This window comes from Nannobrachium achirus (genome assembly GCF_963921795.1).
Source record: "Nannobrachium achirus genome assembly, chromosome: 22".
Classification (NCBI taxonomy): Eukaryota; Metazoa; Chordata; class Actinopteri; order Myctophiformes; family Myctophidae; genus Nannobrachium; species Nannobrachium achirus.
In genome coordinates this window covers 77,179-129,547 of record NC_137829.1, presented here as the reverse complement: position 1 = coordinate 129,547, position 52,369 = coordinate 77,179, and the positions used below count along the sequence as shown (strand labels likewise).

At 42.5% G+C, this 52,369-nt stretch overlaps 2 protein-coding genes across 4 annotated transcripts; both read left to right on the top strand.

Moving 5' to 3' along the window:
* Window positions 1–8,408: 8,408 nt before the first annotated feature.
* On the top strand, window positions 8,409–23,099 carry LOC308308141 (uncharacterized protein; the record flags this gene model as incomplete). Its single annotated transcript, XM_080753506.1, has 3 exons — window positions 8,409–8,461; window positions 18,730–19,340; window positions 22,942–23,099. 3 exons carry the CDS (start codon window positions 8,409–8,411, stop codon window positions 23,097–23,099), a joined length of 822 nt encoding a protein of 273 aa, XP_080609632.1.
* Window positions 23,100–28,479: 5,380 nt separating this feature from the next.
* Window positions 28,480–49,438, top strand: LOC308307692 (uncharacterized protein). 3 transcript variants are annotated; one of them, XM_080752960.1, is made up of 9 exons: window positions 28,480–28,713; window positions 31,494–31,540; window positions 35,413–35,557; window positions 37,637–37,731; window positions 38,721–38,816; window positions 40,002–40,106; window positions 42,296–42,580; window positions 46,137–46,250; window positions 48,831–49,438. In XM_080752960.1, the coding sequence occupies exons 1-9, from the start codon at window positions 28,691–28,693 to the stop codon at window positions 49,082–49,084; spliced, it is 1,164 nt and encodes a 387-aa protein (XP_080609086.1). In that variant the 5' UTR covers window positions 28,480–28,690; the 3' UTR covers window positions 49,085–49,438. The 3 variants fall into 3 exon arrangements, with proteins under 3 accessions (XP_080609086.1, XP_080609085.1, XP_080609084.1); XM_080752959.1 differs by having other exon boundaries at window positions 48,813–49,438; XM_080752958.1 differs by having other exon boundaries at window positions 48,795–49,438.
* Window positions 49,439–52,369: the final 2,931 nt, after the last annotated feature.

Sequence of the window (52,369 nt, the reverse complement as noted above, 5' to 3'; positions counted from 1 at the left end):
CAATATTACAACCATTTTAAAGTATTGTACAGGGATAACTGTACGACTGTGTGCGACTGCAACCTGTTCCTGTTCGCGGATGACTCGGCTCTCCTTGTCTCGGGCAAGGACCACTTGCAGGTTGAAAAGACACTTAACTCTGAACTGAGTAAGATCTGCACATGGCTTAACGACAACAAATTATCAATTCACCTGGGAAAAACCGAGTCCATCCTCTTTGGATCAAATCATAACCTCAAAAAGGTAGATGACTTCACAATCAAAGTGGGTGACAAGGTCATAACACGAAAAAACGAAATCTCTTACTTAGGATGTATCCTTGAAGCTAATCTTTCCAGCGAAAAGATGACTTCAAAAGTAATAAAAGAAATCAACCAACGAACTCGTTTCCTACAGAGGATCGCCCCAATGGTCAACTTCAACACACTGAAGACCATAGCTGGTGCAATAATCCAGCCCCTCTTTGACTACGGAGTCCACGTATGGTATCGTGACGCCCCACAAGCCCTTAAAACTAAACTCCAAACAGCCCAAAATAAACTAATTAGGGTCCTGCTTAACCTTCCCTATCAGACTCACCTCACCGCTACTCACCAGTTAAGAGTGGGGTGGCTCAGAATAGATGACAGAGTACAGCAACTTGCAATGGGCCTGGTGTACAAGATACACTACACCACTATGATACCCAAGTACCTGTCAAAATACTTTATCAACGTTAAGGATGTCCATAATTACAACACCAGAGGCAGCGCCACAGATCACGTTCAACCCAGAGTCAACTCAAAGAAAGGGTCGAACTCGTTCTTCTGCTATACCACAAAAATGTGGAATGCCTTACCGAAGGCCATAAAGGAGTGTGGATCACTAGCATCCTTTAAAATTGCCCTGAAAAACCACTTACAGGCAGCAGCCGTTCGCAACTGGTAAAAAACCTAGCCCAACCCTACCCTCCCTGCCCCTTCCTTGTATATACTTGTACACTTGTATATTCCTTGTATATACTTACTGTTTGTTTAGATTTACTGTATATTCCTTGTATATACTTACTGTTTGTTTAGATTTACTGTTTTCTTTTCTTTTTTTTTTCCCTTTTCTTTACATATCTACTGCATAGTACTGTGTTCTATTTGTCTGTCATTCAATGTTATATGAGATACTTAAATGGTTTCCTGTTGAAATAAGCTTAGTCTTTTCATGGATCTCCTTTTAGTAGACCTTGTACCAGTGAACTGTACCGTCATGAATCTGTACATTTTCCTATGCAAACTTCTAATAAAGCCTTCAATCAATCAATCAATAACTAAATTCGCTTTAATATTTACTTTACACTATTGCCAAAAAACGATGTAAAATAACGTGGTTTAAGATCATTGAAGTCAGGCTGTTGCCCTATCACTGGCTAATCAATGCGTTGTCATAACGTTGTTGACATGCACAATAGCACCACCGAGTGGCAGCTGAAAGTAAGGCAATGAAAGGCATATGTACTCTGTTATCGTGAGACTGTCAGTTGCTATTGCTTCCAATAGCACCCAGCTGCAGAAGATTTGTCACTTTAGAAGCTCCCCACGAGCCGCCATTGGACTCGCCCCATAAAGTGAACGTAGTTGTCCTAACTCTCCATTCTAGGGCTCTGGGTTTAGGCATATATAACCAGGCCCACCTGGGCGAAACACCTGGGAAAGAGGCAGTCCCTATAGGGACTGTCGGTTATGACATCACCGGAAGATTTGGGGCTTAACTCCGCCCACTTTGGCGGCCATTGCCATTGCTAGGTCTTGGATGCATCAAGATCAGTCTGTACTAGTTCTACTTGTTGAGCAAGCAACGATACTTTTACTTCAATTGCTCTAGGCTTTGATTGCATTTCAATAAAACCATATTTGATCAACATAACAATCACACACATTTGACTGTTTATAGGGAATGTTATATTATTATAAACCGATCTTTATTTCCAAAGCAACGGATGAATGTGATGGCTGTTCTGATCTGCTTGTGCTCTTTCTGCGCTCATGCATGGACAGCCGAATTCGCGATTTTCGCGTGATATCTTTTTATTTGGAGACAATAATGAGCACCAGCAAATGAAAGCAGACATTCCAGTGAATATGGACACGTTTAAATTTAAATTTTTTGATGAAAATTGACCGAGTAAATGGCCAAGTCAAATTGCAAGTGGTCTTGGCAGTGGCCCAATAACTGGCTGTAGGCACGCTATGTGGTGTAAAGTAATTAAGTATATTTACTTAAGTACTGTACTTAAGTAGGCCTACACTTTTGAGTTATATGTAGGCCTACATATGTAGAGTTATATGTAGGCCTACTTATATTATATTATTATATTTTTACTTCTTCTCCACTACATCTCTGATCCAAATATTGTAGGCCTGCTTTTACTCCACTGCATTTATTTCAAAACTTTAGTTAGTAATGCTAGGCCTACTATACTTTTGATTATCATTACAAAACATCATTAACCACTTCAGCATATACATATATTTTGACCATTTGAAAATAGCCGATCTACAAGCTTACAATGTTAGATCCATGCTATTTTCAAAAGATGTTTTGATAACTTGAAAGGGACATTCAGCACAATGAGTAGGCCTACTTTTACTGTTGGTACTTTAAGTACATTTTGATACCATTACCAATACTTTTATACTTTTACTCATGTAAATTTTGAATTGGCCTACTGGACTTCGACTTGTAATGGAGTACACTTGCATTGACCAATCCATCTTGTCTACAACCAGCGAACTGTCAATGCTGTTCTCCGGTCATCGCTTCCTTTTATCCAAGAGTCTCACAAGAAAGATAGCAACAAACATGGCGGGCGGAAATGGCCGATTTTTGCAAGGCCACGCCCAGTCCTCACCCCCTATTGGTGCTAGCCCTGGTAACTAAGGGGTTGCCAGGTTTGTGCCAGTTGCGAGAGGAATAGTCTAAGCCAGAGGTTTTCAACCTATTTCATATAAATCAAGGTCCATTATTTATTGGGCATCTGAGCCATATAGGCCTACGGAACACCATTTGATGAGATTTAGCCTCTCAGGCCCAAAACGTATTTTGTTGTCGTTGGATTGGTTGATGTTGGTACCATAGCAAAGATAACAGGCACGATGATCAAAATAACAATTCTTAATACTTCTTGTAAATTAAAGTAATGCAGATGTCTAACAATAATTGAACTCTTCGAGAGTGAAAAATGAAACCAAATGTACCCGTTAAGGATCCAATTGGTTTCATTTTACACTCTCAAGAGTTAAAGAACTATAAGGGTCCATTTGGTTACTAACTCTCCATCATAAAGCTGGGGACCACCGGGAACCCCATCAAGGACCACTAGTGGTTCCCGGACCACTGGTTGAGAGAACTGAGCTAAGCAGCTCAGGTCACCCTGGCCCTGCAAATAGGCCTATGTAACACCCAGGATTTGTACCCGGGTCTCCCGCGTGAAAGTCTAACATCTTAACCACCAGGCCAAAGGGACATCCCTATGGACCATCGTCTCTCAAGTAAACTTGCTTTTGCCGTGCTACTCCTCCCTAGCTGGAGAGGAACTGGTAAAGTTTGTGCACTTGGTGAAAAGTTTTAGATTTTTGGTATGGTGTTAGGTATGGGTATAAGGTTTTCAAAAACCATCGCAAACAAGTTGGGCACGCCCCCTAGTGGTCTATTTGCAATGAATCAAATATTAGATACTCAGTATATGGTTAAAACCCCAAATAATTGATAAAAGAGATTTTCAATGGATTCTGTTACTATTGGGTATGATAAACAACATACTAAAAATTCTGGAAAAAATGACTACCGGAAAGGCACCATTTTCAAGATGGCGTGCACGATGGCTGCCGGGAGCTGAACATGCCTATAAACTGGGTTTTAATGTGTAAAAATTCATAATAAATCTGCACTTGATGAAGAGTTTTTGATTTTTGGTATGGTGTTAGGTATGGGTATAAGGTTTTCAAAAACCATCGCAAACAAGTTGGGCACGCCCCCTAGTGGTCGGTCTGCAATTAATTCAATAGTAGATTGGTCAGGGAGTCACGTGACGGGCTCAACCAAGATGGCTGCGTAGAGGAGAGCGGCTCTCACATCTTATCACATTCCGCTTATTTTTAATAGTAAAGATCTAAACATTTTTCGAACCGACTTGTAGAAACCTTTATTAGGTGCCTCACTGCCACAGGAGACACGAAAATGCTCATATGCGGCCAAAACAGGCGCGGCGTCGTCGGCCAGCACACGAGGCGCTAGCAACACAGCTAACAACGAGGCTAGCATCGACCAAACACAGGGTAACCCACAGAGAGTATACCTATTTCCTCCATCTCCGCCTCTAAAACCACAGACCCTGGCAACAGTGGGATGTCTGGAAACGTGAGTAAGGAGTTTGAGAAGCTTACTGCACTTATTTTGGAGAAGTCGGAGGCTCATGACAAGAAGTTGGAGGCTATAAGTGTGACGAAGAAAGCCACCGATAGCAAGCTAGCAGACATAGCTAACCGCATATCTGAGGTGGAGAAACGTGTGGTTACCCTGGAGGAGGCGATTGATGACATACGGGCCGCTGAACTAGGAGCTTCTTCAGTTGAATTAGAAGCACTACGGCTGAAATTGGACGAAATCGAGAACCGGGAAAGGCGTTTGAACCTGAGACTAGTTGGATTTCCACCGCATTGTGAGCAGGGTGACGTCATCAAGTTCTTGTGTGACACACTACCGACCCTGCTGAACATACAGTTCCCCCACGGCTTGGAGTTCCAGAGGGCACATCGAACCGGCCCACTACGTGACGGGGAGACGGGCGGCGCGGACGGCGGCGGTGGTCAACCTGCGGCTGGGAGAACCATCATCGCCAGATTCCTCAGATTCCAGGATAGGAACCTGGTCGCCGACGCAGCACGCAAGATGGGCAACGTCGTTTGGAACGACCATCGTATCATGGTGTTTGCTGATTATTCCAAGATCGTCATGCAGAAGCGTCTGAAGTTCAAAGAGTGCAAAAAAGCACTCCACGCTTTGGATGGGCGTTTCTCCCTGGAGTTCCCTGCGGTTTTAGTCATTCGGACGCCGCAGGGGAAACGCCGTCGAAGGCCATGGACTACATTCGATCCCTAGGATGATCTCCACACTGTTGCTGCGGTAGCTCTTTGAGCACAAGTACCTGATTTTCATTCATACTAACTATCCTCTTCTTTTGTGTTAGCTTTTTTGGTAAATTCTTATATACATTTTTTATTACTGATCATTTTCAATGCCTTAACTGAGTCTATTTTTATTTTCCTTCATTTTTTTTGTTTCATTTTATATTTCTTAATTTTATTTCTACAGTTGTAGTTATGTTTTTACTTTGTTCCTAGCTTTCAAACTAGTAATTGTATTTTTTTTATAATAGGTGTAGCTAGGCTACCATTTGGTTTCATAAGGGATAATAGGATATAACTTGTGGGGCAATGTTAAGACCAGGCCTAGTCTAAGTCCTTTTTCAATTTTTATTTTGTTAGCTATAGGTCATATGTTTCCTGTTGGCGACTTGATAGTGCTCTGTACTAAAGCAGGTCATATTGTATACTCATTCTGGGGCCCCTTGTAGCCGTGTGCTGTTAATCAATTTCTGGACTGATTCTATTTATAATTTATTTTATTTTATTCTATTGTGTTTTTGCAATAATTTTTATTTATGAAGAAGTAACTAGGTTACTATTAGGCTCAACATGGTGTTCACAGGGTTATAGTGTCTGGGGCACTTTAGGAAGAAAGGGCCAAGTCGAAATTCTTAGCTTTCAAGCTGTTTTCAGTTATACATCCTTGTGTGAAGGATTTAATTTAGACCCGAGAGGAGTTGGGGTTAAATGTGAACCGTATGGGTGGTTCCTTGGGGCTGTGGAGTCACGCGCATTGTGTATGAATGAAGGAAGAGTGTGAATGAGTGACGTCTTGGTCTTATGTCTTTGGTGGGAGATCCCTGACCGTTAACTAGGGGGCGTGTATGCATTCCAATCTGATCAGAACTACATGCTACAGCTGCTCAAAGCATACGCCCACCTTTGTTGCTAGGTTACGGCCTCTGGCCCATTTAAACATGGAAGGGGTCGTCACCTGGTGGTTAGATAGTGTAAATTCATGCAGTATGCTGTCACTCAGCCTGCATTTGTGTGTGCGTGATATTGTGGAGGGGTGTGTGTGTGACAGTGTGAGTGTATTGTGTTTCTGTGTGTATGGGTTTGTTTAGTATGAACCCAGTGAACATCGAGACGTATATTATACGTCTTTTGAAAGTCATTTTCGGATTTTGGTCCCTGGGGGGTCCAGAACGTGGGTTTTTCTGACGTCTTTTTCTGACGTCTCTTGGACGTTCAGTTTTGAACGTCAACAGGACCACTATATAATGTCTAATTCTAGTCCAAATGTGGTCATTGTGGACCTCTTTTAGACGTTCAATTCTAACCAATTCTAGACCTTTTTCATGCTGATTAGACTCTGTGCATAAACTGTAGTCCTTATTTTCAGACTGTGGCCCATTTCCTGATCATTTTCCTTCCTTTATTTGTCTCAACAGCAATGTTAATTGTGCTGCTGAGCCAAACAAAGTAAGGGAAAATTAACTGGAACATCAAATTGGTGCCACCTTCTGAGAACAGGGATTACAATTATGCACAGAGGTTTACAAAAATCACAATCACAATCACAATTCAATCCACTCTCATTGCCATCTTTATTAACATTTCCACAGACATGTTTTAAATGTTTTTCGAGGGGTCCCTGTCTATACATGTAGGAGTCCCCGGCCAAATACATGTAATTTTGAGGGTCCACTGACATGAAAACATTGAACATACATGGAACATCCGAGTTCCTGTCCTGTCCTGTCCTGTCTAAACAAATAAAAGCACACACCATTTAAACCTGGAACAAACGTTTTCCCGGGCAAATACATGCATGGGTCTCCGGCCAAATACATGTAAATGAGGGTCCACTAACATGAAAACGTTTGAGAATCACTTATTTAGGTAGTTGTTAAAGCGTTTCTAGTCTAACGCCACATAGATGTGTTCCAGGTTTTACAGTGTGAATAAAGCTATACGATGTGTTTGCTTGTGGTTTAAATCCTTTGACCTTGTATCTGAATTGCTGTCCTTTCCTGTCCGAACAATTAAAGTCCAAGTTCAAGTTCAATTAAAGACTTCTGAAAATGGCATTGTGTTGTCCTCTCCCATCGGTGGCACATTGGCATTGAACATAAACAGATCACAACCAGTAAAATTGTGGTGAACATTAACAGGTGGCAACTACCAACGGTAAAATTGCTATAATTCTGAAGACAAAAATAATAAAAGCAGAACAGCTTAGATAGACAGAATTTGAGCGTTAACAGTCCTCAAGTACTCCAATGAATACAGGTCACAGCAGTCACTATAACCTTGAACCAGAACAGATCTTATTTTTTCTTTTACACTGCTGAGTGCCTGTAAATATCACCAAATTACTGCCGAGCGCCCGGTGTGTGTCCCCCGCCTCCCCTCCTGGCTGGAGCGTGTTTCAGGTGGTCTGCTGCATGCTGTTTGATCATTTCCTCTGTAGCCTCAGGGTAGACTTTCATGACTGCATCTGTAGAGTAGAATAGCTAAATTACATATGTGCAAAGGCAACATGGAGTCAACAGTCCCCATATTCATACAAAAAGCGTTATGTAAAACTCACAGTAGACAGCAGTTTAAAAAAAGTCAACATGGAAATGTTTTGCCGATCAACTCATTTACAGATTACTAGGTGACAATTTTCTTTCCTTGGAGAACCTGAAATATGGGCTTACCTCGAGTTGCTCTATACAAATTGGTCTTCGCAATAGCACGCTTCTCTTTACTACCCTTCCCCAACATGTTGCATTGGGCCATCATGCCGTTACTGAAGAGCCTGAAGAAAAACACAAATGAATGATAAGAGATTAGAAATATTTGTTAACATGGCATAAAACCTAGGTCCCCAGGATGGTCTCCTTTTAATCCCATTACAACAAATCTCTTCACCAAGAACAGCAGGTACACAAGATCACACCAAATAACTTTTCAGACAAAACCACAGCTTACACAAACACCAAACAAAGGGTTATTTCATATCTTATGTTGAAACACACCTGTCAAGCACTTTGTAGACACAATCCTTTATGTCCTTTCCCCCAACACGAGACAGCTGCAGCACTAGGTTCATGTAAACTTTGACATACCACAGAGGAACATTAAAATAGTGTGCAAATGCATTACATTCATTAGCCTACCAGGGTATTATAAGCTTGGACATCACCAATCCGTTGCTCCTCTCTCTCGAAGTCCTCCAGGTTCTCAATCCTCTCGACACGGCTGGCTGAAGAGCTCGCTGAAGACATTTCAGCTCTGGCAATGCGTCTCACCTCGTTGCGGATCTCCAATAAGATAGCCAACGATCTCTTCTGGTATACTGAAAAGAAAAAAGATTTCAAGAACACGCATGTTATCGCTAAAATTATAGACACCACCCAACAATGTTACAATGCTATTTGAAGAGCAGTTTGTGTGTCCTGATGGAAAAGACAAGAAAAGGGGCAAGAGAGAAGAGACCAGAGAAGTGTCCTGTCCTCATTGAAATACTGTAGCTCAGAACGTACCCGCTGGTGCCAATGGGAACCTATCAGTCACCGCATCTGCTCCTGTAAAAATATTTAAAAAAAAGAATGGATGTTTTAGAAATGACTGATATTTTTTGCATTCAACTTCCCCAGATGACCATAGATTTGATTCAAAATAATACATCTGGCGTAATCAAAACCTTTAAATGTGACAACTCACCATGCCCGGCGGTGTCCCTCAGCACCTGACTGTGGCTGGAGTTGTGGACATGTCTGGACCAGACAGAGTGAGTGGAGCCATTGCTGGAGCGGGTGCTATGCCGAGACTCGTGGCTGGTCCTGGAGCTGTGCCGGTATCTGACATTGTGTTGGGAGGCACTACTCTGCCTTGACCTGTCCCAGAACGGATGCAAAAGTGGTGGCGCCCCCAGTGGAGGACCCCCTACACTGCAGCTCACATAAAATGCCGTAACTCCGCCTAGGAGCGACCGGGACAGCCGGGGCCGGTACCTATTCGTCCGCCTTGGCGGCGCGGAGACCCCACCCCTCATTTCTCACATGGCCCTCTTCTAGCGCCACCATGAGGCCCATTCTTGCAAAACACATTTTTGGACACTGCTCCTACAATTTTTGCCCTAAAATCACGCAAATCGGTACACAGTATGTCTACACTCATCCCATCAACATGAATCTCTCCCATATAGCGCCACCTCCAGGCCGATTTTTAAAAACACATTTTTGGACACTGCTCCTACAGATTTTGCCCTAAAATCACGAACATCACTACACAGTATGTCTACACTCATGTCATCAACATGGATCAGGAAGATTTTGGCAAAACAAATTTTTGCCCTATTTGTGGAGATAAGTGACCTACGGTCGCTTATCTCCCGATTAGGGAGTCTTACTGGTATATATATATTTTTTAAAAGGCTTTCATGCACACTTTTAAAATGAGGTTTGGTCTAATAGATCGCAATGTGCTATTTTCTGGATGTTCATAACAATTAAAATAATAATTGCGACCGTAGGTCGCATTTACTACCAAAACCTCCACAGGCTGTCCGTGGGTCAGTCAGTGAGTCAGTCAGTCACACTTTTTCCCTGCTCATATCTCCGCAACCGTTGACCCGATCCATGCCAGATTTTGCACAAACACTCCTTGACTGCCAAACTACAACCTCCAAGGACCCCCGGAGCCCCAGGGACCCCCAGGTCCCTGGGGGACCCCCAGATGTAAAAAATGACCAAATGTGGTCACACGTCACACGTCACACTTTTCCCCTGCTCATATCTCCGCAACCGTTGACCCGATCCATGACAGATTTTGCACACACACTCCTTGCCTGCCAAACTACAACCTCCAAGGACCCCCGGAGCCCCAGGGACCTGGACCCCCAGATGTAAAAAATGACCAAATGTGCAAAAATGACCAAATGACCACCCCAACGGGGCTGCTCACGGGGAATTCCCGGGGACCACCGACTCCTGGTGCTCCAGAACGGATGCAAAAGTGGTGGCGCCCCCAGTGGAGGACCCCCTGCCACTGCAGCGCACATAAAATGCCGTAACTCGGGCTAGGAGCGTCCGGGAGAGCCGGGGCCGGTACCTATTCGTCCGCCAAGGCAACGCGGAGACCCCACCCCTCATTTCTCACATGGCCCTATTCTAGCGCCACCTTCAGGCCGATTTTTAGAACACATTTTTGGACACTGCTCTTACAGTTTTTGCCCGAAAATCACAAATATCACTACACAGCATGTCTACACTCATGTCATCAACATGGATCAGGAAGATTTTGGAAAAACAAATTGTTGCCCTATTTGTGGAGATAAGCCACCTACGGTCGCTTATCTCCCGATCAGGGAGTCTTACTGGTAATAATAATTATAACATTTATTGCGACCGTCAGGGAGCAGTTTACTATGAAAACCTCCACCGGCCGTCCGTCCGTCCGTCCGTCCGTCACACGTCACACGTCACACCTTTGCCCTGCTCATATCTCCGCATCAGTATGACATCACACCACATGTGTACACAAACCTTTGTGTACGTTGCTGTGGCAACAGTCTGTTGTTGCTGGTCTGTTAGTGTACGTTAGCAACCACCTTAGCAACCATGGTTTTACCCTAGCAACCAACTGTTTACCCTAGCAACCAACTGTTTACCATAGCAACCATGTTTTTTACCCTAGCAACCAACTGTTTACCATAGCAACCAGATACGCAGAGCAGGGATCTCCATATATGGGCATAAACAGGTGACATCACACTGATGTCAGATACTCAGAGCAGGGATTTCTCCATAATATATGGGCATAAAAGGGATTCTGTTAGGGATCTCCATATATGGGCATAAAAGGGATTCTGTTAGGGATCTCCATATATGGGCATACAAGGGATTCTGTTAGGGATCTCCATATATGGGCATAAAAGGGATTCTGTTAGGGATCTCCATATATGGGCATAAAAGGGATTCTGTTAGGGATCTCCATATATGGGCATAAAAGGGATTCTGTTAGGGATCTCCATATATGGGCATAAAAGGGATTCTGTTAGCTGTTAGTGATCTCCATATATGGGCATAAAAGGGATGCTGTTAGGGATCTCCATATATGGGCATAAAAGGGATTCTGTTAGGGATCTCCATATATGGGCATGAAAGGGATTCTGTTAGGGATCTCCATATATGGGCATAAAAGGGATTGTATCCCAGATGATGCCCTGTTAGGAGATCCACACTAACAGAATCCATATATGGTCCTACCGACAGCTGCTATAAGCCAACCCTGGTATTAAACGACTTCAAACTCACCAATATTGTGGCTCTATGGAAAGCTTGGAATTAACTCTTGCTATCTGCAAAGTGTTTGTTTCTGAAAAATCCACCGTAGAATTGTTATGATTTATTTTCTGTCAAGAAATCCGAGCAGACATGGTTTATTTTCGAAGTGTTGAACTTCGGAAGCGCTCGTCTTCTATAACGCCATGTCCCGCTGCCTCCTGCATAATGTGACAATTAGAACCAGGTGGTCACAGGACCGTTGAGGGATTTTCCACGAGCGCTTCCAAACTCCAGGACTTAGAAAAAATTATCACCTGAAGAAAATTTCTTGAGCCGCAATATTGGTGAGTTTGATGTTGTTTAACACAATCAGATAGAACAAAAAAAACTGTTTTGATGCATTGGCTGCCTATGGGAGGTATTGCAACCCTAGATTCAACCGATTATAAAAAAAAATCTAGTGTTGCAATTTGCGGCTACACGCTGAGGCCTCTTATTGCGACCGTCAGGGAGCAGTTTACTATGAAAACCTCCACCGGCCGTCCGTCCGTCCGTCCGTCCGTCACACGTCACACGTCACACCTTTGTTTGTGTACGGTGTGATGTCATATATCTTCAGTATGACATCACACCACATGTGTACACAAACCTTTGTGTACGTTGCTGTGGCAACAGTCTGTTGTTGCTGGTCTGTTAGTGTACGTTAGCAACCACCTTAGCAACCATGGTTTTACCCTAGCAACCAACTGTTTACCCTAGCAACCAACTGTTTACCATAGCAACCATGTTTTTTTACCCTAGCAACCAACTGGGCATAAAAGGGATTCTGTTAGGGATCTCCATATATGGGCATAAAAGGGATTCTGTTAGGGATCTCCATATATGGGCATAAAAGGGATTCTGTTAGGGATCTCCATATATGGGCATAAAAGGGATTCTGTTAGCTGTTAGTGATCTCCATATATGGGCATAAAAGGGATGCTGTTAGGGATCTCCATATATGGGCATAAAAGGGATTCTGTTAGGGATCTCCATATATGGGCATGAAAGGGATTATGTTAGGGATCTCCATATATGGGCATAAAAGGGATTGTATCCCAGATGATGCCCTGTACTTGGGATTTGTTGATGTAAATGTTCACATAGAGTGTAATAATTGGTAAAACAAACTTTTGGCCTATTTGTGGAGATAAGCGACCAACGGTCGCTTATCTCCCGATTAGGGAGTCTTACTGGTTAATTATTGGCTGCTGTCCATTTAATGTGGGTCTTTCTTGACGTGGTCTTTCTTTGCATTGATTGCAACCGTCAGGGAGCAGTTTACTATGAAAACCTCCACCGTCCGTCCGTCCGTCCGTCCGTCCGTCCGTCCGTCGGTCACACGTCACACCTTTGCCCTGCTCATATCTCCGCATCAGTATGACATCACACCACATGTGTACACAAACCTTTGTGTACGTTGCTGTGGCAACAGTCTGTTGTTGCTGGTCTGTTAGTGTACGTTAGCAACCACCTTAGCAACCATGGTTTTATCCTAGCAACCAACTGTTTACCCTAGCAACCAACTGTTTACCATAGCAACCATGTTTTTTTACCCTAGCAACCAACTGTTTACCATAGCAACCAGATACGCAGAGCAGGGATCTCCATATATGGGCATAAACAGGTGACATCACACTGATGTCAGATACTCAGAGCAGGGATTTCTCCATAATATATGGGCATAAAAGGGATTCTGTTAGGGATCTCCATATATGGGCATAAAAGGGATTCTGTTAGGGATCTCCATATATGGGCATACAAGGGATTCTGTTAGGGATCTCCATATATGGGCATAAAAGGGATTCTGTTAGGGATCTCCATATATGGGCATAAAAGGGATTCTGTTAGGGATCTCCATATATGGGCATAAAAGGGATTCTGTTAGGGATCTCCATATATGGGCATAAAAGGGTTTATGTTAGGGATCTCCATATATGGGCATAAAAGGGATTCTGTTAGCTGTTAGTGATCTCCATATATGGGCATAAAAGGGATGCTGTTAGGATCTCCATATATGGGCATAAAAGGGATTCTGTTAGGGATCTCCATATATGGGCATGAAAGGGATTCTGTTAGGGATCTCCATATAAGGGCATAAAAGGGATTCTGTTAGCTGTTAGTGATCTCCATATATGGGCATAAAAGGGATGCTGTTAGGGATCTCCATATATGGGCATAAAAGGGATTCTGTTAGGGATCTCCATATATGGGCATGAAAGGGATTCTGTTAGGGATCTCCATATATGGGCATAAAAGGGATTGTATCCCAGATGATGCCCTGTTAGGAGATCCACACTAACAGAATCCATATATGGTCCTACCGACAGCTGCTATAAGCCAACCCTGGCGATAAGGTCTGAGTCGAAGAAATGCTTCTTTCCTGGCAAGAATTGCCCCTTTATACTGTAGGGCTCGTTTGTGTATTGTATGACATCACGCCACATCATCGGCTGAGGACTGTGTGATGTCATCATATCTCCATATATGGAGACATAAGTTGCTCATGCCCAAATATGGGCTGGTGAGGTCAGACTTAGTGTGATGCGTAGGTTATCTCCATATATGGAGATTCAACTTCAATGAGTAACCATGGCAAACTGTCAACTGCCCGTATGTCTTGATAATTGGTAAAACAAACTTTTGGCCTATTTGTGGAGACTCGGGCGGCCCAGCGTCTAGTCGGCGACCTGGCCAACTCGGGAACGATGTAAATAGGGAATTAATGCCCCGCCCTTTAATGCAAACCCCATTATACCTGTTGTCATAGGACCCGTTTTGACCATCTCTTTGCCTGTGTCCATTTATGCCCATATATGGAGATATCTGTATCTATCTGTCGGCGTCCATTTTATGTCCATATATGGAGATCTCTGTCGCTTTTTGTTTGTTTCTTCTTTAAGCAGAATACGCAGCCTGCTTAAATCTGCATCATTCAAGTCATCCTCCCAGTCCCACGCTTTGTTGCTTGTCTTATGTTTGTCTTTTTCTTTTTTGGAGCAGACCCCATGAATGCCCCACCCTTTAATGCAAACCCCAATATACCTGTTGTCATAGGACACGTTTTGACCATCTGTTTGCCTTTGTCCCCTTATGCCCATATATGGAGATCTCTGCACACACAGTACCGGTTGCTGAAAACTCTGATGTCAGACATCAGCGCCGCATACGGGCATTCATTTTATGCCCATATCTGGAGAACGCGCGTGCCGGTGGGAAGAACGGTTCTCGAGATACGCGGATTACATACATACATACACATTCACAGAGATTTTTTGTTGACTCATGTGGCGTACGTGATGTCAGAGCCTTTTATGAAGTGATGTCACAATGAGTCAGCGCTTGCGCCGATTTCCTCCGGAACAGCCTGATGTCAACAATCAGCTCTGCATAAGGAGATTCCGAACGTTTTGCGCCGGTTTCGGAAAACCCAGCGTCTAGTCGGCGACCTGGCCAACTCGGGAACGATGTAAATAGGGAATTAATGCCCCGCCCTTTAATGCAAACCCCATTATACCTGTTGTCATAGGACCCGTTTTGACCATCTGTTTGCCTGTGTCCATTTATGCCCATACAGTATATGGAGATATCTGTATCTATCTGTCGGCGTCCATTTTATGTCCATATATGGAGATCACTGCAGATATAGTTCTGGGTCCATTTTATGCCCATATATGCCCATATATGGAGATATCTGTCTATTTGCGTCCATTTTATGCCCATATATGGAGATCTCTGTCGCTTTTTGTTTGTTTCTTCTTTAAGCAGAATACGCAGCCTGCTTAAATCTGCATCATTCAAGTCATCCTCCCAGTCCCACGCTTTGTTGCTTGTCTTATGTTTGTCTTTTTCTTTTTTGGAGCAGACCCCATGAATGCCCCACCCTTTAATGCAAACCCCAATATACCTGTTGTCATAGGACACGTTTTGACCATCTGTTTGCCTTTGTCCCCTTATGCCCATATATGGAGATCTCTGCACACACAGTACCGGTTGCTGAAAACTCTGATGTCAGACATCAGCGCCGCATACGGGCATTCATTTTATACCATATCTGGAGAACGCGCGTGCCGGTGGGAAGAACGGTTCTCGAGATACGCGGATTACATACATACATACACATTCACAGAGATTTTTTATTTTATGTCCATATATGGAGATCACTGCAGATATAGTTCTGGGTCCATTTTATGCCCATATATGCCCATATATGGAGATATCTGTCTATTTGCGTCCATTTTATGCCCATATATGGAGATCTCTGTCGCTTTTTGTTTGTTTCTTCTTTAAGCAGAATACGCAGCCTGCTTAAATCTGCATCATTCAAGTCATCCTCCCAGTCCCACGCTTTGTTGCTTGTCTTATGTTTGTCTTTTTCTTTTTTGGAGCAGACCCCATGAATGCCCCACCCTTTAATGCAAACCCCAATATACCTGTTGTCAAAGGACACGTTTTGACCATCTGTTTGCCTTTGTCCCCTTATGCTCATATATGGAGATCTCTGCACACACAGTACCGGTTGCTGAAAACTCTGATGTCAGACATCAGCGCCGCATACGGGCATTCATTTTATGCCCATATCTGGAGAACGCGCGTGCCGGTGGGAAGAACGGTTCTCGAGATACGCGGATTACATACATACATACACATTCACAGAGATTTTTTGTTGACTCATGCGGCGTACGTGATGTCAGAGCCTTTTATGAAGTGATGTCACAATGAGTCAGCGATTGTGCCGATTTCCTCAGGAACAGCCTGATGTCAACAATCAGCTCCGCGTAAGGAGATTCCGAACGTTTCGCGCCGCTTCGGGAAAACCGCATGCCGAGTCGGGCCGAGGCCCGGCACTGCACTCCGCGCCGCGGCGGGGAATGCGCGTGCCGAATCTGAAGCCGGTGGGACGAACGGTTCTCGAGATACGCGGATTACATACACACAGAGATTTGTCGCATTTATAGATAGGGAGTCTTACTGGTTATAACATTTTGATTATTACCCCTATTATATAGTTTGAGAAAGAAAAATTAACCAAATAATGGCCCAGTGCTGGCCAGTGCCAAAATAAATAAAAGCCTGTTACCAATAGCCGCCTGGTCCCTTTTAAGCGCCCGGGGTCCGACCCCATTTTGCGAAATAAACGCCCGGGCTACTAATTGGTGATTTACGGTAGATAGGTAGATACCTTTATTATCCCACGGGAGGGAGCTTGTTTCTAAAGCGTAGTCGTTTATTTGGGCTTGCTAGTTTAACCACTTCTGCCAAATTACAACCTCCAAGGACCCCCGGAGCTCCAGGGACCCAGGTGTAAAAAAATGTCCCTCCGTGAGTCAGACGTCACACGTCACACTTTTGCCCTGCTCATATCTCCACAACCGTTGCACCCATCCATGCCACATTTTGCACACACACTCCTTACCTGGCAAACTACAACCTCCAAGGACCCCTGGAGCTCCAGGGACCCCCAGCCCCAGGTCCCTCGGGGACCCCCAGGTGTAAAAAATTACCAAATGTGCAAAAATGACCAAATGACCACCCCAACGGGGCTGCTCACGGGGAATTCCTGGGGACCACCCACTCCTGGTGCTCCAGAACGGATGCAAAAGTGGTGGCGCCCCCAGTGGAGGACCCCCTCCACTGCAGCTCACATAAAATGCCGTAACTCGGGCTAGGAGCGTCCGGGAGAGCCGGGGCCGGTACCTATTCGTCCGCCAAGGCAACGCGGAAACCCCACCCCTCATTTCTCACATGCCCCTCTTCTAGCGCCACCTTCAGGCCAATTTGCGTGATTTTAGGGCAAAAACTGTAGGAGCAGTGTCCAAAAATGTGTTTTAACATTTTTGGACACTGCATCAACATGAATCTGTCCCATATAGCGCCACCTTCAGGCCGATTTTTAAAAACACATTTTTGGACACTGCTCCTACAGATTTTGCCCTAAAATCACGAAAATCACTACACAGCATGTCTACACTCATCTCATCAACATGGATCAGGAAGATTTTGGAAAAACAAATTTTTGCCCTATTTGTATCTCCCGATTAGGGAGTCTTACTGGTATATATATATATGTATATATTAGTGCTGTCCGAGTTAACTAAATTAATCGCAATTAACTCACCATTATGTTAATCGCGATTAATTATTTGAATCGCAATTAATCGCATATTTACAAACATTGGCTACAATATTGGCTATATTGGCTACAAGGTCCATCCCTGTTGATGTAACAAAAAATACAAAGTATAATTAAAGCATAAAGGTGGACACAACAGAAATCATTTAGCAGATCCTTATACCCATCAGCTGCAATCTGTTTAATGCAATACCATTATGATTTATTCAGGTTTTTAATTGATTTAGAATAAAAGATTAACATACTTTCGCATAAATCCAGCATATATTTCCACTCCCAAGTTAATAGGGCCACGAAAGACTTGAAAGATATCCCTCTAAGTTACATTGTGACCTGATAAAAGCTGATGACTTATTTGCGATTAATCGCGCGATTAACTACATAAATCATGCGATTAATCGCGATTAAAATATTTAATCGTTGGACACCACTAGTATATATATATATATATATATATATATATATATATATATATATATATATATATATATATACAGCAGGGATGGGCAACTTTGATGATGGCGAGTGCCACTATATTTCCACCTTCACTCCAGAGGGCCACATTGCATATTGCTACGTCCTACTGTACTTTGTCATTCTAGTATCTCATACAAAAGATCTACAAGCTCAAAACGCATCTCAGACGCATCGCTTGTAGATCAGCTATTTTTTCATCTTTTGAATTGGAATCCTGAATTTTTTATTTTTACTTTTTGTATTGGAATCCTGAAATGTAACATTTTGATTTAATTTCAAACATATACTCATGTTAACTTTATGAACCTAAATACAAATACATTTTAATACTACTAGACTGTTTATAGACCGACAGAATTAAAGCAGGTCATGTTTGGAATTGTAACAGCTGAAATCAATAATATATCAGTATTCAGGTATTAACCTGTGGGCCGCATTAAGTGAAGGTGAGGGCCGCATGTGGCCCCCGGACCGCCAGTTGCCCATGTATGGTATACAATATATATACAGTAGGCCTACATCGGCTATTTCTGTTTCGACAACAGCAGATCTACAAGCTTGTCGATTTCCACCGTTTCTGATGAAACCTCGTTTCCGTCTCTCCCTCTCTCTCTCTCTCTCTCTCTCTCTCCCTCCCTCTCTCTCTCTCTCTCTCTCTCTCTCTCTCTCTCCCTCCCTCCAGCTCCAGTTCGGGCTTCTCAGACAGCCGGCCTCAGTCTCCCGCCCGGACCGGAGGAGGAGGGGGGGGTTTCAAATCCAACACCCCTCCGCCTCCGCCGCCGCCTCTCCCTCCCCCGCCTCCCTCCTTACCCTCCGGCGGCGGCGGAGGGGGGCTGCGGGGCACGCCCCCTCCCCCCATCCCCCCGCTGCCCACCAGCGCCGCCCAGCAGCAGCAGCAGGCCCACCCCCCGGCCATCCCGCCCGCCCCCCTGCAGATCGCCCCCGGCGTGCTCCACCCGGCGCCGCCCCCCGTGGCCCCTCCCCTCCACTCCTCCCCGGCCCGCCTCCTCCACCTGGCGGGCCAATCGGACGGCTCGGTTCTGCCGCCGCCGCCCCCGCCGCCCCCCCTGCCGCTCCCCGGGGCGCGGAGCTCCTCCCCTTCAGGAGGTCCTCCTCCTCCCATCCCGTCCTTCCCCTCGGTGGCGGCCATGGCGTCGGCGGCGTCGGCATCGCCGCACCACCACGAGCCCACCGCGGCGATGGCGGGACACGGAGGCAAGAGGCACCACCACCCGGCCAGCCTGCCGCCCATAAGCGACGCCCGCAGCGTTCTGCTGGAGGCCATCCGCAAAGGTGGGTGTGGTGGGGGGGCGTGGGACGATAACATTTCATATCACGATTATTGTGATCAAAGAAATCGCGATTTACGATATCACGATATCATGATAATCGAAATATTCCCAAAATCCGTTATGCTAGGTTATGCCAAAAAATAGGCGATCTACAAGTGAGCTTGTAGATAGGCCATTTTTTGGCAAAGGAATTTTGTAGAGTGAAAAAAAGACTGTATCAAGTACGTATCTTATAAGTACGTTTTACCAATAGAGGGTTTAAATGGCAAAGAGATTTTGTAGAGAGTGAAAAAAAGACTGTATCAAGTACGTATCTTATAAGTACCTTTTACCAATAGAGGGTTTAAATGGCAAAGACATTTTGTAGAGAGTGAAAAAAAGACTGTATCAAGTACGTATCTTATAAGTACCTTTTACCTTATTATAGAGGGTTTAATGGTAACGGATATGCAGCTCGGCAAATAAAAAGGTGAATTGATCCCAGTGCATGACGGAGGACGATATCACGATAAATTAAAACTCCACAGTACGATTATGGTGTTTTTTATCGCGTATCGTGGGGGCTTAGTGGGGGGACAAAGTACTCACATTTTTTTTTACTTACAGTAACCCAGTAAGTTTCAGAACCACTGACATAGAAACGTGTTTTTCAAAAACCTTAGAAGGATTTAGAAGGTATTTGTAGAAGCAGGTCAAAAATATTGAAAGATTTGCACAAAATGTGCATGGATTTCTTAAATAGCAGATCTGCAATGGGGAGCGTGATAACATTTATATCTAGATATTGAATCAAGCAACTTAAAAAACGTTCAGGGTGTTCATAAAAGCCTGATGAGACGATAAAATTACCAATTTTTTCTTTAAGTAAAATAATCTATACTGCAATGTAGAAATACGATAAAATGACCAACATTTGTGTAACAGAAATACTCTGTTACAAGTAAAAGTCTGGAATTCAACATTTATTTGAGTGAAAGTACAAATAGCATTGGCATCAAAATGTATTTAAGGTACCAAAAGTAAGTTTTCACCCCCCATGTATAAAATGTATGAAAATCTTTAGAAAATAGATTGTCTATTTTCAAATGGCCGAAATGTATATAGGGTTGAAGTGTTGGGTTGTAGGTTTTATAATAATAATCAAAATCTTCAAAGTAACTCGCAACTAAAGTTGTCAAATAATTGTACTGTAGTAAAAGTAAAGTGGGGTCCTGGGACCCATACACACACACACTATGTGCTTTTTTTTCCTTCTTTTTTTCCCTAAAAAGAAGGAAAATGTTTTATTATTGTAAATTTTTTTGGTTACCTGACGGGTTCATTTGGTTCCATTTGTACACTGTCAGAGTTAAGGGGAGACCTTGAAATGTGAACATTTGAGAAACACTGGGCTAGCGAACGTTGCCATCCAGCCTCAAAACATCGTAACTCGTCACACTCGTCTGTGGTGGTCGATGAGTAAGGGGGTTCCAGGCATGGTCCCCAGACAAATGTGTTAATACAACATCAGTTGAACCACCTACAGCGGCTATTTGAAAATAGCCACGGCCAATACATATCAATTTGGAGCATGTTGATATGAAACAGTTTGAGAAGCACTGCATCACAGCATGAGCTTTGATGGGCTGAATGACCATTACGTTACCCGCTGAGCTGGAATTATGGGAGCGTTTTGAAGAGAATGGTTGAATTGTTTAACTACATGAACACCCACGTCCCTATTCTGGACATGTCGTTATAAGTATTCAGCGAGCTCAGATCGGCTATTTTTGGCAAAAGAGATTTGGTGTAGAGGGGAAAAGGGAGGAGATCAAGTATTGGCTCCTGAGGAACACCAGCCAATTAACTGTGTGGTGGTTCATTGTTAATTGTAGTTAAATATATCTCTGCCACAACCTGGAGTGTTTAACACGCTGCCAGTGTTAACAGCATAGAACAGTGGTTCTCAACCTGTGGGTCGGGACCCCCAGGGGGATCCCCAAATTATTTTGAGGGGTCCCCAGATGATTGGCTTAATGTGCAACATTGTTTTCTCACTCAACAGTAAACAAACCAACATAAAGTTTAAGTGTATAGAGGGTATCTGCACAAGAGACAATTTAAGGACTTTTAATACCTCTAAAATGACAAATTAAACATTGGCCAAATTGTCAAATATTAAAGGCAGAAATTGTGAAAATAGCAGATCTACATGCTCACAACGTCTCGCAAACGCGAGGCGTTGTGAGCATGTAGATCTGCTATTTTCACAATAGAAACATGTTTACAAAATGTAATGCCTCAAGTCTTAGTGATCATCAGGGTAGGGGGGTCCCCAGTTAAAATATGATTATTTTGGGGGTCGCGGCCTGAAAGGTTTGAGAACCACAGGCATAGAAGTTTGCCTGAACCGTTCTAAAATGGATAGAATCTCAGTTTTCTCAGGCAGTAAGAGAAGCTGTTATGTATTATTTTATGAGTCCAAGGTTAACTTCCACTGTGTTTGCCAGTTATGGAAAATGCGTGGACCACGAAGTCCAACCATGGCTAAAAATGTTGTTTTGTCTTTTTTTTTCCAAGAAGTTTGTAAATAAAACATTTTTAGAGGAGAAAGTACACGGTTAAGCTGGGGCAGTTTGTAGATGTGACATTTGATGATAGATTTTAGTCATTCAAAACAACGGCTGGGACGGCTTGAATCTGCATTTTAAATGACAAAGCACCGCATAAACACAGAGACCAGCACGGAAATTACACTGCAGTTCAGGGAGCAGTGCTGGAATCTGCTCAGCAAAAAAGAAAAAGAAAGGGGGGGGGGGGGGGAAGAATTATGTCGGGCAGAAACCTCCTATCTCCATGTTTCAACTTTTAATGTATTTATTTTGGAAATGAATTCACAAAAGTAGTAAAAAAATAACTGCTCTACAAGATCTACTTGTAGACATTCACTTATTTAATGACAAAGGATTAGAGTAAAAAAAAGGAATGGTTATGGACATACAAGTGTAGTGTTACGCTTAGGAAAAGATTCAGGTTGGGTTTTAGGCTCACATCCTGAGCTTGTAGATCTGCTATTTTCGGTGTTTTCAGCAGAAAACGTGAAAATGGCATTCATGAAATCACTGGGCTAAAAATGTTGAAGTCCTCACAAATACAGTTATAAAAATGCTTTTGTGTGTGTGCGTGCGCGTGTTGTCCCCGCCAGGCACGTGCACACATAGACATCAAAGGGGGCTTGAGCCCCTGCCCTTTTACCCGTCTGTAAAAAAGTGCCCCCTCCAGACCATGAATGCAGTTTTCACTATGGTGAAAGAAATGCAAATCCATGCCATACTTGAAGGCAGTATTCAAGAGAATTGACTCGTCCAAACTCTCCTGAACTTGAATGCAGCATCTTATGTTGAAAGAATTTTCCCTTTCTGTGTAGAAATCCTTGCACATATCTTGTATTGACTTGATTATGCTTAGTTCAGTGTGGTATAACGCACTGAAAATGTCCGACCTCCAAGCTGCGACGCGTTGTGAGCTTGGAGGTCGGCTATTTTTGATATTTCCACCAAATGCCCCTTTAGAAATGTCAGCCCCTGCCTCTCTAACATTCTCTGCACGTCCCTGTCCTCCAGGCATCCAACTGCGGAAGGTGGAGGAGCAGCGCGAGCAGGAAGCCAAGCACGAGCGCGTGGGCAACGACGTGGCCACCATCCTGTCGCGCCGCATCGCCGTCGAGTACTCCGACTCCGAGGACGAGTCCGAGTTCGACGAGGGAGACTGGATGGAGTGATGAGGACGGAGAGAGAGAGGGAGAGAGACAGAGAGAGAGAAGGAAAGGAGGGATTGTGTGTGTATGTGGGCAGGGAAGAGGCGAGATGCGTTGGGAATGCGAGATGCGTTGGGAATGTGCCCCAAGTGCACTCCCACTCACCTCCCACCAGAGCCTCTTACACTGCTGTTTCTCAACGTGGGGTTCAGGGACCACCAGGGGTCCAAATTTGGACCCTTGTGGGGTCTGTAACTCTGAGGCCCCCTTCCCACCGGGGTTGAACCGGTTCAGTTATCATTTTTTTCCCTCCTTTCTCTCTGTCAGACTTTACAGCAGCAGTCAACGTGAGCGGTCGCATTTTTTTCGTTCGCTCCGTCCCACCAAGCTCGAATCCAGGGACAATGGAAAGGAGGGATACTTTTTCTTCTTTTTTTCCTATTGTTTCTTGTATGGTTTGCCGACTCGTGTCTCAGTTCACCACGGAACGCTCATAATTGTATATACAGAGAATTATGTGCGGGATGGAGAGGAATCACGCAGTGTTTTTTTTCCTCCACGTCGGGTCGGAGCCAAAACATCTCGGCTTGGGAAAACTGACTGTCCTTGGGACGCTGCTGCTGACTAAGAACAAGCCCCAGATTGGCAGAATGGACAGACGGTCCATCATTTACTTTATCCTGCTTCTTTCTGGTGATATTGAGGTTAATCCAGGTCCCGTGGTCACTCGGCAAACTGCCGCCCGTCTCACGAGGGAACTACAGCTGCTTTCGGAGACAAAGAACCCCAGCGGAGGAAACATCGATACGGGTTCTACTGGTGACGAGTGCTGTGGCTGCCCACCCGGCTCTCTACAGCAAAGCTCCAACATCGAGGCTACTCGTGACCAGCTCGCGGCCGTGGTTGTCGAGCCGCCGCCCGATAACAACCAGCTCGCGGCCGTGGTTTCCGAGCCGCCGCCCGATAACAACAGCGCCGACGTTGACCTGGATGTCCCGCCCCCCCCCCCGTCACCGAGGATGCTGGTGCCCAGTTAGCGGCCGCTGGATCGCCGGAGATGACCGTCGAGCCGGATGCCCCCCCGCTGGTCCCGCCACCCCCCAGGGATCGTGATCAGTCGTGGCTGGCGGCATATCTTGGCTTTGAAGCTGTCTGCGCCGCGACACCGACCCCCCGTGCCGTCGAAAAGTCATGGATCTCCTCCTGTTTGAGCTCTCAGTCAACAAAGGAACCTGACCTCCCCACCACCCCCACCCCCACCGCTCCCCCACTTCAGTCTCAACTACAACCGGACTATGATGACCACCTCCCCCCCACGACAAACTTTCCTGTCTCGGTCGTAGACAAAGAGCCCCCCAGCTCCGACGATGGCTCGATCACTACAGAGAACATGCACTCTGTTGTTTTTGCCAAACCAGGACTTCATCATGTCCACTTAAACATCAATAGCTTGAATCCCAAAAAACTGGAGCTAATTAAGGAAATGTTTCATGACGGTAAGGCAAAGATTTTATCCTTCTCTGAAACTAAACTTGATGACTCGTTTACGGATGCTAGCATTGAAATTGCCAACTATACTGTAATCAGGAATGATAGAAACAGGTATGGAGGCGGAGTTTGCATGTATGTACATAATGTTGTCAATTTTATCCCCCGTCCAGACTTACACCACAGTTCACTTGAAACTGTATGGATCGAGGTAATCTTTGAACATGCAAAAAACATACTAATATGTGCTGTCTATAGACCACCTGATCAGAATGATTTCTTTGAGCTGTTTGATGAGAGCTTAGCAAAGGTGGACGGTACTGAGTATCACATTTTGGGCGACTGGAATGTGGATGTTTTGCGTAAAGAAGCACCCATGTTCAAGTCCTTTGATGGGTTATGCAATCAATACAGCCTCACTCAGCTTGTCACAGTACCCACCAGGGTGACAGAGCACTCTCAAACCCTCATAGATCTCGTCGTAACCACTGACAAGTCCAAAGTCACCGCTAGCGGGGCTATTGTATGCGGTCTTAGTGATCATTACATGATCTACTCTACCCGAAAAATACACAAACCCAAGGCTAGTGGCCACAGAACTGTCATTGCTAGAAGCCTGAGGAACTACTCCAGTGAGGCTTTTAATCTCAAACTAGCGGGTGTAGACTTTTCCCCAGAGCTGCAGTGTACAGATGTCGAAGAAGCATGGTGTGGTTTTAAAACCAAATTGACCAATGCTCTAGACGACGTGGCCCCCTTGAATACCACCAGGGTTAAAGCCCGCCAAGAGCCATGGTATAACTCAGATATTGCAGAATCAGCTAAACTCAGAGACAAAAAATACGATGAAAAACGAAAGTGCTGCAAAAAGCTCAGTAAAAAATTCAACCCTGACCTCAAAATCCACGTTGAGCATCTTACTGCTCAATGCAAGAAACTTAGAAACCAGACAACCGCCCTAGTTAGATCCGCCAAAAAAAACTACATCGACGACAAAATCGATGAATACAAAAACAAACCACGAGACCTATGGAAGTTGCTTAACAACCAATTAGGCTTAAAATCAAAAACCATATGCCACAACATAAACATCAAAACGGACGCCGCTCTCATTTCTGACAAAGGTGAAGTGGCTACCCATCTTAACAAAACCTTTACCACCACAGCCCGTTCACTGGTCGAAAGACTGGTCGCCCCATCTGGGCGGTATGGTGAAGAATTTGTTAAAAAATTCTACAAAAAACTGGGCGTCAGAAAAGACAGCTTTAAACTTTCCACAGTGACAACTGATGAAGTGTTTAAAAAATTGAGCGCCCTACCTCAACACAAGGCCACTGGCCTTGATAAAATCCCAGCTAGATTTCTCAGAGATTCAGCCGCCACCATTGCTCCAATCATTACCCATATAATTAACCTTTCCATCGAACAGGGTCATGACCCCCAGGACTTCAAACTAGCAAAAGTAACCCCCCTGCACAAAAAAGGTAGCAAACTAGACCCTGGAAACTACCGCCCCGTTTCCATTCTTAGCTCCATATCCAAAGTCATGGAGAAAATAGTCTACGAACAGATTGCAAGATATCTCGATGAGAATAATCTGATTTACGAGTTCCAATCTGGATTCAGAAAATCCCATTCCACTGACACATGCCTTCTCTATTTGACTGACCAAATCAAACGCGAAGCGGATCAGGGCAAATATAGTGGCATGGTCATGATGGACCTCCAGAAGGCATTTGACACCGTGGATCATGCTATTCTGATTGAGAAACTAAAAGCCATCGGTCTTGACAGCGCAGCAGTGAGCTGGATGCAATCTTACCTGGTGGGGAGGGAACAGGTGGTGGAGATTAACGGAACCCTGTCCCCCCCCCTCCCAGTAAGCTGTGGTGTTCCTCAAGGTAGCATACTGGGACCTCTGTTGTTCCTAATATACGTGAACGACATGGCATCTGCTTGCGACTGCAACCTGTTCCTGTTCGCGGATGACTCGGCTCTCCTAGTCTCGGGCAAGGACCACTTGCAGGTTGAAAAGACACTTAACTCTGAACTGAGTAAGATCTGCACATGGCTTAACGACAACAAATTATCAATTCACCTGGGAAAAACCGAGTCCATCCTCTTTGGATCAAATCATAACCTCAAAAAGGTAGATGACTTCACAATCAAAGTGGGTGACAAGGTCATAACACGAAAAAACGAAATCTCTTACTTAGGATGTATCCTTGAAGCTAATCTTTCCAGCGAAAAGATGACTTCAAAAGTAATACAAAAAATCAACCAACGAACTCGTTTCCTACAGAGGATCGCCCCAATGGTCAACTTCAACACACTGAAGACCATAGCTGGTGCAATAATCCAGCCCCTCTTTGACTACGGAGTCCACGTATGGTATCGTGACGCCACACAAGCCCTTAAAACTAAACTCCAAACAGCCCAAAATAAACTAATTAGGGTCCTGCTTAACCTTCCCTATCAGACTCACCTCACCGCTACTCACCAGTTAAGATGGGGTGGCTCAGAGTAGATGACAGAGTACAGCAACTTGCAATGGGCCTGGTGTACAAGATACACTACACCACTATGATACCAAAGTACCTGTCAAAATACTTTATAAACGTTAAGGATGTCCATAATTACAACACCAGAGGCAGTGCCACAGATCACGTTCAACCCAGAGTCAACTCAAAGAAAGGGTCGAACTCGTTCTTCTGCTATACCACAAAAATGTGGAATGCCTTACCGAAGGCCATAAAGGAGTGTGGATCACTAGCATCCTTTAAAATTGCCCTGAAAAACCACTTACAGGCAGCAGCCGTTCGCAACTGGTAAAAAACCTAGCCCAACCCTACCCTCCCTGCCCCTTCCTTGTATATACTTGTATACTTGTATATTCCTTGTATATACTTACTGTTTGTTTAGATTTACTGTATATTCCTTGTATATACTTACTGTTTGTTTAGATTTGTTGTTTTCTTTTCTTTTTTTTCCCCCTTTTCTTTACATATCTACTGCATAGTACTGTGTTCTATTTGTCTGTCATTCAATGTTATATGAGATACTTAAATGGTTTCCTGTTGAAATAAGCTTAGTCTTTTCATGGATCTCCTTTTAGTAGACCTTGTACCAGTGAACTGTACCGTCATGAATCTGTACATTTTCCTATGCAAACTTCTAATAAAGCCTTCAATCAATCAATCAAACCTATGGTGTATGTATGTTGTTAAATAATATAGCCTACGCTTTGAATTCATTATTCGTGTTTCTCACCTGCACAATCTACTATTATTAATTGGAGCAAATTTTGTTGTTTTATCATTCTTTATTTGCTTTAATATTAAATTACTTTTCCCCGCAAAAATTAACACAATATCCAGATTAAGTGCAAAACAGGATCAGAAAGGCATAATTTACTGGGGAAGGGGATCAATAGCCAGTTTAAATCGGTAAAAAAAACATGTTAGGGCACTTTGAAGTACACCAGTATAAGAAATGTAAAAATACATACATCGTAAATGTATTATTTATAATAAATATACGCTCTTTACAAACATTAATTACTGACATCTTATTTTGAAGGTCTTATATTCGTACACTCTAACACCGGAAGTCCTATATTCGCCAGTTTCACGTTTCGTATTGTCTTGTTAATTGTACGTCATGATGTTTGAATAAAGATTGAAAAAACGCAGCTTGTTGTCTTTAGCAGCAGATTCGACACATTCCAAAATAAAAGTGGAACGGTGGAACCCACATACATTCGACAGGTCAATATATTTATTCATACGCAAAATAAATACATAAATAATAATAATAAAACAAATAAATAAGTAACTTTACAATAACAAAAATGGCTGTTGACTATTTTTATTCATTAAGCGTCGAATCGCGTGCGCTGAACGGTCAGATGGGTCAACATGTCGGGCGGGCAGCTTGAAACAGAACACAGTACATCAGAGTTGTTATTTTAATAAACTAATAATGTTTTAAACTAATGAACCTGTTCTTTATGAAGCTGTTCTTTATGTTTTAAAGTCTCTTTGCGTTTCACCGTTACTGTAACTGTGTTTAGGACGTTAAAGTGAAACTCTTGAACACGATAGCATTAGCATTAGCATTGTTTCACTATGCAGACAACGCGAGCACCAAGGTTAGTATTTCATCATCACAACTGTTCTTAAAGTTACTTAACATCTCTATAACAGGGGGTCCGGGACCCCTAGGGGGTCCTCAGAGTTACTACAGGGGGTCCTCCAAATCTTTGTGTGATAGAAACTTTTTTTCCTCTGCTTTTTTTTATACCACTCCATATTCTGAGAACTTTAGAAAACAGCCGATTGATTGATTGATTGATTGATTGAAGAATTTATTAGAAGTTTGCAATAGAAAAAAGTACAGTTTCATGACAGTACAGATCACTGGTACAAGGTCAACTAAAAGGAGATCCTAGAAAGCCGAGGCTTATTTCCACAGGAACCACACTTTAAGTATCTCATATAACATTGAAAGACAGACGGATAGAACATAGTACTTTATCTAGGATAAAATCAGTTTCAAAAGCATAACATCAAATACAAAGGCAGAAAAAGAGATCTACAAGCTGAGCTTGTAGATCGGCTATTTTCAGCAAAGAGCTTTGGTGTAGAGGGGAAAAAAGAGCAGACTAAGTACAGATTGAAAGGTCAAGTTTATTAAGTATTGACGGTTCAAGTGGTTAAATATCTGAAAACACAAATTGACATGAATCCAAAATACACTGACGATTGTGCTGTCAAACAATGAAACTACATGGAATCTATGAACAGGTTGTGGGGGTCCCAGCTTCATCTCTCTCTCTCAACTAAGGGGTCCCAGCTTCATCTTTCTCTCTCAACTAAGGGGTCCCAGCTTCATCTCTCTCTCAACTAAGGGGTCCCTGCTTCATCTCTCTCTCAGCTAAGGGGTCCCTGCTTCATCTCTCTCTCAACTAAGGGGTCCCAGCTTCATCTCTCTCTCAACTAAGGGGTCCCAGCTTCATCTCTCTCTCTCTCAACTAAGGGGTCCCAGCTTCATCTCTCTCTCTCAACTAAGGGGTCCCTGCTTCATCTCTCTCTCTCAGCTAAGGGGTCCCTGCTTCATCTCTCTCTCAACTAAGGGGTCCCTGCTTCATCTCTCTCTCAGCTAAGGGGTCCCTGCTTCATCTCTCTCTCAACTAAGGGGTCCCTGCTTCATCTTTCTCTCAACTAAGGGGTCCCTGCTTCATCTCTCTCAACTAAGGGGTCCCTGCTTCATCTCTCTCTCAACTAAGGGGTCCCTGCTTCATCTCTCTCAGCTAAGGGGTCCCTGCTTCATCTCTCTCTCAACTAAGGGGTCCCTGCTTCATCTCTCTCTCAACTAAGGGGTCCCTGCTTCATCTCTCTCTCAACTAAGGGGTCCCTGCTTCATCTCTCTCAACTAAGGGGTCCCTGCTTCATCTCTCTCTCTCAACTAAGGGGTCCCTGCTTCATCTCTCTCAACTAAGGGGTCCCTGCTTCATCTCTCTCAACTAAGGGGTCCCTGCTTCATCTCTCTCAACTAAGGAGTCCCTGCTTCATCTCTCAACTAAGGGGTCCCTGCTTCATCTCTCTCTCTCAACTAAGGGGTCCCTGCTTCATCTCTCTCTCAACTAAGGGGTCCCTGCTTCATCTCTCTCTCAACTAAGGGGTCCCTGCTTCATCTCTCTCAACTAAGGGGTCCCTGCTTCATCTCTCTCAACTAAGGGGTCCCTGCTTAATCTCTCTCAACTAAGGGGTCCTTGGCCTGAAAACGTTGAAGACCCCTGCTCTATAAAGCTTAACGTGAAACCATTTAAGATTATTTAATGACCCTAAACAATGACATTTATCTATTGCTCCTTGTTCATACGTTAGCTACAGTATGTGTCATAATGTATGTCATTGATTGATTGATTGATTGAAGACTTTATTGTCAGTTTGCATAGGAAAAGGTACAGTTTCATGACAGTACAGTTCACTGGTACAAGGTCAACTAAAAGGTACAGTTTCATGACAGTACAGTTCACTGGTACAAGGTCAACTAAAAGGTACAGTTTCATGACAGTACAGTTCACTGGTACAAGGTCAACTAAAAGGTACAGTTTCATGACAGTACAGTTCACTGGTACAAGGTCAACTAAAAGGTACAGTTTCATGACAGTACAGTTCACTGGTACAAGGTCAACTAAAAGGTACAGTTTCATGACAGTACAGTTCACTGGTACAAGGTCTACTAAAAGGAGATCCATGAAAAGACTACGCTTATTTCCACAGGAAACCATTTAAGTATCTCATATAACATTGAATGACAGACGAATAGAACACAGTACTATGCAGTAGATATGTAAATAAAATAAAATGAAAGAACAAAAAAAAAAAGAAAACAGTAAGTCTATAAGCTTAGTCTTTTCTAGGATCTCCTTTTAGTAGACCTTGTACCAGTGAACTGTACCGTCATGAAACTGTACCTTTTAGTTGACCTTGTACCAGTGAACTGTACCGTCATGAAACTGTACCTTTTAGTTGACCTTGTACCAGTGAACTGTACTGTCATGAAACTGTACCTTTTAGTAGACCTTGTATCAGTGAACTGTACCGTCATGAAACTGTACCTTTTAGTAGACCTTGTACCAGTGAACTGTACCGTCATGAAACTGTACCTTTTAGTAGACCTTGTATCAGTGAACTGTACCGTCATGAAACTGTACCTTTTAGTAGACCTTGTACCAGTGAACTGTACCGTCATGAAACTGTACCTTTTAGTAGACCTTGTACCAGTGAACTGTACCGTCATGAAACTGTACCTTTTCCTATGCAAACTGACAAAGTCTTCAATCAATCAATCAATCAAGCTACAGTATGCATCATAATGTATGTCAATGTGTAAATGGGTTAACGTCAGATTTGTTTTCAACAGGAGAACAAAGATGGTCAACTACTGTGATTCCTTTGACGACGACGATGGTGAGTTTTGTTCTCGCATATTTCATTTCAATGAATTCATTTATAATAATAATAATGATACATTTTATTTACAACGCACTTTACATTTGCAAAACATCTCAAAGTGCTACATTAAAAGGAAAACTGTACAACTTAAAAAAGACTAAGATAATAATAATTCCAATTCAGAACAATGGTCACCTATTATTATTATTATTATTATTATTATTATTTTGTCAGGGACAAAGCACATTAATCAACATGTCAATTTTCACATCACTGTAAATGAGCCAGATTTAGCCATGAGCTAACTTTCATCTGTAGTCCCTGGGCAGGCTGCACAAAGGTGAAGGTATGGCTATCCATACAAAATATACAATATACATTCAATACATACAATACAGTACAGTACAACATTAAGGGGACATCATTATAGCAGGTTGAGTGACTCCAGTGACAGATGGAGCAGATAGTTACCCATGAATGTAGGTTTGACTTGCTTTAAGCCACCTCTAACGGTTGAAGCCGATAATAGTAAAATAGTAGTAAATAGTAATAGTAAATAGTAAGTAAAATAGTAAATTGTAAAGGGGACTAAAACTAGCCAGTTATGAGTAACTCCAGTGACCAATGGAGCAGATAATTACTCATGATTACAAATTTGATTTGATTTAAGCCACCTCTTAAGGTTAAATTTGAAGGTCAGATAGTTGGAGTCTTACTTCAGTAGGGAGACTGTTCCATAGATTGGAGGCTCTAACAGAGAGAACTGTGTTACCAAACACGCTCTGCCTGGATGGCACCTCACAGTCCCCTCTGGTAGTAGCCCAGTAACCTATACACAGCTAAGATCATTTAGGCTATTTATTTGGCTATTTATTTTCATTTTATACAAGAGAGATACAAACAAACGTAATGTTAACCTCAAAAGGAACAATAGGTTAGATCTAGTCGCAAATTGCAACACTAGATTTTATTTTAATCGGATGAATCTAGGGTTGCAATACCTCTCATAGGCAGCCAATGCATCAAAACGTTTTTTTGCTATCTGATTGTGTTAAACGGCGTCAAACTCACCAGTATTTGGGCTGTATGGAACGCTTGGAGTATCCTCGTTCTATCTGCAAAGTATTTGTTTCATAAAAATAAACCGTAGACATGTTAGGAGCTACTTTCTATCAAGAAATTGGCTTCAGGTGATTATTTTTGCTGGAGTTTGGAAGCGCTTGTGGAAAATCGCTCAACGGTCCTGTGACCACCTGGTTCTAAATGTCACATAATGCAGGAGGCAGCGGGACGCTGCGTAATAGAAGACGAGCGCTTCCGAAGTTCAACACTTAGAAAATAAACCATGTCTGCTTGGATTTCTTGACAGAAAGTTGCTCATAACATGTCTACAGTGGAGTTTTATGAAACAAACACTTTGCAGATAGAAAGAGGATACTCCAAGCTTTCCATACAGGCCCAATATTGGTGAGTTTGAAGTTGTTTATTACAATCAGATAGCAAAAAAACTGTTTTGATGCTTTGGCTGCCTATGGGAGGTATTGCAACCCTGGATTCATCCAATTAAAATAAAATCTAGTGTTGCAATTTGCGGCTAGATAGATAGATACAGATAGATACCTTTATTATCCCAAGGGGGAAAATCAGTTGCCCAGAGGCAGCACAGCAGTATAAGGTTATTTACAAAGTTACAGAGAAGTATGAGTTTCAGATCAAAAGGGCCCTGTACTGATGTGAGGGGGGCCCATAGATTAGGAGATTAGAGACCCCTAATATATTGGACATGACTAAATACATATCGTCGTTGTCGGGTGTAAACCTCGTATCTCCAAGTTTAAAATGTGTACGTTCTTTCGCAAAGCAAAGCCCTGCTTCATCATACAAGGCCGTTGCACGAAAGTAGTGAAAACAGCAGATCTACAAGCACACAACGCCTCGCACCGCGAGGCGTTGTGTGCCTGTAGATCGGCTGTTTTCACTAGTTTAAATTACTTTTTAAATGAAAAATGCAAAACAAACGGTTTTGGACATACAAGGTTTTTCACCCGACAACGGCGATATGGGGCTTTTAAGCCGTGACATCATTTTGTAGTCAGACCTCCAAGCAGATTTATTGTCAATATCTGTCCCTCGCTATTTCTTTTTTTTTTTTATATATCTTTATTCATGTCACATATATTTCAACATTGTACATTAAACAAGTCAATATTGCAAAGACATTCTTTTTTTTTTTTTTTTTCCCTTTTCCCCAACCCTCCCCCCATATTGCTATCATTAGTCACTCCTTGAAAAAAAAAAAAAAGACAGTAACAATAAAAATAAATACAAAACAATAAATCAGCGTACACAATATGCACGATAGTAAAGAAAAATAGTTACACAAACAAGGTTAAGTACAATAAATTAAAATAAAAAAAATAAAATAATATATATATATATAATATATATAATAAAAATACCAGTGGAATTAAGTCTCCTAGAAACCATAGTTGTATTATTTACACAGATCAAGTCGATAGAGTGCTAACAGACATCATCCTCCTCAGTTATGTATATCATTACAAGTTGCCCCGAGAGGTGGCCATTAAATATTCTGAGTTGTACAGTGTTGGTCAGTCTGCTGCAAGTGTCCTCAGACCCTCAAAGTATGTGATAAGTGGTTGCCAGGTCGAGAAAAATCTGTCTACCGATCCCCTCAGTGTGAATTTTATTTTTTCCAATTTTAGAAATCCCATGATGTCCTTTGTCCCTCGCTATTTCAACAGATCTGAGACAAACATAACGACTAAAGTATAATTCTACCACTTTCCTTTCAACAACAAAGAGAAGAAAAATTAGAAAATAGTAAAAAGATTCACTTTTTTGGGGGGCAAAAGTTCTCCTCTGCCTACAAAATGATGTCAGACTTAACAGCCCCTATACTGTCACCAGTAGGGGGTTTATTAAACCCATCAACCCTATACAATACTATACTGTCACCAGTAGGGGGTTTATTAAACCCATCAACCCTATACAAATTACGCTTGTGCTGTGAGCCTTTCCAAAATGAGGTGTAGAACATTATGAAGCCAACTTGAAAGTAAACAGCTGGATTTGATATCCATATCCAATGTGATAAGATGAATGACTTAAGCTTGCACATTACTGACTGTACAAGACCATTCCATTGACTTCTGTTGTTTCAGTTCCGGTGATGCATGTTAAATAAATGATTAAGTTAAACCGGCATTGACACTAAGGCTTGCCCACCTGCCCCCCGGCAGAGAAATAAAACGTCAGGGCAGGTGAAGTTGGCTTTCAGGTTGACCGACAGGGCAAGTGCTCATTTGAGAGGGGACACAACCGTCTATAAACACAACACCAGATATCTGTCTAAACACCTGAACGTGGCCAGTGCGCTGTGTCTTCTGGTCTGTGGAATGTAAAATAAGAGCACTATTTACCTATAATGTGCTGTCTTTACTGTTGCTACACTTAAAATGTAAAGTAACAAGTGTGAAACCATAGACATATTCAATCATAGCTAAAGTATTTGGTATTTAGATTTGGAGGTATTGAGGTATGACATTTTTCATCGCACAGTCCCAGAAAGTAAAGAAATAAGTGTTAAATTGAGCGGTAATTAAAATCGTACCTATCATGTTATAATGGACAATTTACTTTTCGGGCAAGTGGGCATGACCTTTGTACTTGCCCGACAGGCAAGTGTCTCTGAGACCCCTCTGAGACCCCTCTGAGACCCCTCTGAGATCCCTCTGAGACCCCTCTGAGACCTCTGAGACCCCTCTGAGACCCCTGCAAATTGTTGGTCCTTGAAATGAAAACGTTTCAGAACCGCCGATCTCCTCATCATCAAGAGTTGTTTCTTTTCTTCTCGTTTGAATCAGATGACTTTTCCTCCAGTGCCAAAGCTCCTCCCCCCCGCAAAAAGGCCAGAGAGGAAGTGAAACAGCAGAAAAATAAATCTTCAAGCAGCAAGTCCTCTGGTCAGGAAGAGAGAGATTCACAGTCCAGAATGAGCGGTCAAGACAGGTGGGAAATACATGATGCAACAAGAGCCATGACCATGGATTATTTACCTTGTGTGTGTGTGTGTGTGTGTGCGTGCGTGCGTGCGTGCGTGCGTGCGTGCGTGCGTGTGCGTGCGTGCGTTATCGCGGTTACCGTCTTCCCATTTACCACCGGTATTGCGGTAATTACCGCACCCCCGTATCTATCAATTAAGGTTCGGCGATAAGCCAAAATATTCCAATCATCTGCCCAGAATTTGCCGCTCCACAGCCCGAGTTATACATCCCCGTACAGGCAGCACAGCGGGTCTGGCTTTGAAAGGAGCAGATCTACAAGCTCACAACACGTTGCATCCACGACGCGTTCTGAGCTTGTAGATCTGTGCAAGCCCCAGTAGCAGCCTACGTTACTATAGTAACCCGACAGTGCACAGATAATTAACCCATAATCACTAGCAATAAGTGTTATAGTATCAAGAAGACACAAAATGAATTGGTTGTGTTTGGTCTCCCAGCTCTTCTACGGAGACTAGACTTCTACGGAGACTAACCCATAATGACCGCTGCGCGGTTATTATGGCTTATATGGACACGACGGGCTAATAATTCCCCGAGGCGGAGCCGAGGGGAATTCACCGTTTGTCAGCCTTCTGATTGGTCCCTGAGACTCCCTGACTGGCCAACCAGAAAAAACCATTCACTTTTTGCTATCGGGGGTGGAGTTTGTGCAGTGGAGAATGTTGTTTCAGGCTTTCAGCAACTGTCCGCAGTGCGGAGCACGACCTTCGTCCAGTACGGCCGCGGCAGTACGGCGCGATCTCGCTCATCATAATGAATAAGCTTCAACAAACTAGTTCACATGGACCTTATCAATGGTCTAACTAGTTACGATTGGGTACATATATTTTAAATGGGCAGAATTACGAAAAGCCAGCCTATTATGTGAGGAGAACAGATTATAGTTCTCCTCTTCCTACCCAAGATGCAATGCGCTTTCTTTTTCTATTTCTATTCTCTCTCTGATCCAGAGGATTAAACTAATTAAAACATATATTTTCGGGGGAAAATTACTGTTTTGCTATGTAATTACTGTACCTTTTTCTTCCCTTTTTATTAATATCACGTAGATGTGTTTTTTTTGGTACTTTATATAGCTGTAATGAGGCTATGACGGAAAAAAAAATCCCATCCACTTCCACTATAAAAGAATCTGCAATAGTGATTCTGTCCCACTGGGATTCAACAAATTAAAACATATATTTTCGGGGAAACCCCTGTTTTGCAATGTAACTACTGTACCTTTGTCTTCCCTTTTTATTAATATCACCTAGATGTTTTTCCTTTGATACTTTAAATTGCAATAATGAGGCTATGAAAAAAAAAAAATCCCATTCACTGCCACTATAAAAACAATCTGCCCAGGGTTAATGTCCCATCATAGTAACAGGGCAGAATGGGGCGGGATTTGCAAAAGCCTGAATTATTAGCCCGCAGCTAGACCTTATAGCACTTATTACCCGGCTAATACATAAAATTAATAATTTGACTCAAAACTAAAATCAAAACAAAGTGTTTCCTTGTTTACAGACGGCTGAAAGTGCGTCCCCCCGAGCACAACACGGTCGCCTTGGAAAACAAGGAAGTGCTGGTCAAATAGAATCCATTTTCTGTTACTGCGTCGTCTATTTCTCGCCTCAAATGTTTTTAAAACATTCTTCAGAGCAACGTTTGGTTGTAAATGACGCTGTGTGTTTGTTTACATGGCTGCCATGTTGGACACGGCACTAAATTCACACAGTGCAGCCTGAATACAGCAGCTGCTCTCTGAGCCTTTGATTAGGCAGCTGTGAATTATAGAGCGGAGCGGTCATTATACGCCTATAATTCACCGCTGATTTCAGCGCTCGACCAATCAGAATCAAGCATCCAAACAAGCCGGGTAACAATCACTAATAATCACTTGATTGTTGTTGGCCTACTTGAAATGAGCCTCTCGTAACGTAAGTAATATGAACTTACTTACGTTACGTAATGAAGTATAATATATGATATAATATATAATATGAACTTCAACTGAAACTCTGTCCTTTTTGATTCCTAGGAAACCATTGGTTGAGAAGGTGTTTGAACGGGACCTGGAAGCTGCCCTCACGCTGTCCTTGATGCATTCTGGGAAAGAGGATCCCAACGTCACAGGTGTGTGTATAGCTTTAAGAGGACCAGTCTCCCAACAGCACAGGTGTGTGTATAGCTTTAAGAGGGTCAGTCTCCCAACAGCACAGGTGTGTGTATAGCTTTAAGAGGATCAGTCTCACAACAGCACAGGTGTGTGTATAGCTTTAAGAGGATCAGTCTCACAACAGCACAGGTGTGTGTATAGCTTTAAGAGGATCAGTCTCCCAACAGCACAGGTGTGTGTAGCTTTAAGAGGACCAGTCTACTAACAGCACAGGTGTGTGTATAGCTTTAAGAGGACCAGTCTCCCAACAGTACAGGTGTGTGTATAGCTTTAAGAGGACCAGTCTCCCAACAGTACAGGTGTGTGTATAGCTTTAAGAAGGTGCAGTGGTCAGCAAACCCGTCTACATTCTGTTGACACAGAGACAGGGTTCCCACGGTCATGAAATTCCTGGAAATATTTTGAAATTAGAAAAATATTTTTTCCAGTACTGGAAAAGTTTTGGAATTGATCAAGGGTCCTGGAAGGTCCTGGAAAAAAAGCTATGCATTGTCTTTGGTTATTGATTTTGTTAATACCTCTGAAATGACTAATTAAACATTGGCCAAATTGTCAAATATTAGAGGCAGAAACTGTGAAAATAGCAGATCTACATGCTAACATCGCCTCGTTGTGACCATGTAGATCGGCTATTTTCACAATAGAACCGTGTTATACAAAATTCCTCAACTCTTAGTGCTCGTCAGGGTGGGGGGTCCCCAGTTAAAACATGATAATTTCGGAGGTCACGGCCTGAAAAGTTTGAGAACCACTGGCATACACTACCTGTCTTTAGGCATTGCGTATAGGAGTAAGCGACTTGTTATTGAGCAGAATTATTGTTATAATATAGTCTTGGAAATTGGGTAGAATATTCTGGAAAAGTTTTGGAAATTCATTGGTAAAAATGTGTGGAAACCCTGCAGAGAACAGCGTGTGATTGTTGTGTATGTTGTTTCTTTGGCAGGTGTCCAAGACTGTCCTACACAAGAAGAAGAGAATGTACCTCCTCCTCCAACCGTGCAGCACATCTCCAACTGCAGTGTGAACCTCGCTGTTTTGGGTAATGCTTTTACTAGCACCTCCTTAATGCTTTTACTAGCACCTCCTTAATGCTTTTACTAGCACCTCCTTAATGCTTTTACTAGCACCTCCTTAATGCTTTTACTAGCACCTCCTAAATGCTTTTACTAGCACCTCCTAAATGCTTTTACTAGCACCTCCTTAATGCTACGGTAATGCTTTTACTAGCACCTCCTAAATGCTTTTACTAGCACCTCCTAAATGCTACGATAATGCTTTTACTAGCACCTCCTTAATGCTACGGTAATGCTTTTACTAGCACCTCCTTAATGGTAAATGGTGCATTTATATAGCGCTTTTATCCAAAGTGCTTGCCCAAGGACCCTTCGACATTCACTCAGGGGGAGCCTGGATTCGAACTGGGAACCCTTCGTGCTCTAATAACGGTTTCTCTACCCCTGAGCTATGCCGCCCCTTAACACAATGGAAGCCAAGGTTTCTAACATGTCTAGCTGTTGCTGGTGCCGTCGTTCACTTACGCTTTAATTTTGAAGAGCCTCGGAAGCTTTGTGCGTGTGCATGTGAGTGTCCACTGACGATTGAGGAAGAAAATCCATTTGTTCACAAACGCTCGCGAAACTAAAATCCAAACCGGGGCCGACCATGGCGGTAAAGTGTCCGCCCTGAGACTGGGAGGTCGGGGGTTCAATTCCCCGGCCGGGTCAAAGGTCATACCAAAGACTACAAAAATAGGACCCAATGCCTCCCTGCTTGGCACTCGTGGCGGCATAGCCCAGGGGTAGAGAAACCGTTATTAGAGCACGAAGGGTTCCCGAAGGGTTCCCAGTTCGAATCCGGGCTCCCCCTGAGTTAATGTCGAAGGGTCCTTGGGCAAGACTCTGAACCCCACTGCTCCCAGTGAGCAGGTTGGTGCCTTGCATGGTTTCCTCTGCCACCGGTGTATGAATGTGTGCGTGAATGGGTGAATGTAATGCAAAAATCTCTGTAAAGCGCTTTGGATAAAAGCGCTATATAAATGCACCATTTACCATTTACCATTTACTCAGCATCAAGGGTTGGATTGGGGGGGGGGGGGGGTTGATCACCACTAAGGTCCAGGGACTACAGATGAAAATTCTGAACTCTGGCTCATTTACATTGAAGTGAAAACTGACATGTCCATTAATGAGTCCCTGTCCCTGTCAAATAAACAACTTTGTTTCAGGTCTGGATCAGATCTCATCCTGCGCCCCGTCCAGACGAGAGCCGCAGGGGGGCGGGGCCAAGTCCAAGGATGAGGATGAGGATTATCTGCCCAAAATGACACCAGGTTAGGACATAACAAAGTGACACCAGGTTAGGACATAACAAAATGACACCAGGTTAGGACATAACAAAATGACACCAGGTTAGGACATAACAAAATGACACCAGGTTAGGACATAACAAAATGACACCAGGTTAGGACATAACAAAATGACACCAGGTTAGGACATAACAAAATGACACCAGGTTAGGACATAACAAAATGACACCAGGTTAGGACATAACAAAATGACACCAGGTTAGGACATAACAAAATGACACCAGGTTAGGACATAACAAAATGACACCAGGTTAGGACATAACAAAATGACACCAGGTTAGGACATAACAAAATGACACCAGGTTAGGACATAACAAAATGACACCAGGTTAGGACATAACAAAATGACACCAGGTTAGGACATAACAAAATGACACCAGGTTAGGACATAACAAAATGACACCAGGTTAGGACATAACAAAATGACACCAGGTTAGGACATAACAAAATGACACCAGGTTAGGACATAACAAAATGACACCAGGTTAGGACATAACAAAATGACACCAGGTTAGGACATAACAAAATGACACCAGGTTAGGACATAACAAAATGACACCAGGTTAGGACATAACAAAATGACACCAGGTTAGGACATAACAAAATGACACCAGGTTAGGACATAACAAAATGACACCAGGTTAGGACATAACAAAATGACACCAGGTTAGGACATAACAAAATGACACCAGGTTAGGACATAACAAAATGACACCAGGTTAGGACATAACAAAATGACACCAGGTTAGGACATAACAAAATGACACCAGGTTAGGACATAACAAAATGACACCAGGTTAGGACATAACAAAATGACACCAGGTTAGGACATAACAAAATGACACCAGGTTAGGACATAACAAAATGACACCAGGTTAGGACATAACAAAATGACACCAGGTTAGGACATAACAAAATGACACCAGGTTAGGACATAACAAAATGACACCAGGTTAGGACATAACAAAATGACACCAGGTTAGGACATAACAAAATGACACCAGGTTAGGACATAACAAAGTCTAATAAAGGTGTGGCCTTGCGGTCCAATCATGAACTATCTATAGTAAGTTACTATGTGACAGGGACGTGCTGGGCCCCTGATTCAGCCCGGGAAAAAGAGTTGTAGAGGCCCTATAGAGAGAGATCTCTCTATAGCGCTGCTGCTGCTACTCAAAGATTTGCCATTTCAGATCATGACAAGTGACAAGCCAGTGGGCCAATTACATGAGTTATATTTTGTCGTTGTCGGGTGGAAACCTTGTATGTACAAAACCGTTTGTTTTGTATTTATCATTTTAAAAATGATTTAAACTAGTGAAAACAGCCGATCTACAAGCACACAACGCCTCGCACTGCGAGGCGTTGTGTGCTTGTAGATCTACTGTTTTAACTACTTTTGTGCAACAGCCTTCTATGATGAAGCAGGGCTTTGCTTTGCGAAAAAATTTACAAATTTATAACTTGGAGATGGAGGTTTTCTGCCCGACAGACGATTTACTTTGTTGGACGCCCAAAATGACACCAGGTTAGGGCAGGCCGGTGGGCTTTTGATTGATTGATTGATTGATTGATTGAAGAATTTATTAGAAGTTTGCAATAAAAAAAAGTACAGTTTCATGACAGTACAAATCACTGGTACAAGGTCAACTAAAAGGAGATCCTAGAAAGCAGAGGCTTATTTCCACAGGAACCACACTTTAAGTATCCCATATAAGGGCGATATGACTTCAAAACAATACTATTTCAAACATTTGCCTTGATTACAAGTTAATGGAAAGAGAAAAAAAGTTTCTGCTTTGAATAAAACCAGAAATAAAAAAAAATGTGTGTGTGTGTGTGTGTGTGTGTGTGTGTGTGTGTGTGTGTGTGTGTGTGTGTGTGTGTGTGTGATGACGGAAATATCAGGGACAAGCACACAAAACATTGTTTCAGATCACATTATCTATTTGTTTTGTTAACAGTTATGTATATTGAACACACTTGCACAAGAACGACCATATTGCATATGAATATAAAAGGGGGGGGGGGGCTTGTTTTTAGGTAGTCCAGCATTTTAAACATGTCGACATTGTCATCGCTTGTGTCATTAATAATGATGTCACCATACTGACATCATTTGATCAACAAATTGTGTTTGATTTTGTGTTCAGAAACAGACAGCGATGACAGCGATGACGGCGATGACGGTGATGACGGTGATGTCAGTGAGGCGCCCGACAGTGAGGATGAGGAGTTCACTGTGAAGAAGGTCAACAAAACAAGCAAGAAGGACAAAAAGACCAAGACGGAGAAGAAGACCAAAGCTTCCCCCAAGCACCCCGGGGGACCCCCGCGGACCCCCAAGCCCCCTGGGGGACCCCCGCGGACCCCCAAGCCCCCCGCCTCCAAGAAAGAGAAACAACCCTCTAAAACCTCCAAATCACATCACTCAGCAGGTCTGTCTTTGACATTAACTCATATGCTGCTATTTTAAACATAGGCTGAACTGTTTTCCTGCCAAATTGTCCTTATTTTAACGTGGGCACGTGCACGCATAGTGCATGATCTGTGCGCGACTCATGTAGTAGACCGGTAGACAAGATGACAGCTTTTGAATAAAAAAAAAATCCATTGGAATAGACAAATCCGTTGCCAGGCAGTATCCTGCTGAATCCGCCAGTATTTACTTAAGAAAACGTTGGAAACAGCCAGCTGTGCGCTATGGTAACACCTGGACACGTTCGCACACATAGCAGACGATATGTGCGCGGATCATATGCCATGCGGGCACAAGAATCAAACAGCTATCAAATAAAAAAAAACGTGTGAAAAAAGACGATGATATGGCCGTGCAGCTCCTTCCTCTGTTTACAACGCAAACCTATGGGACGGCAGCTGCGATGGGCTCTCAGACCGGATATGGAAACCTAGATCCGGTCTAAACAGGAAATACGACCGGATACAGTTAGGAGGCAGGCCTAAAGTCTCCGAAGCGGCTATATACAGCGACCATACTTTTAATTGTTTCATAATGATTAAAGCATTATTTTTTCTGGTGACTCATACTACCCTCCGAATACGTGAGCATGCCGTTTTTCTATCCATAACTGTTTTCATTTATTTTTAATAATTATTTGAGAAAATTGAAAAAATGAAATACCAAAAATAATTATTAAAAAGAAATGAAAAAAGTTATTGAAAAAACACAGCCTGCTCACGTATTAGGAGGGTAGTATGAGTCACCAGAAAATATAATGTGTGTTTTTAATGAATCTATCATGGTTAAAATGAAGTTTGAAGTTACAATGGGTGTGTGTGGGGAGAGGCCCTGGGCCTGGAGGGCCTGGTAACATTTACATCAAATATCTAAATATTGAATCAAGCAAATTAAAAACTGTCCAGGGTGTTCCTAAAAGCCTGATTAGACAATAAAATGACCACTAGTTTTTTTTTTAAGTGGAATATCCCTTTAAGCTTAACTTGAGAAACGGCATGCTGCATTTCCTTTTAGGGGTGCCACAGTTAATCAAATAAAATCAAAATCAAATTGATTGCATAAAACATTTTTTGATAATTTTATAAAATTACTCTGGGACCACACAAGTTGTGAACGATGCAAGTTGTGAACGATGCAAGTTGGGACGATGCAAGTTGTGAACGATGCAAGTTGGAACGATGCAAGTTATGAACGATGCAAGTTGTGAACGATGCAAGTTGGGAACGATGCAAGTTGTGAACGATGCAAGTTGGAACGATGCAAGTTATGAACGATGCAAGTTGTGAACGATGCAAGTTGGGAACGATGCAAGTTGTGAACGATGCAAGTTGTAACGATGCAAGTTGTGAACGATGCAAGTTGTGAACGATGCAAGTTGGGACGATGCAAGTTGTGAACGATGCAAGTTGGGAACGATGCAAGTTGTGAACGATGCAAGTTGGGACGATGCAAGTTGTGAACGATGCAAGTTGGAACGATGCAAGTTATGAACGATGCAAGTTGTGAACGATGCAAGTTGGGAACGATGCAAGTTGTGAACGATGCAAGTTGGAACGATGCAAGTTGTGAACGATGCAAGTTGTGAACGATGCAAGTTGTGAACGATGCAAGTTGTGAACGATGCAAGTTGGAACGATGCAAGTTGTGAACGATGCAAGTTGGGAACGATGCAAGTTGTGAACGATGCAAGTTGGAACGATGCAAGTTATGAACGATGCAAGTTGTGAACGATGCAAGTTGTGAACGATGCAAGTTGTGAACGATGCAAGTTGGAACGATGCAAGTTGTGAACGATGCAAGTTGGGAACGATGCAAGTTGGGAACGATGCAAGTTGGGAACGATGCAAGTTGTGAACGATGCAAGTTGTGAACGATGCAAGTTGGAACGATGCAAGTTGTGAACGATGCAAGTTGGGAACGATGCAAGTTGGGAACGATGCAAGTTGGGAACGATGCAAGTTGTGACGATGCAAGTTGTGAACGATGCAAGTTGTGAACGATGCAAGTTGGGAACGATGTAAGTTGTGAACGATGCAAGTTGGGAACGATGCAAGTTGTGAACGATGTAAGTTGTGAACGATGCAAGTTGGGAACGATGTAAGTTGTGAACGATGTAAGTTGGGAACGATGTAAGTTGTGAACGATGTAAGTTGTGAACGATGCAAGTTGGGAACGATGCAAGTTGTGAACGATGTAAGTTGTGAACGATGCAAGTTGGGAACGATGCAAGTTGTGAACGATGCAAGTTGGGAACGATGTAAGTTGTGAACGATGCAAGTTGGGAACGATGTAAGTTGTGAACGATGCAAGTTGGGAACGATGCAAGTTGTGAACGATGCAAGTTGTGAACGATGCAAGTTGGGAACGATGTAAGTTGTGAACGATGTAAGTTGGGAACGATGTAAGTTGTGAACGATGTAAGTTGGGAACGATGCAAGTTGGGAACGCAGGCCCAACTCTGTTATCCAGTAACCATTATACCTGTTGTCAGAGCACTCGTTTTTTATTGAAGGGCTTTATAGGAGCAAATGTAACCCTGATATAAAATGTATAAACCCTGATATAAAATGTATAAACCCTGATATAAAATGTATAAACCCTGATATAAAATGTATAAACCCTGATATAAAATGTATAAACCCTGATATAAAATGCCATGACCCTCCCTCTCAATTGGGGGGGAAATCAATGACCCTCCCCAGGCATTAAAACAAAAGATTGACCCTCCCCTAACAACATGACATTTATTACAGTAAAATGATGCCTAAAACCTTAACTTATAGTTAGGGCTGTCGGTTAGGAATTTCTGGAGACGATTAATCTTCATACAAAACAATTGCGATTGACGAATATATTGTCTATTTCCCCCCCTTCATTAGGCTATATGTAATGTATACCACTATGATAGTATGAGCTTTGATAATCCACATACTGTACTGCTTAATGAAGAAAATGATCAATTTAATTGCTTTTTGAACATCAAGAAAGTGGAAAAGAGATCAACCCAGTTGCGTTCGGGTGTTGCGCTCTGAAAATGGCAGATCTACAAGCTCAGAACGTGTCGCGTTCACAAGCTAGACCAGCTGCTGTTGGACTGTCTACTGCCGTTTTATTTCCCAGTTGGGCGTATTGTTGTGGGCAGTGGATCTGTAGATTTGTTGTATTAGCAGCACGTCTGTCTGGCTGGCACCTTTTTATGGCAAAGTGTACAGATCACTTCCTCTACGTTACTGGGCTGGGCTCTCCTTTATCGTTGCCGTTGGGATTAAAACAGCTCCACCACAGCGGTGCAAACTTTCATCCTCCATGCAGGGCCGTAGCGCGCCTAATCGGCGCTCTAGGCGAGCTCTCTCGAATGCGCCCCCCCCCCCCCCCCCCCCCCACACTCAGTGTTCATGGGTCAATGTGTCTCCACAGTAATCTCCCAACCAATCAGAAGTGTTCATGGGTCAATGTGTCTCCACAGTAATCTCCCAACCAATCAGAAGTGTTCATGGGTCAATGTGTCTCCACAGTAATCTCCCAACCAATCAGAAGTCCTCCCCTGACTGCATCCTCTCCCAGCAGCCCTGGGTGTCACCCTCTCAGCCCAGCAGGTGGCAGCAGAGTACCAAAGTGGAATCCTCCAGGTATGACTCTGTACTAAGTTTACACTTTACAGTTTAGGCATTTAGCAGACGCTTTTAATCCAAAGCCACTTACAATAAGCAGATAATACATCACTATAATAAACAAGATAACATGTCAGAACATCATCAACAAATGCATATGAATATCAATATAAAAAAACAATATAATCAGTAAAGAAAATTATTCTAAAAAAACCTAAAAACAAATGCTAACTAGCTTCATGTATGGTCATTGAGTGTTTCAGTAGTGCTAAGGGTTTAGGTGGAGTCTGAAAAGGTGAGTCTTCAGTCCACGGCGAAAGCTAGCGAGTGAGTCTGTTGTTCTAAGTGCGACATGGAGTTTATTCCACAGCTTGGGGGCCAGGAGGGCAAACTGTCTCGGACGAGTGGAGTTTTGTCCCGGGGGTTTTAGCGAGGGTTCTGTCAGCATCCCTGTGTTGGCTGGTCTAAGAGAACGGGTGGGGGTGGGTCCCATATCATATCAAAGCTCAATGTTAATGTAACCATTTGGACCCATAACCATAAACTGTGCCCGTAACACTTAAGTGAAATGTGTGAGTGTGACGGAGAGAGTGGGGGTACATTTATTCAGGCTAGGGCCAGCCTAGATAAACTAACTGTTAGACTGATACAGCCTGGGACCAGCCTAGATAAACTAACTGTTAGACTGATACAGTCTAGATAAACTAACTGTTAGACTGATACAGTATAGATAAACTAACTGTTAGACTGATACAGTATAGATAAATTAACTGTTAGACTGATACAGTCTAGATAAACTAACTGTTAGACTGATACAGTCTAGATAAACTAACTGTTAGACTGATACAGTATAGATAAACTAACTGTTAGACTGATACAGCCTAGATAAACTACAGGTAACTGTTAGACTGATACATTATAGATAAACTAACTGTTAGACTGATACAGTGTAGATAAACTAACTGTTAGACTGATACAGTCTAGATAAACTAACTGTTAGACTGATACAGTCTAGATAAACTAACTGTTAGACTGATACAGCCTAGATAAACTAACTGTTAGACTGATACAGCCTGGGACCAGCCTAGATAAACTAACTGTTAGACTGATACAGTATAGATAAACTAACTGTTAGACTGATACAGTATAGATAAACTAACTGTTAGACTGATACAGTCTAGATAAACTAACTGTTAGACTGATACAGTCTAGATAAACTAACTGTTAGACTGATACAGTCTAGATAAACTAACTGTTAGACTGATACAGTATAGATAAACTAACTGTTAGACTGATACAGCCTGGGACCAGCCTAGATAAACTAACTGTTAGACTGATACAGTATAGATAAACTAACTGTTAGACTGATACAGCCTAGATAAACTAACTGTTAGACTGATACAGTCTAGATAAACTAACTGTTAGACTGATACAGTATAGATAAACTAACTGTTAGACTGATACAGTATAGATAAACTAACTGTTAGACTGATACAGCCTGGGACCAGCCTAGATAAACTAACTGTTAGACTGATACAGTATAGATAAACTAACTGTTAGACTGATACAGTCTATAGATAAACTAACTGTTAGACTGATACAGTATAGATAAACTAACTGTTAGACTGATACAGCCTGGGACCAGCCTAGATAAACTAACTGCAGTATCATTCCCTCCTTGTTTTAACATGGGCCAGGATGTCTAGCTGGCTAGGCTAAGACTGATAGGCTCTTGGTTTACTTATGATGCTAGATTTTACTATTATTGCTATGAATTTCATGTTTTAAAGGAGTAGTTCACCCCAAAATGACTTTTTTTTCCTATTGATTAGTCACGCCATGGAGAGTAGAGTTCAATAATATGTTTGGGTTTTTGTCACATTCCTAAGAAAAGAATTTATTTGAGTAAATTTACCCCCATTGATTCCGGATGGGGGTAAATCTTTTGTTATCACATGTCTTAGGAATGCGACAAATAACTAAAAATATTATTGGACTCTAGTCTCCACGGCATGAGTAATCAATAGAAAAAAAGTCATTTTGGGGTACTCCTTTAACGTGTGTAGTCCTTGCTCACTGTAAATGGCTCTGGATTGAGAGTGTCTGCTAAATGCCTACATTTTAAATTGATTGTAAAGAAAGGTCAATCTTAGGGCTGTCACAATTATTACATAATCGTCTAATAGTGATTATTTGACATTATCGCAATTATTTTGTCATAATCGTCATAATAGCGAATGTTGAAAAATTTCAGAAATAGTGGAAATAGCAGATAGTTGTGAGCTTGTAGATCGGCTATTTCCACTATCAATGTTATTTTTTAAGTAGTAAGTTGTCGAATATGCCAGTAATTTCTTCGTGTTTTTAGGTTATGTGTCATATCTGCCATGTGCAACTTCAAAGCCTAAAAGCCAAACAGAAATGTAATTGTCAAAGACAAAAACACGATTAAATCGTTAATCGCCAATTATTTGAGTGACAATTAATCGTCATGTAAAATGTCATATCATGACAGCCCTAGTCAATCTCATGTGATGTCTTCAGGTCATGTGATGTCTTCAGGTCATGTGATGTCTTCAGGTCATGTGATGTCTTCAGGTCACGTGGGCAGAAGCCCTGGGTCCTCTCAGACGGTCCCAGGACGGTCTCCAGGACAGACGGTCCCAGGACGGTCTCCAGGACAGACGGTCCCAGGACGGTCTCCAGGACAGACGGTCCCAGGACGGTCTCCAGGACAGACGGTGTCTCCAGGACAGACGGTCCCAGGACGGTCTCCAGGACAGGGACTCAGGCTAGGATTGTCCCGTCGTGTTCGGGTCAAACCTCTCCACCCCAGTGTCACAAGTAACTGAGCCATCTTGTCACCTGCCCGCCCTGCGGATCTCCTTCTGTCTGTGGCCAGTGGACATCAGACAAACAGTTTTATTTTATTTTACATGGGTGACATTTTAAAAAGTAAAAGCATCCTTGAACATACAGCATATTGTCACTGCCAGGTTAGTTTTCATGTTCCAATGGTAGTTATTTAGTCCTAAGTTCTTGTTAATACTTTTCCTTTGTTAAATATTAATTTATAAACCCCATAGACACACTTAAACACTTTCACTTTCAACATTTTTCAATAAGTAAAAATACCCGATCTTCAAGTTTACGTCGCACATTGTGACCTTGTAAATTGGCTATTTTTGCTACTTTGGGCATTAATTGACAAAATAATACACATTGAAATCTGGAGATACAATCCATGGTTTCTGCCAGACAGCAGCAAGATGCTTTTCCAGAGCAAATTAAAAAAGCTCAAGGCAGTCATGAGGTTGTGATTTGATGACTCCAGATTAGATTATTAAAGGAGTAGTTCACCCCCAAAATGACTTTTTTTCCTATTGATTACTCATGCCATGGAGATTAGAGTTCAATAATATTTTTAGTTTTTTGTCGCATTCCTAAGACAAAAATGTGATGACAATAAATTTACCCCCATTCGTTCCGGATGGGGACCCGTTTAGAAACGGGTCCCCATCCGGAACGAATGGGGGGTACATTTACACAAATCAATTTTTTGTCTTAAGAATGTGACAAAAACCAAAAAACATTGTTGAACTCTAATCTCCATGGCATGAGTAATCAATAGGAAAAAAAGTCATTTTGGGGGTGAACTACTCCTTTAACGTCATAGCAGTAATTGTCTCATATTTGTTAATCTTTCTCAATGGAAGTTCATTTGTCAAACTCACAAACTGTTGATCATATTGGAGTCGGTTGCTTAGTTTTCATACGCCTCCCCGTTGTGAATTCAAAATGTCTTTTCTTTACTCTTTTGTTTGAAAGAGAAATAAAAGAAACATGTATATGCTGTACATTTAATTAAACATATTTAAACGTGCTACACATTTCTTAAGTGCATCTGTGCATCATCAAATCATAGCTTTGAGATGTAATGTACTGTAGATCAGGGGTTCCCAAACCTTTTTGTCTCAGGTCACCCTATAAATATTTGTTTTAATCCGAGGCACCCCTACATTATAATTTTCACTCCCAGCACCTTATATTTATAGCATATTGTCGTCGGGTGGAAACCTTGTATGTCCAAAAGCACACAACACCTCGCATCGCGAGGCGTTGTGTGCTTGTAGATCGTCTGTTTTCATTAGTTTTGTGCGACGAATTTTTAAACTCGGAGATACGAGGTTTCTGCCGACAGTGATGATATTTTAGTGATTATGTTGCAAGGAAAACGTTGAGATAACAGCCATTTTGGTTAGAACTGACTGAAAATAACTTTTTTTTTTTTCTAAACTCAATTTCACAGTCTCCCCTGGATGTTGACCTTGTACTGCGTCTAATGTCCCTCTTCTTATGGATGTATTCCATAAGAGGAGGGGGGGGGGGGGGGGGGGGGGCAGATCATTAAGGCATTTATATATTAGACATGCATTTTTAAATTTCCTAAAATTGTCAAAGCTGAGGAGGTGATACTTTTCCAGAATGTTACAGTGGTGTTTGTTTTTTTGTCTAGTATTTTAATAGCCCTTTTAAATACCTGTTCAATGGGTTTGGTGCTTGAGTTCTCTAGTTCATCTAACACACTAATTACCTGGCTAATGTAAACGGTAAAGCCCGTATCAGAGTCGGGTCCGCGGTGGAAGGCTATCCACCGTGGTGTAGTGCCGTGTAGTCTTTTTGAGTCATAAAACTACAACGTTAACGCTCAAAAAGACTACACGGCACTACTCCTCGGTGGATAGCCTTCCACCGCGGACCCGACTCTGATACAGGCTTAAGGGTTTGTATGTACAATTTCCTTCTCCCCAGAAAGAAAGGATATCTAACTTAATTACTTAATTGCTATTATTGATTAGTCTACTTTTTGTTATTTTTGTATTATGGCCTTCATGTTAACACCAGAAAATAATCACACATCTGACCCATAACATTACTAGCAATTCACATGGTTACTATAATAGGTGAGTCTGGTTAGTCTGGTTAGTCTGAGTTAGTCTGAGTCTGGTTAGTCTGGTTAGTCTGAGTCTGGTTAGTCTGGTGAGCAGTGTTGGGCAGTAACGAATTACTAATAATATATTACTGTAATATTATTACTTTATCCAGTAACGAGTAGTGTAAGGTATTACTCTGTCAAAAACGGTAATATATAACTCTTTACTCCGCCAAAAAAACACCTCGTTACTCGTTACACGTGCCTCGCTGGCCGGAGAGGAGAGCACTCAGAGCAGCGCATGCAGCTGCTTAATTGACGGTCGTTAACTTCTTTTGATGTTCTCTGAGAGCCTAGGTCAACTTGACACAGAGTTGCGCAGCGAGTCGTAGATTGCGTCGCAACACACACACACACACACACACACATACACACGCACACACACACGCACACACGCACGCGCACACACACACACACACACACACACACACACACACACACACACACAGAAGAGAGAGAGAGAGAGAGAGAGAGACGGTCAGTGAGCCCCTCCTCTTCTCATTTACACACGACGACACACAGGGAGAAGTAGTTTCTCTTCATCTCCGTGGTGCTGGATTGTTTTTCAACTTACAGATACTCCTAATAAAGTAGGCTGCTTTCTGATTAGGCCTATATCCTTTATTCTGAGTTAAATACCATACAGAGCCTAGGGTCAAAATTACTGACAGTTTTAAATGTCTGGTAAATGCACTGATCACAGCTTAGCTGTCAAATAAAGCTTATTTGGCTGATTGGAGATTTATTTTTCCAATAAATTGGATTCTGTTCGAGCTGGCTAAACAGATTGTGTCATTGTACCCTACATCTCTTTTATTTTGCGGGGTAAAAAAAAAAAAGTAATATAACTTAATATATTATATATTACTCTTGATTCCAAGTAATAAGTAATATAATATTATTACTTTTTCCAAGGAGTAATAAGTAATATGTAACGATTACTCTCCTAAGTAATATTGCCCAACACTGCTGGTGAGTCATGGTTACTATAATAGGTGAGTCTTCTAGCTCTTTAAAAATGTAATATTTCATTCAATTCTTTCTCTTCCTAAATGGAAAATCCCACTTCATAATTGTATATTATTGGGAAAGGGTTGAGTAGCAAAATGTTTGCCTTAAATTCAATGCTGAGTAGCATTTGTTT

Bases quoted from the DNA above. Each gene is read 5' to 3' on its own strand.
- LOC308307692 (XM_080752958.1), top strand. From the start codon at position 28,691: ATGCAGACAACGCGAGCACCAAG. The intron at 31,541-35,412 runs GTGAGTTTTGTT...CGTTTGAATCAG, and splicing joins TTCCTTTGACGACGACGATG to ATGACTTTTCCTCCAGTGCC. The intron at 46,251-48,794 runs GTATGACTCTGT...TGATGTCTTCAG, and splicing joins ACCAAAGTGGAATCCTCCAG to GTCATGTGATGTCTTCAGGT.